This window comes from Scardinius erythrophthalmus (genome assembly GCF_964197995.2).
Source record: "Scardinius erythrophthalmus genome assembly, chromosome: 1".
Classification (NCBI taxonomy): Eukaryota; Metazoa; Chordata; class Actinopteri; order Cypriniformes; family Leuciscidae; genus Scardinius; species Scardinius erythrophthalmus.
This window is the reverse complement of record NC_138221.1, coordinates 37,033,532-37,105,620: the sequence shown is the minus strand read 5'-3', so window position 1 is coordinate 37,105,620 and position 72,089 is coordinate 37,033,532. Positions and strand designations below refer to the sequence as shown.

At 40.2% G+C, this 72,089-nt stretch overlaps 3 protein-coding genes across 9 annotated transcripts; 1 reads left to right on the top strand and 2 right to left on the bottom strand.

The window, feature by feature from the left end:
* Window positions 1–27,368: 27,368 nt before the first annotated feature.
* ubfd1 (ubiquitin family domain containing 1) lies at window positions 27,369–36,548 on the bottom strand. Of its 7 annotated transcripts, none has more exons than XM_081371626.1 (8): window positions 34,233–34,357; window positions 33,133–33,294; window positions 33,013–33,057; window positions 32,071–32,279; window positions 31,878–31,943; window positions 30,600–30,705; window positions 30,442–30,524; window positions 27,369–29,081 (listed from the first exon to the last, which is right to left on the bottom strand). In XM_081371626.1, exons 1-8 carry the CDS (start codon window positions 34,246–34,248, stop codon window positions 28,971–28,973), a joined length of 798 nt encoding a protein of 265 aa, XP_081227752.1. In that variant the 5' UTR covers window positions 34,249–34,357; the 3' UTR covers window positions 27,369–28,970. The 7 variants fall into 7 exon arrangements, with proteins under 7 accessions (XP_081227752.1, XP_081227753.1, XP_081227751.1 ...); XM_081371627.1 differs by having other exon boundaries at window positions 34,216–34,238; XM_081371625.1 differs by lacking the exon at window positions 34,233–34,357 and adding an exon at window positions 36,107–36,548 and having other exon boundaries at window positions 33,013–33,294.
* On the top strand, window positions 36,145–53,860 carry LOC308694145 (UNC93-like protein MFSD11). The gene is made up of 15 exons (XM_081371498.1): window positions 36,145–36,278; window positions 36,699–36,883; window positions 38,756–38,811; window positions 39,534–39,641; window positions 39,730–39,809; window positions 40,271–40,367; window positions 41,381–41,439; window positions 41,615–41,759; window positions 42,102–42,151; window positions 42,294–42,359; window positions 42,453–42,578; window positions 42,713–42,887; window positions 43,841–43,976; window positions 52,668–52,848; window positions 53,050–53,860. Exons 2-14 carry the CDS (start codon window positions 36,794–36,796, stop codon window positions 52,818–52,820), a joined length of 1,341 nt encoding a protein of 446 aa, XP_081227624.1. The 5' UTR covers window positions 36,145–36,278; window positions 36,699–36,793; the 3' UTR covers window positions 52,821–52,848; window positions 53,050–53,860.
* A 462-nt stretch (window positions 53,861–54,322) lies between these two features.
* LOC308691665 (uncharacterized protein) lies at window positions 54,323–59,764 on the bottom strand. Its single transcript, XM_081367146.1, has 9 exons — window positions 59,373–59,764; window positions 56,926–57,052; window positions 56,673–56,833; window positions 56,392–56,537; window positions 56,133–56,289; window positions 55,950–56,043; window positions 55,773–55,839; window positions 55,589–55,674; window positions 54,323–55,496 (listed from the first exon to the last, which is right to left on the bottom strand). The coding sequence occupies exons 1-9, from the start codon at window positions 59,434–59,436 to the stop codon at window positions 54,647–54,649; spliced, it is 1,752 nt and encodes a 583-aa protein (XP_081223272.1). The 5' UTR covers window positions 59,437–59,764; the 3' UTR covers window positions 54,323–54,646.
* Between the last annotated feature and the right edge of the window lie 12,325 nt (window positions 59,765–72,089).

The window sequence follows — 72,089 nt, the reverse complement described above, 5'->3', positions numbered from 1 at the left end:
CCTGGTTCCTGCGGTGTAAACACATCGAGTACCAGCCCAAAGTTCCTAGTTCCTGGGGAAAGTTCCTGCGGTGGAAACGCGGCTATAGGGTTTATTGAGCGCATTCGAGACGGATTTGAATCTGATCGCTGAAACCACTTCAGGAGGAGATCTGGGCCGCATTCCAGATGAAACTGGACGAAGTGTAAATGCATCTGGTTGTTGAACCCACATATGTAAAATGTACTCCTCCCAAAAACACAAAAAAATAAACATGTGAGAACGTGCTATAGACTACATGTCATGTTATGGCCAGATATGACGACGCTACGTCTGCAACACGCATCACCGCATGAGCAGCTGAGCATCTACCGGTCAAGCCAACGCGCAAACTATCGCAAATCAAAGTGAAAGTAAGTTGCAGACGCTTTACACACAAGTATCTTCATTAAAAGTAAATAAGTGAAATTATCTTACCAGGGCTGTTGCCGTTCTCTATTAGTGCGGTATTTGATTTTGACATTTTAGCTGATGATATAGCCGCTGATAGGCTAATGCAGGTTAAACCAATGATAATGCAGCTCATAACTGTGTTCGGTGACGTGAACTCCATTAAATCTGCATATAGCGCGGGAATTGAAGATCGAATTTATATCCGTTTTGCAAAAAACACATTTATGTGAACAGGTGTAAAAGGAATCGTTTTGATAAATTAGATAGCTATCCGATCTGTGATAACGCATGAAGTGGCCAGGTGGCCTGATGTTTATACTTGCGCGCTGGTGTGTGCGTCAAGCTGGCAAGTGTGTGTGTTGTGGGGACTGTGTGGTAGAGCAAGGGAGAAGTGAAACAAAGTGTCTCCCCTGTTCTTTCTGACCACTGTTGGAAATCTGTAGCATGAAAAGTTAACCCTCTCCTTGATAGAACCAGGAAAAGTAGATAAGTAGAACCAGGAAATCAGTCGGGGGAAATGCAACGGTGCATTTCGGACGGGACGCATCAAACAAAATATCGCGAGACTTTCGATATGATATCGAGCAACGTGATATCGCGATAACGATATTGATTCGATATATCGTGCACCCCTAGTTTTATTATAATATATATCGTTATCGCAAGAGGCTGCAATGTATATCACAATATGGATTTTAGGCCATATCGCCCATCCCTAATTGATAGCCTATAGTAGTTGATAATAACATGGGCCTACCTAATGTTGCCTACGGACGGTAACAGTACAGTAGTAACCTTTTAAAGTCTATGAGTAGAACAGCTTTCTCAAGCAGTTTGTGATGCATTTTGGAAACAGGAGATGAGCCCCTGGTCTAATGCGCCACCTGGCTTGAGAAACCTGTTCTCAAAGACTTACTTTTATAGTCATTATTTGGGTAGCACACATATTCTGAATGCCTTCGGCAGAATTCAAATGAGCCATTTTAATCTAGATTAATTTCAAAATTAATCTAGATTAATCTAGATTAAAAAAAATTAATCTATGCCCACCTCTAGTTTAAACATATGAGCCCACGCCGGCCCTGCCCCGCCACGAGGCTCACTTTTTACAGAGACAGACTTTATTCTCTTGTGCTTATGCACACCCCTTCTGTGGCTCAGTGGTGGAATCTAAGACTTTTGTGCCAGATACCCGAGTTCAAATCTCGGCTGCGCTGAATCTTTTCACCAAAGTAAACAAGCTCCCGCCGGTCCCGCCCCCGCGTGACTCACTCTCTTTGGCAGCGTCCAAAGATGGGGTTGGTCGGGCTCAACTTTGACCCCACCTCCCATGTAATCCCAGCAATATATGCTCCCCTGCAAATATAAGCTGTTCCACATTCCCCAGTACTCTCCTCAGGTGGCTGGAAACGTTGATGTTGCAGTCAATGGGCCTGTTACAAAACACGCTCACCTGCAAACAGACGCCGGTTTTACGGTGACAAATAAAGCGGAGCTCTTTTTTGTCTGTGTCATATGGTTACATGCCCACTACAAAGTACGCACTCCTACACACAAGCACACTTCCCACAGTTTCAAACTTTTCCCCAGCTCGCACTGGAAGTTTAATAAATGTAGCGCGTGTGCCTACTGTCATGTACGCACCCCTGCACACAAGTACTGTTCCCACAGCCACAACTATCTCCCCGGCTCAAAGTTTAATAAAAATAGTGAGCATGCCTGCTTCACAACATGCACCCCTACACACAAATACTGTCAACTCGACACTCACTCTCCCCCCAACCAGCGCGGGAGAGACAATAAACGTAGATTATGTGCCCACTCTTCAGCGCGCACATCTACACATAAAAACTGTTCCCGCATCAGTTAACCCATGCTGGAAATGTAAATATGGGTACGTCCGCTGTGCAGCGTGCGCCCCTGCTTATGAGCGCTGTACACACGGCATCTATAGCTCAAAACGGCCTGACGGCCGGGTCCCTATCTCGCAGTGACCCGTCCCCAGCCTTTATTCAACCCCTAGCAATACGGCCGGAGCCTGGGAGGCTATCCCCGGCGTATCAAAATGGGTGTTGAACATAATAAAACACGGCTACTCGCTACAGTTTGCTCGCAGACCGCCACGCTTTTCAGCCGTGGTTGAGACAAGAGTGAGAAAAGATGTTTCACATGTTCTCTGCACCGAGGTGCTCAAACTGTTAGAGAAGGGTGCTATTGAAGCAGTTCCCCCCCACACAAAGCGATTTATACAGCCACTATTTCCTCTTCCCGAGAAAGGATGGAGGTCTCCGACCCATCCTAGATCTCAGATGCTTAAACAAAGCAGTGGCGAAGTGCCTGTTCAGAATGCTGACGATTAAACATATCCTCGCGCAAATTCGCCCGGGAGATTGGTTTTTCTCAGTGGATCTGAAAGACGCCTGTTTTCATATCCAAATATCGCCTCATCACAGGCAGTTTCTGAGATTCGCTTTCGAGGGACAGGCATACCAATACACGGTTCTACCGTTCGGCCCATCGTTGGCCCCCCGTACATTCACGAAATGTATGGATGCAGCACTCTCCCCCCTGAGACAGCGGGGAGTGCGAATTCTAAACTACCTCGACGATTGGCTTGTTATAGCACAATCAGAGGCACAGCTAATAACGCACATATCTTGGATCATCAGCCATTGAGAATGCCTGGGTCTAAGGATCAACTTTTCCAAGAGCACACTATCCCCCAGCCAGAACATCTCTTTTCTGGGTATAGTAATAGACTCTGTACATATGAAAGCGCGCCTCTCTTCGGAGCGTGCGCTCTCTGTTCGGCGCCTTGCGGCATCTTTCAGAGCGGGCGCCCGCCCGCGCCCCCCTCAAAAAGTGCTCTCTACCCCCATCAGAGCACAGGTTATTTCCCTAACATCTCTCTCCTCACCAGAGGACGAAAGAGATGCGAATTTACTCTGTCCTGCCAGGGCTCGCAGAGTGTATCTAGAGTGTTCTGCCTCATTCAGACAGTCAGAACAGCTTTTTTTTTTTTTTTTTTTACACAAACTATGATTCATATGTTTTACCATGCATGCATCACAAAGGGTTTTTTTTCTCTGTTTAACATGGGCCCGTTATCTCCGGTCCTGTTACAGAACTATAGTTCATATATATTACCACTATATCATTAAGACTGGCCCCCATTAGGCCACTTTTTGTGTTTTTCCTTATGAAGCCCGTCACTGACTGGCTTATTGGGATCATAATTTACTCTCACGGCTTCAGGCATCTGCCTCGAGCGAAGTCAAGCACGCACAGCGTTTTGAAGGGGGTTCACATAGCGTAAGCTACTTACGCAATAGGAGAAACCTCTCAAAAGGGAACGTCTAGGTTACTAGCGTAACCTTGGTTCCCTGAGAAGAGGGAACAACTACTGCGTAAACCGCCGTGCTTGTGCTTTAGTCGATTTAATCTAGTCTTTGATGGCTCGATGGGCTGAATTTATAGCCTCTGGCCACGCCCATTCTGGCGGGCTCTGACTTGCCCTGATTGGACTACGCGTCTGAGCCGCCCCTTCATAGGTTCGTACAGTTGCCGCAGCCAATGACCACGCTAGCCGCTCATGTGTATGCTGTGCATGCTGTGCAGGGAACCGAGGTTACGTTAGTCACAGAGATGTTAGTCACAGAGATGTTTTTGAACTCAAACTGTTTGAAGCAATCGGTTTCCCAAATGATATGAGTTACCTTCCATGGTATTTTTACGGTAACATACTGTCAAAAAGGAGAGCTGTAAATTAATTAACAGAACATTGCTGGCAACCACAGCTGCCAGTAGATTACTGTTATTTTACAGCACATTTGTAGTTATTTGATTGTTTTAAACACTTACATTAAAGCCATACTTTTGCCCAAAAAACAACATTATAATACAAAACGGGTAAAATACAAAAAATTCAGGGCAACACTTTAGGGTCCAATTCTCACTATTAACTAGTTGCTTATTAGCATGCATAATACTGGGATAAAGCACATATTAATGCCTTATTCTGCATGACCATTTTTTACATCCCTTAATCCTAAACTTAACAACCTTACTAACTATTAATAAGCAGTAACTAGGATTTTATTGAGGCAAATGTAGTGAGATTATAGTAAGAATTGTACCCTAATCTAAAGTGTGACCAAATTCAGATATAAATATTTCAGGATATCAGTTACCTGAGGAAAAACAAACATTTTTCTCCATCAACTCTTGTCTTAAAGGTGGTATAAGTGATTTCAGGCCCAAATTTTTTTTATCACATTCATCTAATCTTTCCTAACGATCCGCTATCTGCCCGTCCCATAAGCATGCCGTCAAAAAAACACATCTCTGTAGGCAGCCTAGGCTCTGAGATCTGCACACAAAAACAAATGGTTTAGCCAAACACTCAAAACCGAAACAAATAGTGTTCCAACCAAGCACCGACAGGGGGAGGGTGTTGTGAGGTTTTGAGCCAGCTTTCTCTTCAGCTCTGACTTCACGTGCAACCATTTGTTTTTGTGTGCAGATCTCAGAGCCTAGGCGTAAAGATTAAGCGTAAATAAAATGTCTTATATAACATAAATCTGACTACAGAGCAATCACTACTAAATTGACCAGCACTTATAAATACTTCACATTGCCTAGACACAGATTGGATAAATATAAATTCAAAATAAAATAGCAGCTCTTACCTGAAGAAATGCCTCTGGTAGGCCATCAAGGATTGCAAGGTGTTTTTTTTATTCCAGAGTCTTGGACATCAACGTCTCCAGAGTGGGCAAGAGTGTTCCGTAAAAAAACAATTGTCCTCTCCTTGCAGAATGTCAAGAGCCACAGTAAGTGGCTTCATCACAATACAATACTCTTTAAAAACTTTCACTTATGGATTTCAGCTGAAGTTGGGAGGATATTGTATTTAATTCGGCCACAGGTATCTCACAAATTTGAGCTACAGCATCGTAGAACCTGGTGGTGCAAGGTACAAGCAGCTTAGTCATAACATTGTTGACAATCTCCGAAGCCACCGTTGACCTACTTGCCTTGTTCCACAGCTTTGCGCATGGTGGCATTTCTGTAGATAGATTTCGTTTCCAGTTTTGACATTAGCCCCTCATCGACATCAGTGCATGAGATGAGGTTCAATGCATGCAATGCGCATCTGTGATGCGGGGGTAAAACCACATCATTGACATCGACAGCATTATCTAGCACATCCCCAATGTTTGTAAAAGTCGCCTCATCCTCCTCCAAATGATCTTCAGTGTCTGACTCATGCCCCGTCCACACTACTGCGTTTTCGTTTAAAAACGGAGAATTAAAACGAATACGATCTCCGTCCACACCAGCGTTTTAGCTGCGTATTAGAATTGACCTCCATCCACATTTAAACGACTGAAAACGCGGATCACGTGACCAGTCACCAACACTGGGTATGCGCTTGCCGGTGTAAACCTAGAGACTTTCAAACATAGACTGTAAAAAAAATACTTTCAAACATCAAAATGTCATTTATTAATATGTATTTGTGTCAAAATGACATATAAACATCTTTTCCTATTCTATTTTGCCTGGAAACGCCTCCAACACACTTGCGTGTCACATGAAAAATAGGCGTCGGTTCTATTTTTAGCATGAACGCGTTTTCTGCGCGAGCCGCGCCTGAGACGCGGCAGTTTCTTACTGTAAGAAACTGTTCCAGCAGGTGAAGTTTACTGGTACTGAATATTACCTGTGTATACTCTATGACTGATGACACCCAATCATAGAGCCGAGCGTGAGCCTCTGCGTCATCGTTTCTAAAGTCCTCCGTTTTGACCCGTCCACACTAAAACGCCCTCCGGAGATTCAAAACGAAAAACGGGTAAGCAGCGTTTCTAAACTTCTCCGTTTTGAGTCTCCGTTTTTGCCGTTTTAGTGTGGAGCGTGACAGTTGAATCAAGATGGCGCCAGTGTGGTGTTTGGCAAGCCGTCGTCTGTTGTCTATGTCCTCTGTACTAAGTTTATTCGTTTGTGTGTTTATCTGCACAAAAAATTACCACAGCGCTTGTTTATGACCGTTCCTTTCTCCTCAATATACGGAGGACTGTTGAAATTTTCTCTGATCCGAATTACGGGGGGGTACAAGATTCCTGATCCTCCTTTTTCGACCTTCCTGCCATCTGAAATATGCCGATTAAATTACCGGCTTGTGATTACCATCAGAGGAAGAAACGGTATAGAAGACGGGGCACACGTGGCGGTGTGTTGGCACGCGTCAGGAGACACCTCCGTGCCTCGCTGCGTGAAGGCCCGAGTCACGCGGATCTTGTAGGTCTGGTTTCCAGTTGTGACCATGGCCGGATTTTGTACTCTTTCAAATACTGTCCCGACTTCGTTTACCCGGAACAACCACGATCAGTGCCATCGTCAAGGAGGCTGTCTAGACTACGCATTTGCAGAAGAGGAGTAAATCTCCGCAACCTTCGTTCATTGGATTATTCCTTGCCGTTGCAGCATCAGCCCACATATCTGGAAACAGACTGCACTTAAGTGAAGATGGCGTTACTAAATGTAAGATCGATCTCAAACAAGACATTCACAATTAATGAACATATTCTATCTCTTGGGCTTGACTTTTTGTTTACTGAGACGTGGCTAAATGCCGGTGAACTTGGTCCACTCACTGAAGTTTGTCCTAAAGACTATACATTTTTTAACACGACACGGTCAGTTGGTCGTGGTGGGGGCTTAAGGAGGGCATACACTGTGCGATTTTCGTCCGATTTTGAGCCGAATTCTGACTCGTGCGACTCTTTTTCAGGTCGGGCCGAATTTCAGCTTTGTCGTGCGTCGTTTGTCGTGCAGTGTTCGTGCAGTGTACAGGGGGAAAGAGAGGCGATTAACCTCTCACGACCGGCAATCGGATGGTCGGATGAATTTCAGGCATGTTTGAAATTTTGGTCGCTCCTCGTGACTATATCGCACAGTTGAAGCAGAGCTACGAACCGATTGCCCTAAACTCAGTGTTTTTTCCCTCACTGCGCATGCGCGAAAACAGTTTCATCTGCAGCAAAAAAAAAAAAAAAAAAAAAAAAAAAAACGAAAAAAGGGAGATCTTTAAGTTCAAAGCTATTACTGTTGCTTACCTCCAGTTCATGCTGCAAAATGGATTAACCATTACCCACTTCTTCCAAGCCACCTGCGATGTACACTTTGCCTCTTTTATTATTAAAAAAAATGTTTGGAAAGAAAGCTGTTTTTAATTTTCAGTGATGAATTATTGCAGTGTTCGGACATATTATAGACTGTTAATAATTAATTATATGTATATAATTCATTGTAATCGACCTAAATGTTTTAGACAATTTTTAATGAGGAGAAGTAAAGCTTCTATGTAGGCTAATATTTTATTATCCTCACAGCGCGTTGGTTATGCGGTGATGCGCTATGAAATTGTTGCGTTTAATTTAATTATAATTAAATTATAATAGCCTATCAGTTTAATAATAAAAGGAGCCTTCCCTAATAATAATAATAATACAATAATACTAGCCTACTAATAATTTAATATATAAATTGGAAATGTTAAATCTTCTTGATATTGATAGCTGATGCTTGTTTTGACAATATCTCTGGATAGGCTACATGATATCGTCCATAGGCGCAACCCGGCATGAGGATTTATCGTGCTGATTCGCGCATATTTCACACGTATAGTGTGAGCAGTCAAGTCGCAGCTCGACGTTCGGACCGTACAGTGTGAGCACATAAATCCTGAGCTTTGGCTTTACATCGCATGCGATCTACTCGTTCAGTGTGAGTAGGTTCCTTGCTGAAATCGCACAGACATCGCACAGTGTATGCTCGCCTTTAGCTACTATTTATAGAGATAAATTCAAATGCCGTCTATCTGCCACAGAATTGTTTTCTAGCTTTGAAGCACAGCTATTTAAGAAGGATGGCTGTGATTCAATTTTATGTATATTAGTTTATAGACCCCCAAAGTATAATAAGGATTTTATTAGTGAATTTTCAGATTTTTTATCCTCTGTTGTGCCAAATGCAGATAGGATTTGGATATTGGGCGATTTTAATATACATGTTTGTTGCCCTTCTAAACCTATGAAGAATTTCTAGAAACTATTGATACTTTTAATCTTATACAGTCTGTTTTTGGTCCTACTCATAAACAAGGGCATACACTTGATTTGATCTTATCATATGGCTTTTCAGTCAGCAACGTAGTAATCAAAGAATTTTTTCTGTCTGATCATAAGATTATTTCTTTTAATATAGATGTTCCTAGCCCTGAACCACTCTATGTGCCGGTAGCCCGGTATGCTCGTTCTTTTAACTCATCTACATCCGAAAAATTCCTGGATGCTTATATTAGTTCACCAAAAACTCACGAAATTGAGTCAAACAGTCTTGGAGCAAACCCAGATGAGTTAGTGAATATGTTCAATACGTTATGTTCAAACATATTGGATGTCGTTGCCCCGTTTAAATTGAAGAGAATTAGAAGCTGTGTACACCCTTGGTTTAATGATGACACTAGGGCTATTAGACAAAAATGGAGAAAAGCAGAAAGGAAGTGGAAGAGGGACAAATTACAAATATCTTATGAATGTGTTAGGGATTGTATGATCCAATATCAAAAAGTTGCAAAAGCAAAATATTTTTCAGAGAGCTCATCGCTAAAAATGCACACAGCCCAAAAATACTATTTAATACTATAAATAATGTGTTGAATCCGATCTCTAATTTATATCCTGATCCCTCTCCTATGGCCTGTGAAAACTTCCTAAAGTTTTTTTGCGACAAAACTGATGCTATAAGATCATGTTTTTCGGACTCTTCTTTGGACCTACTTCAGTCATCACCATCACAGAACTTAACACATTTATCTGAGTTTTTTCTAGTGTCTCATAGTCATCTGCAACAAATTTTGCGACAAATGAAGTCCACCTTTTGCTCACTGGATGTTGTTTATCCTCGCCTTTTAACAGATATACTTGATTACTATTACTCCTAGCTTATTGTCAATAATCAATAGTAGCTTAGTTAGTGGGATAGTTCCGTCTTATTTTAAACATGCCATTGTGCAGCCGCAGCTCAAAAAAACAAACTTTGATCCAACAGTTTTGAACAACTATCGCCCCATCTCTAAATTGCCATTTTTACCAAAAGTTTTGGAGAAGGTTGTGTTTAATCAGCTTTCTTCCTTTTTACAGGAAAATGGCATTTTGGATAAATATCAGTCTGGTTTCAGATCACAGCACAGTACAGAGTCTGCACTGCTTAAAGTACTAAATGATTTATTTCTGATTGTCGACTCTGGTAAATGTGCTGTCTTAATTCTGCTGGATCTTAGCGCGGCATTCGACACTCTCGATCATAGCATTCTTTTAAATCGTTTACAGCAAATTGGTATCCAAGGTTGTGCTTTGGATTGGTTTGCTTCATACCTAACAGATAGAACCTTCTCAGTAGAGACGGGCAATTACATGTCACTAGGGCTGGGCGATATGGCTGAAAACTGTATCACGATATAAGTGTTTCATATCGGTCGATATCGATAATTATTGAATTTTTTTATAACATATTTAAAATAAGGACCAGTCCAGGAGACAAATATATTACATTTAAAGATTTTTTTATTTTAAACTTAACCTACCTTTGATTATAATCCCATCAGTTATAAAGGCAGAAATGTCAACACGACCATGGAAAACTCAAAAGTCTAAAATCACAATGAACACTTAACAATTATCTCTTAACATTAAGGTGCAAAATTAAAGAATACGTAAGAAATGCTTTATAAAGGGGTGGGCGATATGGCAAAAATATAATATTACGATTTCTTTCTATAAATTCTATAAATCTATTTCTTTCTATTTTCTATAAATTATACATTGATACTTATTAAAGCTATTAATAAAGTTATTAGTCAAGAGCAGTGAGTGATTTTCTCTTTACATTTTGTTGTTTTATTAACATTAAAGGGATAGTTCTCCTAAAAATTCTAATTTTCATAATTTACTCTCTCACGTTGTTTTAAACTCGAATAAGTTTCTTTCTTCTGTTGAAAATAAAAGTTATTTGGAAGAATGACCAACAGTTGATGTACCCCAGTGACTTCCATAGTATATTTTTATGGAAGTCAATGGGGACCAGCTACTGTTTGGATACCCACATTCTTCAAAATATTAATATTAGAAAATATTAGATAATTTTTATTTTTGGGTGAACTATCCCTTTAAGGACAAGCGGCAGCGTGTTTACTATTACTGTCTCTTTAAGAGCTGCGCGCGACGCGTCTATTATACACGCATTTGACAAACAGATTTTCTCTCAATTTTCTCAAGTTTGCTTTTACTTTAGACATATCCGACTAGTTTATGTAAACCTTGTGTGTATATAACAGTATTAGCAAAATAAGACTCGAAAGATAACTTAGTATTCAGGCGCTGGTAGACAGGCTTTTAGTGCATGTGAGCTTCACATGTACGCGCTGAGAAACGCACACGCTAGAACAGCGCATCAGCACGCGAATAACAGAGAAACTGACGACGGTCTTGCATAATCTGCAGACGACATTGGTCTGACTACGGTCAGACTTTAAGTCAGGCGAGCTGACTTTTTCTGTTTTATCTAGTTACTAGAGAGTGAGTGCCTTTGTTCATGCAATCAAACTTGCTTTGCTGGTTGGTTCCAACGAAAAAAAAAAAAAAATTATCGAACGTTTTATCGAACGCATTTTTTATTGATATTGATTAGGTGTCTATCGCGATACATATCGTTATCGTTTTATCGCCCAGCCCTACATGTCACCTCGTGCACCAGTTTTATATGGGGTTCCGCAGGGCTCGATCTTGGGTCCTGTTTTATTTTCCTTATACATGCTTCCGCTGTATAATATTTTTAGCAAGTATAATGTATCATACCACTGCTATGCAGATGATACTCAGTGTTATGTTCCTTTAGATCCAAAGGATGACTCTAGTTTGCAGTGTTTATTTGATTGTTTGAGAGACGTTAAACAGTGGATGTCTGCCAACTTCCTTCAGTTAAATGATTCTAAGACGGAAGTCTTAATCTTTGGCTCATCTACATTCACAGAGGTTGCTGCCAGTAAATTGGGACCTTTATCTGGCAATTGCCATACACATGTTCGAAATCTGGGTGTTACTTTTGACTCTGCTCTGACTTTTGACAAACAGATCAATGGTGTGGTCAGAAGTTGCTTTTATCAGTTAAAGAATATTGCAAAAATTAAGGCATTTTTATCACCCAGAGACATGGAGTCTGTGATACATGCTTTTATTTCATCAAGATTAGATTACTGTAATGTACTATACTTGGGTGTCTCACAGTCTCTATTGTCACGTCTTCAACTAGTCCAAAATGCGGCTGCTAGATTGTTAACTGGAACAAAGAGAAGAGAACATATTTCGCCAGTATTGTTCTCTCTCCATTGGCTCCCAGTCAAACATCGTATTGAGTTTAAAACACTGTTGTTTGTTTATAAGGGATTGCATGGACTGGCTCCTCCATACATCTCTGATCTTCTTTCATCCCACCATAATGTTTTTAGAAATCTTAGGTCAACCAGTAGTCTACAGCTGACTGTTCCAAGGACACGTTTAAAATTAAAAGGAGATCGTGCCTTCTCAGTGGCCGCTCCACAGCTTTGGAACAATCTGCCATTTTACATAAAGAATGCCCCAACATATATTGATTTTAAATCTTTGCTCAAAACCCACTTATTTACTGCTGCTTATGGTCATAAGTGGGCGTAGTGGTTTTGTATTGTATTGTGCATTGTTTATTTGTGGTTTTATGTCTACTTATTAGGATATTTGTGTACACTTTGTACAGCACTTTGGCCAACAGCTGTTGTTTTTAAATGTGCTCTATAAATAAATATGACTGACTGACTGACTGGACGGGAGGTGCAAACGTAGCAAAAGGTCTACGTTTTTAAACTAAAACGCAGTAGTGTGGACGGGGCCTCAGGTGGCTGGTACATTTGAAACGCCTTAAAATTAGAGCCATTGTCAGTAACAGTTGCTGTCACTTTGAAAGAAAGGGCATAAAATGAGTGGATGTTGTCTATTTCGGTTGCAATAATGTCGTATGTATGTCGGCCCTTGAATCTCTGGCATGCCAGGGCTGATTTCCCATGTAGGATGTTGTTCGGATTAATCCAATGTGCAGTTACAGCTAGAAAGCTTTTATTGTAAGCAGTCCAGATGTCTGCTGTAGTAGAAACATGTTGTAAACCCTCAAATGTTTTGTTTAGCTCGACCTGCATTTTAGCATAGTCTCTGCTTAAATAGCTGGAAAACGTCTTCCTGCACATTTGCTCTGAGCCACCATTTGTCACTAGTATTTTGCTTATAAGTTGCCTTAAGGCAACTGACTCGACAGTTGACAGAGGATGCATGTCATTGACAACATTCCTAGCAATCAATTTATTCAGCTCCGCCTGGCTTATTGGTTGCACTGCAGTCCATGTAAAATCTAGCTTTGGTTGTTTACATGGAGTGGCGCCTTCAGCACCGTATAGGCTGGGGTCTTTCGCTACTAGCTTTGTCGAAACGTGTTGCTTCAACAGGTGCTTAATAAGATTTGAATTGCTATGTGGATAGGTTCTTTACACCTGCACATAATTGCACATAAAACTCAACACTACATTTTTGTCTTTAATTTCGTCAAGCGAAAAGTAATATCCATACTTCCAGGAGAGAAAGCTCATTCTATCCGCACTATCAACTGTGGTTTAATGCTCATTGTTTGATTGGTGTATCATTGCACCACCATAAGGTCCTGCGACGTTAGATCAGAAGCACCTAAAGTAGATCTATCTGTCGTCTTGTCTGCAAGCGTTCATTTTTTACAAAAGAGAGTAACAGAGTAACAAACTCATTTAAATTTCAGTAATGTCCATACTTCCAGGAGAGAAAGCTCATTCTATCCGCACTATCAGCCATGCTGTGGTTTAATGCTCATTGTTCGATTGGTGTATCATTGCATCACCATAAGGTCCTGCGACGTTAGATCAGAAGCAGCTAAAGTAGGTCTATCTGTCTTGTCTGCAAGCATTCATTTTTCACAAAAGAGAGTAATGCGAGTAACAAACTCATTTAAATTTCAGTAAATGTAATTGCATTACTTGATTAAAAATAATATTTAGTTACTTGCTCGTTACCGCTAAAAGTAGTGGAATTACAGTAACGCGTTGTGGTCATGTGAAAGAATGACGACAAAAAAAAAAAAAAAAAAAAAATTATATATATATATATATATATATATATATATATATATATATATATATATATATATATATATATATATATATATATATATATATATATATATATATATATATAATAGGACGTGCGAGCTCCATAGTACCTTTAGGGGATATGCTTTTTGCAATGCAGAAAACGCGGACGCAATCCAGCCATAAAAACGTACTCTGTTACTAACGTAACCTTGGTTCTCTGAGAGTAACGGGAATGAGTATTATGTCGCTAGACGCTATGGGAAAACTCCTTTTCTCGAGAATATTGATTTAAAATATATTGAATATTGATTGCCTTTATTTAAAAACACAGTGCAGAGCTGTAGGCTATAGCATGCTGATTGGCTGGACTGTGGGAACTGTATGAACCTATGGTGAAGCGGCGAGGACGCGCAAAATTATCGGGGCGCTTCCCACCTCGTGCACGATGTAAACCGCCAAAATGGGCGTGGCTACTGACTATATTAGCGGCCCATATCGCCATAGGAATCAGGTTAAATTGACTGAAGCGACAGTACCTGAACGTGAAGCTTAATAGCACGGCCATCTACGCAATACTCGTTCCTGTTACTCTCAGGGAACCAAGGTTACGTTAGTAATCGAGTACGTTCCCTGTCGAGAACGGTCCACTCGTATCGCGTCGCTAGACGCTATGGGAACCCATTTCAAAACGCTGTGCTATTAGCTGACGACTTCGCTCTGAACTACCGTCTGGGGCTGTGAAACTCGAGGCTTATAGTAGAACTAAAAGTCAAAACCAACGGGGACCGGACAGATGTCAGAGCCCACGAAAGGATACCTAGAGGCTTGGGCCCTTCGGGGGCCAAGATCTCCTAGATAGAAAGGACTCATGCCTGCAGAGACGGCACCTCCAAGTTTTAAAACCTCACAAATGTGGACAGCAAAGACCAGCCAGCTGCTGCACAAATGTCTTCAATTGGTACACCACTGGACCATGCCCATGAAGAGGCCATACCCCTTGTGGAATGAGCCCTGACACCTATGGGGCATTGAAGCCCCATTGAGGCGTAGGCCAAAGAGATAGCATCTACTATCTAACGTGACAATCTTTGCTTCATGAACGGGAGCCCTTTGGTGCGGTCGCCAAAGCATGCAAAGAGCTGTTCCCACTGCCTGAACGGGGCAGAACACTCTATATAAACTCTGAGAGCCCTGACAGCACAGAGTAGACTTAATTCTCTATCGTCTTCCGACAGAGGAAGGGCAGACAGTGAAATGACCTGGGCTCTGAACGGAGTTGAGAGCACCTTGGGTACATAGCCATGTCTTGGTTTGAGGACGACTTTGGAGTCATTGGGCCCAAACTAAAGGCAGGAAGCGTTCATGGAGAGTGCTTGCAAATTGCACACTCGCTTGACCGATGCTAGGGCTAGTAGGAGTGCAGTCTTGAGTGAAAGTGGCTTTAAGTCAGCCGACTAAAGCGGCTCGAAAGGGGGTCCCCTAAGGGCCCTGAGGACCGTGGATAGGTCCCATGAGGGTATAGAGGGAGGACGAGGCGGGTTCAGCCTCCTGACACCCCTTGAGGAAGCGTAAGACCTGGTCGTTCCTTCCTAAGGATTGGCTGGCCACAGGAGCATGGAAGACTGCTATGGCCGCCACGTATACTTTGAGTGTGGAGGGGGTATGACCAATGTTCCCTTTAAGCTGCGCGCATGCGCGGACGCGCAGACTAATTGAAGGTCCCGCGCTGCACAAGTTCAGACCGCGCAGACGACGTGCATCCACTCGGCAATGGCAAAAAGAAAAGATGAAACATCTCTGCAACAGCCTAAAAAAAGGTTTGTTTGACTTTTAAACAAGAATGGCTAAATGAAATAGTTCAAACGGATACAAGTGATGGCCCTGATAAATCGGTTAAATTGCCTGAAATATTTAGTTACGGAGCTAATGGGATTGGGTGCAAAATTTGCTTCGAAGCTAAAATCAAAGGAGAGTTTTCCACTTATCGTCAGTGCCAGATCGTCCAGTTCGCCTGAATAAGGAGGTCCTTCCTCAGCGGTATGGGCCAAGGAGCTGTCTCTAGCTGCTGCATCAACTCTGGGAACCATGTCTGGGTCCGCCAGAGAGGGGCTATTAGGAGGACTACACATTTGTTCTCCCTGATCTGATCGATGACCTGAGGGAGCATCGAGACCGGAGGAAATGCATAAAGAGGGCGACTGGGCAATTCGTGGGCCAGCGCATCACTGTTCTTTGCAAAGAATGTTGGGCAGTGAGAGTTGTCTTCTGAGGCGAAGAGGTTCACCTCTGCCCTCCCGAAGACACTCCAAATTAAGTGAACGTCTGAGGGTGGAGACACCATTCCCCAGGAGGGGGACATTGTCTCGAGATAGCATGTCTGCTCCCTGGTTCAGTATGCCTGGTACATGCGCCGCTCTTAGCGAGCGCAGGTTGGCGTGTGCCCAAAGCAGAAGCTGCTTGGCCTTAACCTGAGACTACTCTGGCGATTTATATATGACTAGGCCTGTCGCGATAATTAAATAACCGTCTGTTATTTGATTACCGATTATTTGATCTAACCGCGATTGTTTCAGACAACCGCGATTATTGCGCTCTTTTATAGGCCTATGGCACAAGGGGGAGTCATGGACCAAAATAAATAGACAAGCACTAATTACGTTTTCCAGCAACATATTCAAAGTTATCTGAAGCCATTTCATAGCTTAATGTGAGGGACAGTAGTATATTTACATTGTTAAATTAAAGTTCACAAACTCGTCTGCAGCTGTCAATCATTCCGTTCAGCATTCAAACAGCGCGCGTCGTCCGGTTACGACAGGATACACGGTAAAACTTTCTCCAATGTGACATTGCGTTATAATGCTTGATCTGTAGATGACTCGCTTGCTACCGTGTGCCTACACAGCACAAGGACTATGAATTGGCATCAGACGCGCAATAACTGGAGTTTAAAACTGTGAAGAAACAAATGATCAATAAACTGTTGGACTGATATACACTAGGATTTGTGCCCTCGACAGTCGACATTTCTTCACTTTGTGCCGTGAACTTTTAAATGCGCACTTGTGCAGCGCTGCGCACTGCGACTCCATGTTGCATTAAGCACATCATTCTGCACCCGCGATGCGCATACACGCTTTGTTCCGCTCTGTTTTGAAGCGTATCATATTATCATGGTTTGTGCACATTTTTTTTTATTAACATGTTTAGATTTTATTCAATTACTGTGCAGATGTTTTCAAAAATTACTTTTTGCTGCTGATTTATACACTCACTAAGTTTAATAAACAAATTGTCATAGCTATTGAATATATTTATTTAATATTTAAAGGTGTTAACTGTAATCTTACACTGCAAAATGATAACTTACAAAGGATTAAATTTATCACAATTATTTAATGAATGAAGCACAAAGCCCTAAAACAGACAATTAATCGGCATAATCGCCAAAGCCCTAACACAGACAATTAATCGTCAAAGCCCTAAAACTGACAATTAATCGCCATAACCGCAATTATTTTTTAGACAATTAATCGTCAGCCAAATTTCATAATCGTGACAGGCCTATATATGACACCACTGGCATGTTGTTCGTCAGAGGTTGGCCTGCCCTCGCACAGATCCCCCCAAGCTAGGTGACTAGAGATGTTCCGATACCCTTTTTCCCTTCCCGATACCGATTCCGATACCTGGACTCAGGGTATCGGCCGATACCGAGTACTAATCTGATACCTGGGTGTGTATCTATACAGCTGCAATTCATACTAGCCCTGTATGAATTGATATAATTATTTTCTAAAAGGTATTTTAGTTTTAAATATAACTGTATAAAAAAGTGCAACAAATAGATCTAGTAATCTAAAAAATTATATATGAATAATAGGGGTGTAACGGTCCACAAAATTCACGGTTCGGTTCGATACGATACACTGGTGTCATGGTTTGGTACGTCTACCTATACAGCAGAAAGAAATGCCAGAGAAATGTCCTTGATTTACATTTTTTTTTTATTAAAACTAACATCATAATGTATGATCATTTTTTACTTTGAGCAATGACGGAGCAATACTTGACGTATAAAACAAAAACAGCTCCTTACAAAAAAATTTAATTAATATTGTAGTTATAAACAAAGGTTTATTTTATTTCAGATTAACATTTGAGGGCAGCAATTTTATTCATAATATCAAAATAAAACCGACTTAACGTTACTTGAAAGCACAATGTTTCTTGTTTCCACGTCAGCGCTGTTTGATCCGTTCATAACGGAGAAATGTGAATGCTTCTCACTATATCTCACAGTGATGTTATTACTTCTGTGGCGAATTCAAATGCTTTCTTTACTGGATCTTTTAGCGCTGTGTAGTAACAGTGTAGCTTGATCAAGATTGGCTCGCGCTGCATTGTTCCAAACTGTTTAATGGTCCGTGAAACACAAAATAACGAGTAGCGCAGTTTTGTTCCGTTTTCATTATGTTTGCCATTTGAAGTTGGGCGCCAGCATCTCTTACATTATGCGCTTGCCGCGTGCCTACATTTGAAATAACAAAATTTTGGTCAGCAGGAAAAATGGTCCAACGAACCTTGTTGCTAATACTTGTGCCTCGAAATTGCAGTGTGGCATATGAGATATGTCGCCGTTTTACTGGCTGGTTGGTCCAGTCTGAAATGCTCATACTGCGCGCGTTTTCATTTCTTCTTCGCTGCTCTAAACAGTGGTTGCTGGTGGCAACAGCACAACTTCCTGTGTTGCCACAAGCAACAACTGTTTAGAGCAGCGAAGAAGAATTGATCTCCGATTTGCAGCGTTAAGCAAAGCTAGCGTGCATAACTAGGTATTGTTTAATAAAATGGTATCGGATCGGTACATGGGTAGATGTACTCGGCGATACCGATGCCAGAATTTTTATTGGTATCGGTGGCATTTCCGATACTAGTATCGGAATCGGAACAACCCTAGTCGTGAACACCTTCCTCCTCGAGACTAGACCCATGCTTACACCTGACTGGTACCAGTTGGTATCTTTCCAAGGGGCCAGGGCTTTGGTACGGCCTTGGTTCACTCTGATATGCAGGTGGCCAAACTGCCACGCATGGGCCGGGACTCGGGGCTTCAGCCAGCGCTGGAGGGGACACATACGCAGTAGGCCTAACTGAAGTACTGACAATGCAGAGGCCATAAGGCCCAGTGCCCTTTGAAATGTTCTGAGGGGCAGGTAAGAGCCCGCTTTGAAAGAAGCCGCTAGCTGTTGAATGGAGAGAGCGCAGGTTGGCGTGAGGCAACCCTCAACAGAGTCGATAACTTTTCCCAGGAAGGTTATACTTTGGCTGGGGGACAGTACACTCTCTGAGAAGTTTATCCTGAGCCCAAGGCATTCTAGATGGCTGAGGAGCCGTAACTCGGCCTCTGACAGGGCCAAAATGAGCCAGTCGTCGAGGTAGTTCAGAATGCGCATTCCCCGCTGTCTCAGGGGGGAGAGAGCTGCATCCATGCATTTTGTAAACGTACAAGGTGCCAGTGACAGACCGAATGGCAGGACTGTGTACTGATGAGCCTGCTCCTCGAAGGCAAATCTCAAGAATGGCCTGTGATGGGGGGGCTATTTGCATGTGAAAGTAAGCATCTTTCATATCCACTGACAAAAAACAATCCCCTGGGCGAATCTGAGAGAGGATTTGTTTGGTCGTTAGAATAGGCCTGAGGCCGCCATCCTTTTTCGGCACGAGGAAGTAACAGCTATAAAAGCCTGACTTGCTCTGTGAAGGGGGAACTGTCTCGACAAGTCCAAAAATCCTATAGGGAAAACACTGCTACACGCCAATAGACTGAACACAGAATACACGACGTCACCGTTTTCACAAAATCAACGATAATGGTATCATTTTCAAAAACTTGCACTTTGAAACATGTTCTCAAAAATTTGCGTTTTGAACCCCAAAATACCTTTGTTGTGTAAATGAAAGGCCAAAACACATAACAAGTTTTCATTTGAAAACAGTGTTATATAAACGACCCCTTACTGAAACACAAAACAATAATTATAACACTTTTTTTTTTTTCGTAAGTGGCTCTAGGTAAGAGCAAAAACTGTATAGAACTAGTGGGCGTTTACATGACACCTTTTTCAACTACAAAAACGAAGAAAGGCACTTCAAGAGTCATCAAAAAAGCAATATAAAATAAATGCTTTACTGAAGGGCTCTTACTTACTCTCCTGCACTTCTCATTGTAAGCTTGGCACTGATAAAGGTCATGTGACTGAAATATTTGCCCTTTCTTCAGTAGCCTAAAGCATTTATTTTATCTTGCTTTTATGATGCCTGTCTAATTGGAATTTCTTCTGTCTACGCACCTCATTTGGACTCATTTTAAGGCGCGGAGTTCCTAACTATTCTTCAACTACAAACGAAGAAAATGTTATGCGTTACACCCATTCATTTACGTCATGACGACTGCATTTTGGGGGCCTAAAACGCAAACTTTTGAAAACAGTTTCAACGTTTTTGAAAACAGTTTCAACTTTTTTGAAAACGATATTATCGTGAAATTTGTTAAAAAAAAGATGGCATTGTATTACATGTTTAGTCTATAGGTGCGCAGTGTTTCTTTACAGAGTGACATCGCCAACCACTTCGTTTTGACAATGTTGTCGTCTGTGCCTGATATTCATCGTTGTTGTGTAAAGGTATGAAAACATGACAAAAAAAAAACATCCCTGTAATTATGGCTGCACACAGTTACTGTCAAACAAGATTTTTTCAGAAAGTATGTAATTTATTTTTCCAACACAGCAGGGCATCTGATGGTTAAAAATAGGATGGTGATCTATGTTAGAAACGGGTGCATCTTGTGATGCATGTTTATTGTTGGGCGGGTGACACATGGTTACGGTTCATGTTGTTCATTTAGATCATTCTATGAAGATAAACTTGTACTACCACTCACAGATTAAACATTCCTTACCATTACACAACAACAGTATTTTCATAAAACTGCACAACTTACATATTATTTATGATGAACCTCCTTTGCAAGTTGCTCTCTTGTAGCAACAGTTATGATTCAAATCACTGTATTACTTATACGGTTGAAATACACTATTGAATATGGTTTAAAAAATATATCCTATTTTCAACCAACTTCAGTAAGATTAAAAAACATTTTTTTTTAGAATTTAAAAACACTCACCTGTGGGTATTTTTTACACATGCACACTAGATGGTATGGGGATAATTATGAGTCTTTTTAAAGCTAATGCAGTGCTTTTATATCTTGAAAAACAAACTAAATAGATAATAGAATGAACTTTAGTTAAGTTGACATACATACGAGTGAAACGACTTCTCGAACAAGAAAAAGTGTAGGTTGGGGCTTGATTTTCTCCATTGGGAATTAATTGGATGGCTGTGGTTTGCTGTTGCTGAGATGTCATGTGAGTGACAGGTTGTCCCGCCCTCGCGTCAGTAAACACATCTTCGGAGAAAAGAAAGGCCCTGTCCCAAATGGAACCCTAAGCCCTAGCGATCTTCCTCCGAGTCCACACATTCGTGATGTAACCCTGCTTTGACTGTCGGGTAGCTCGTTTCAGTGCAGGCCTGGCAAAAGTGCGCATCGAGGGTGGATATTGGCCGCAAAGGAGGTGCTCGCAAACACCCTAAAACGGACACACGGCGGCAACAAGACCCCAAGTCCATATGAAGTGTGCCATTTGGGACAGGGCCAAGAAATGCTGTTGCAAGAGGGAGGGGAAGTTAACTTGTTTAAAAATTACGAGGGCACATACATAAAAAAAAAGAAAAGAAAAAGATGCGCATAGATAAATGTGTGCCGAGTACTCCTTAGTACAGTGCAGCGTAGCGTCGCGTTAATACATAGTTCACACAGGCCAATTAATGTCACGTGACCTCCCCGGAGACCCCATCTTTGATGGCATAAGCTGCTGTGTTTACAAAGTTTTACAAGCAAATTTCGAATATTTCTTTCTGTTTATAATGTTACGGAAATCATGGAGACAAAGTGACAGAGAGTGTGTGTGTGAGAGTGAGTGAGTGAGAGAGAGGCGCGGGCGCGATCGAACAGTGGAAACAATGTTGTTTTTGTATGTTTTTAACCCTCTGAGGTCTGAGCTGTTTTCTGGGCCCTGGAGGTGTTCTGACATGCTCTGACATTTGTGGTTATTTCTGTTACTTGTGACATTTTCATGGCTAAAGTCTAATTACACTGTATTCAGCACAAACTCTGCTACAATAATATATCAGCAGCATGTATGTAAAAGTTTGTAGTTTTGAGATAATGACATTTATGCGTGGTTTGTGAAAATACAAAAATAAATTCTCACTGAAATAAGGTCATGAAACCCATACTGATTATTTCTTCACAAGACTTTTGAAAATTGTATCACGTAGCCTAGAATATTTGCTCTAAAACTATGTGAGAATCACCCTGACTGCTCATTCAGAGAAGACAATATATTGATTTAAAATTTTTACGACGTGTTTTGTGTTAGAAAGCAATATGCGAAGGGGCGGATCACCTCATTAATATGAAAGCTTTCCACACCTGAGAAAGACAAAAAACCTCCCTAATGGCCCTATTAGGAGCTTATCAGGGCCCATCATTCTGACCAACCTTGCACAAAGAATGAGGAGATTTAAAAAAGAATGGCTTTTAAAATTGTTTGGATTTATTTACAACACAATATAATCTAAAGATACACAACAAAAAAGCACTTATTGAAGAAAGAGACCTTTGTGCCATTCCTAAAAACATTGTACATACCTTTCATTTTCTAAGGTGTTTGATTTTCCCTTTACCATGTTCATGTACAGAGACATGTACTGTGAATGTTGAAGTCAGCAGGACTCAGTGGCATCTGGGCCCTGAAAAAAAAAGTGAACATACTGATATCAAGAGAAAGGCCTGCACGATTTTGGGAATACATTTTAGATTTTTCTTGTTAAAATTGCTTTTTAAAATTCACAGAATACACACACACACTCACACAAATGTTTCCAACAATATATAATGAACACCAGGTTTGTTGTGCCTTGTAGGTATAGGCTATGCGCAGTGCTGCATAAAATAATAACAATATAGCAGCCTATATATATTTTCAAAAAGATTTCAGTAACAACTAAGCTAGAGAAAAATATATTGATTATCATGTTACTTCAAATGTTTCCATTCGTTATGATGATATGAAATGAGATAATAGTAAAAACATGAAGCCGTTTGGAGCGTTTTGCTTTTCAAAAATATGATACATTAAAACGCGATCACGATCAAAAATATGATACATTAAAACGCGATTGCGATCAAATATAAAACATTATGGTTAGGCCTACCATATACATAGCCTATCTACGTTTGAGCAGATATCCACAAACACAGTAACATTAAACACGGGTCTAAATATTATAATATTCACCATATATCTAGCAACAGTTCAACTGCAATGTGAAATTTATGCAACAATAGCAAACTAATATGTAAGAATTTCTTACCTTATCTTTCTTGTCTTCAAATATCGTTCTTCTTCTTCTGATGTAAATCCAATGTAAGCTCAGGCACGTCTTTCAAACTCGACGAAAAGTGAAGTGAAGTGTTTTGTTGTTGAGGTAATGAGGGCGATCGCGTTCCATGTGGAGATTTGCATGTGAATATCTTTTGCGCGAGTGGGCGTGGCCGAATTAAAAATAATTAGGAAGCGTTTGAGAAGCTGGAAATCTTGTTGGTTTTATACAAATTACTTAAACAGAGAATATTTGTTTTCGTTTTGAATCCGATCATTTAAAAGTACACACTTAAATGTTTATAAAGGTGTATGGCTCATAAATGTGTAACAAGTATTCGCTGAGTTTTGTTTCAGTTTATAGACGTGCTCAAGAAAAAAAAGTTCACCGCGACGGAGAGGCAGAACGCACACACTGTTTATTTTCTTTATTTTACAAAAGCACAATGTTTTGATTTGATTGGAAGTGGACACATACAAAAGTAGAAATACCACAGATTCTTTTTTTATATTTATTTTTTCTGTATGACCATAAATGACGGAGAAATTTAAGTTTAAAGTGCTACAATGTGGAGAAAATCCAGCAAAACGCGCCGGCGCGTTTGTCGACCTCAGAGGGTTAATACCTTGTCATTTTGTTCATACAGGACATCATTCAAACTGCAAAGTGTTAACTTATATTTGTGTACACTCGCAATAAAACACAACATTGTGCACCTAACACAAAGTGCTCTGAGCAAATTTTTGCGTGTTTGGAGGGAGTTTCTTTCCTGTTTATCATTGCCAGCCATAACCTCCGTCGTTGTTCTGACAAAAGCTTAGTTTTCTCACATTCATGAAGTCTAATGACGGGTATACTGTAAAATCCAAATTTAACTGAACCTCCGGCACGATTTGAACATCCATTGACCCAGCAGCATTTTCACTTTTTATCACGAAATGAACTCGTTTCAGCTTCTTCTTCTAATGTTCTGCCCACAACATGCCCACAGAAATGGCGCCGGGTCGGCAAATTCCCGTATGTTGTGACGTAATGTAGGAACTATGTATAGGACAACTCGAGGCATCGCACACCAGATGAGCACTTCTCAGTTTATGGCCAGTAATATTATGTTTAAGGACATTATGAAATTAAGAAAATGTCTGTATACTATGTTATGATTGTACTGTACAATTAAATACAATCGTTGCTGAGTCTACAGTCTGAACACTTCACCTCAGGACGTCCGTTAACTGAATTGAGAATCTCACCTGAAAATCCGATAACATAAGCAAATTTCATCCACCCAGCCGATTTCTGTAAATGAACGTATAAGTTAACTAAATGTATCTTGCACCACAGGGTGAAGTCAGTACGTTAACGACGATATGAGACAAATATAATGTAGATTTAATATAAAACTGTAAATGGCGCTCTGTGGCGTGGCTGGATTTTAAACAGGGTCCTGAGCCGTAGCTGGGCGCCATGGACAGACACCGAATGGTGCTGAAGGTGTGTTTACACTCATAGAAAATAATGTGTTCGAATTTTAAAGACGTGATGCTGCGCGACCCCATTTACTTAAGTAAACAAACAGATGTTCATCTAAAGTAAATTTTGCTTATTAGTGTGGTTGAATTGGATCATTTAAGGTCAGCAACAAAGACATTGATTAATAAAGTGAGATTAAATGCATAAAGTAAATTTGCATTATTTAATTTAGTTCTCTACTAAGGAACGTCAAAAGGGAAAGCCAGAATAAAGGACTCGTGCTTAATGTGAAGAAAACCAAAATACTGACGATGGACAAATATGACCACGATATATTTGAACTGGATGGTGATGAAATACAAGTGGTCAAAGACTTTAATCTACTGTCAATTCGGATGCAACAACAACTCAAGAAATTAAAAGAAGAATCACTATGGGAAAGTATTCAATGGTTATGTATAAAGTCTACAATAAAGTCAGAAGATGTTCAAGTCTAAAGACATATCCCTAAAAACGAAAATACGACTCACAAACAGCCAGATTTTTTCTGTGTTTTTTATGGATGTGAGAGCTGGACAGTAAAGAAAGGAGACAGAAGACCTGCTGGAGAAGAATCTTGTCAATTCCATGGACAGCGAGAATAACAAACAAATTTGTGCTGAAAAAAAAAAAAAAATCCAGCTATGTCACTACAATCACGGATGATCAAATTATGCCATGCCTACTTTGGTCACACGATTAAGATGGAACAATCACTGAAAGAGGACATTGTGATTAGAGAGACCGATAAATCAAGACGAAGGAAAAGACCAGCAAGTTGATGGATCGACACAATCTTAACAACAGTAGAAAAGACACTGGCCGAACTTGTTCAAATTGCACACAATCAATCTCACCATGGACCAAGAGTGAACGAAAGGCTTATAATCATCAATATTTAACATTTCCTACTTCCCACTTCTGAAGTCGTTATTACGAGCTCATTGCATTTACATTTTGACATTTTTTAACAGGTTTTGACCAATTTGTTAACTAGGAAACTAGTATTTACGATGATTCTGATAGCATGTGAAGGCAGCAATACTCAAAAACAAATACTGGGAAAACAAAATAACTTGCGTTACTTATTTAAAGAAGCAAGATATTTTTTTTGTTATTATATTGTACGACTGGAGAAACTGGAAAATGCCGGGCCGTCTGGTTAAGGAACGACTACTCGCAGAGAAGACAAAAGACTATTCTGGAAATTAACATTTGAACTCTCTCTTGTAGAATGTCTCAGTGCGACTGGTGCAAAGGTCTCATTCCCACAGAAGTTAACCAAAAGGTAATGAGGGTTTTAAGGGTTAGAGATATTTTGCTTTCTTTGGAGGGCAGATCATCTGCCAATAGGTCTTTATTGCAAATTACCTTCTGTCCCCAAAAGGTGGAACCAACCAGATCTGACCTTGATTAATGCAAATTGCCATTGTTAAAGGGGGGGGGGGGGGTGAAATGCTCATTTTCACTCAATCTCCTGTTAATCTTGAGTACCTATAGAGTAATATTGCATCCTTCATATCTCCAAAAAGTCTTTAGTTTTATTATATTATATTAAGAAAGATAGGATGTACCGAGTCTTTCCGGAAAAAAAACGAGCGGCTGGAGGCGGGCCGTGTGGGCGAAGCTAAAGCTGTGTGGTAACGGGCCGAGCTAGTAACAACACACAGAGACAATAGATTAGAAGCAGTTTTACTCACCGAACCTTTATCATTGCGACTGCTCGATCCTTAAGCATTAGACGATCTGCAAATCCGTCGATCTGGGCTTTGTTTATAAAACAATCATCGTCGAAATGCAGGGAACAAACAGTCTACACAACTCCGTTGATGCTCAGGAAAAACAAACTCCATCCACGGGTTCCTTAACGCCGGGTTCTTTGGGAATCTGTGCAGGGTTGTCTTGCCCTGGCAACCAAAAACACACTTCTTTGGTGACATTGGCTTCCCAAAAGCCGGGCAGGGCGCTTTGATGGCAAACTGCTTTCGCTCTCTTTCTCTGGTCTACGGGTGCGCGCGCGCCCGCAATCTTACCGGAGAAGTGCCCTTAGGACCCATATTAGGAAATTTCGTTACATCTGACGTCACACATACCCATACTCGAAAAAAACTTTCCGAAACTTGTGACAAACCGGAAGGACAATTTTTGGCACAGAAATACTCCTTCAAACGTGCAATTAAATTTTTGAAACTTTGTCCATGTTTAGCATGGGAATCCAATCTAACCTAAATTTAAGGTCATGATAAAAAGGAGTCAAATAAAAGTAAATTGGAATTAAACTACTTTGCCACGCTGAAAAGACCGAACGTGGAAGAAACCTTCACCCACTCTATAGGAAACCGTCGTTGGGCCGACGGGGCGGGCCTTACAGTATGTTGCAATTTTAAAAGTAACATGCTAGTTTACTCATTACTTGAAAAAAGTAATCTGATTGCGTAACTCATGTTACTTGTAATGCGTAAGCCCCAACACTCCTCATTATGCTTGTTTGAAGGTTTAGGTTAAATAATCAATAATTCAGTTATTATAAAACTGCTACATACCAAAAGCATATTTAAGTTTGTTTCTTTTTCTTAAACGAAGATCTACACCTGTGATGCACGACGACAGCAGATTTTTGAAAAGCAATAGGACTTCTAAAACCAAGTAGCAAAATGCATATTCAATTTATTTAATAGCAATTAAAATAATACATCTGAGAAATGCGTTTAATTAGGACCTCTCAATAAAATGAGAGCTTTTAAGATTTGAGGCAAAACAAAAATTGGCACAACAAAGTGAGCTGTGAAGGAGAAATAACGCATTGAAGTAAAACTAATATGCCTAATTATATTTCTAGATGTCTGTTATCAACTGAAATTAGAAGGCTTGTCTATAATATGGGGTTATAGAAATATGACTTGAATAAAGGGAGAACATGACATTTTTGCATTTCAAATAAATATAGGAACATGAAAGAGATTAATGTACTTATTAAAGCAGAATCTCATTCCAAAGTCGTCTTTTACTTCATATATTTGCTAACCAGCAGTGTAATGGTTTAATATTTATATATAAAAAATTGAATACAGTGAAACTATTTTTCACATTTTGTAACGGTACTCATATTCTCATTCATCACTATTAGTTGAGACTGGCACACTTTACCCCTCAGTTACCCATTCACATACCAAACTGCTCAACTACAGGCAGCTGTATTCTTTCTAAATATGAAAAATAATTGGTTACTTTAAATTATGTAGCTTCCTAGCTTGAACTAAATACGTATGCCAAAATGTGTGATTTAGGAGGAATGTTAACTGTGAGCTGACACATTGAGTTTAGATTTGTTTAAATAAAATGTCAGTATTCAGAGTTCACTGAAATTATTCCTTCCTTTGGGCTTTATTGAAATAAAAATGTATTTGGTTAGCACCGTTTGAAAAAACAACAACAACATGCATGATCAAAATAGTCACTCATTAGCAACTTGGTTATATGATTGTGTATTAAGGGCATATCAACACTGTTCTCCCTAATGTTACATCTGATTTGAAATATTAAAAAGATATTGCCTTCTTCAAAGGATTATTGTGTCGAAAGCACAGAGGCAGAGCATATGTACTCTTGGCTTTAGGGTTGTAATTCTGCAACAAGGTTCCTGCTTTCAATATAAAATGAGATGAGCTCTCCATGTGTTAATACAAGTCTTGAGGAAAATTAAGGAATTTTTTAACCACATGAAATGGAACAATATTCTTTTAACCTGGATGAATTACATATTTGAGCATTACACCATTGCTGTTTTACATGTAAACTATAATCTGTGCAATGATAAAAGATGATTGTAAAATCAACAACTTTTGTGAAATGTCGACTTTGGCAAGTTTGCTCGAGTTGAACGGTAAACCGAGGAATACACTAGATAAAATCTTTCTACTGCATTGATCATTTTCCTTAAATAATTTTTATTTCTTTCAGAATAACTACGAGAAATGTATATGCAAGTTCTGTACAATTTTCTGTTTATGCTTGAGATTGCTCTAAAAAAAAAAAAAAAAAAAAACGAGTGATGAAACAGTTTGAAAAACGGGATGCTGACACTTAGTGCACTTAAAACCCCAAAATATTTTGTCCAACAGCAATCCTTCGGTTTGCTCTGGATATACTTCAGAAAAATCAGTTCTTCAGATTATTGTGTTGGCTCCAGTTAATCTTGTTTTCAATCTTTTGCTCTGAATCCCAATTCTTCAGTGTCTATAGAGGCACGTTAAAAATACTGCCATTTTCCGAGAACTGTGTCTTTGATTGCATCAACAAACTGTGCAGGCACCCAGTAGACCCAATATTGTGAGGCTTCTGTTGGACCCAGCTGAAATGCCTATGGTGAAAAACAAAAACAAAATGTTATATATATATATATATATATATATATATATATATATATATATATATATATATATATAGTGCCTTGCAAAAGTATTCACGCCCCCCTTTTTTCCCCCCACTATGCCCCTTTATCAATCTACACTACACTATAATGACAAGCAAAAAATAGAAAAATAAAAATAAAAAAATATTTTGTGATAACTTTGTACAGTACAATGAAAAACTGAAATAAGTACATTGCATAAGTATTTGTACCCTTAACTCAGTATTTCGTTGAAGCACCTTTACTGCCTCGAGTCTTTTTGGGTATGATGCGACAAGCTTTGCACAGTCTGCATTTGCCGATTTTCTGCCATTCTTCCCCTCAGATTCTCTCAAGCTCTGTCAGGTTGGACAGCCATTTTCAGGTTTCTCCAGAGATGTTCGAATGGGTTCAAGCCCAGGCTCTGGCTTAAGGTCATTGTCCTGTTGGAAGGTGAACCTTCTGCCCTGTTTGAGGTTCTGAATGCTCAGGACTAGGTTTTCATTAAGGCTCTCTCTATATTTTGCTGCGCTGAGCTTTCCTTCTACCCTGATGAGTCCCCCAGTCTCTTCTGCTGAAAAACACCCCCACCACAGCATGATGCTGGTTTCCTCCAGGTACTGATGCTTGGAAATGAGGTTCATCAGATCAGAGAATCTTGTCTCTCAAGTCTGAGAGTCCTTTAGGTGCTTTTTTGCAAATTTCAAGTGGGTTTTCATGTGTCTTCACTGAGGAGAGGCGTGAGTCTGGCCACTCTGCCATTAAGTGGAGTGATGTTTGTCCTTCTGAAAATTTCTCCCACCTCCACATATGATCATGATCATGCTTAACCAGAGTGACCATCAGCTTCTTGGTCACCACTCTTTACATACATTTTGAGCTGTTAGACCTTCTTTTGAGAGGTGTGTGGCTTTCCAAATCATACCCATTCATCTACAAGCGGAAGTGGAATACTCCTGAGCTAAATTTCAAGTGTCCCAGAAAAGGGTAAGAATATTTACGCAGTGTAATTATTTTTCTTTTTGTTTTTATTAAATTTGCAAAGTTGTCACAAATCAGTTTTTTGCTTTGTCATTATGGTGTATGGAGTGTAGAGTAGACTGATGTGAAAAAAGTAACTTAAAGTAGTTTAACAATGCAGCAACATAAAATGTGAAAAAATAAGATAAATGAAGGGGTGTGAATACTTTCGCAAGGCACTGTATATGTAAAATTCATTCAATTATCACTAATATTATAAAATTACAAAATTCTGGTGTAAAAAAAAAAAAAAAGACAGATATAGTGATATAATGCATAGTTAGTTGGAAATGTTGTGATAAACACATACCATCATGTGATAGTCCTCGTGACCCTCTATTGGCTCAGTCACAACATTTTTGATGGAACCCATCGGGATTTTTTCTGTTCTTTCTGCAGGCCAGAAATCATCATGATCAGCGTAAAGCAAGCATCACAAATACATTTTAATCAAAAGATAAAAATCACCTTTTGTTCCGATCCACAACTGATCCTGTTCCAGTTTGAAAGTGAGTCGTACTTTTCCGCCAGATTTGTTGTACATTCCCGATAAAGGCACTGTTGGCAGACGCTCCTGTTTGACAAATAAGATAACACACTGATGTCATTAGCATGCACAAGAAACTTATTCCGTGTCCTTAAAAATAGCTTTACAGTTGCGGACATGATCACTAAACTGACATACTTTACATTGGAACACATACAGGAGTTGAACAATGAATTTTATGCCTATATATGTATCATGAGCTTTGGTATCCAGGGTAATGTCTGCAGGATGAACCACGTCCAACAGGATGCAAATGTGCAACCCGACTCTCCTGTTTGCACCAAAACTGTTCATCGGGAAGCTCCACAGAGTCAATGTTCACGGTCGGGCTGCAATAGCCAAACCTTTGGTCACTCACGCCAATGCCAAATGCCAGTTTAATTAGTGCCAACAGTGCAAATCTTGGGCTGTGGACAATGTGGAACATGTACTGTTCCCTGAGTCCACCTTCACTGTCTCTCCCACATCCATGGGCGTTACGGTGTAGAGTAGCCCCCAAAGAGGCTTAACAGCTGGACTGTTGTGGGTGGACCATGGGTCTAAAACCACTGTCAAGCACTACCAAACCATTCTGGAGGACCATATGCACCAAATGGTTCAAACATTGTACCCTGAAGGGGGTGCCGTGTATCAGCATGTTAATGCACCAATTCACACAGCAAGAATTGCGACAGAATGGTTTGATGAACATGAAAGTGAAGTTGAACATCTCCCATGGCCTGCACAGTCACCAGATCTAAATACTTTTGAGCCACTTTTGAGTATTTTGGAGGAGCAAGTCAGAAAACGTTTTCATCCGTCAGCGTCAAATAGTGACTGTTCTGGAAGAGGAATGGCTCAAAATCTTTCTGGCCACTGTGCAGGACTTGTATCTGTCATTCCCCAGATGAACTGATGATGTACTGGAGGTCAGAAGGAGGTCCTACTACACCATACTAATAAATTATTGTGGTCTGAAAATCTGGTGTTTCAGTTTTATTGTCCAATCCCATACAAATGGCATATGAAATATCACATATAGTGGGGTCCAAAAGTCTGAGACCACAAGTGGAGATTAAGTTTGTGAGCACATACAGCAGATTAAAACGTATTGCATTACAATGTTCTTAAGGTTTAGACATATCATTAATTTAGTATGGCATGTGCGCAGTAATCTTGTACAGTCTAATTATATTTTATGTTTCACAGGTTGTGCTTACCTTAGTTCCTTTTATTGATGGCATGACATCGTCTGGTTTTCCTTTGTCCAAAACTTTTCTATGTTGCTGAGAAAAAAGTATCCACAAGTACATTTATAAACTATAAGTACATCAGTATAATGATAAGCATTCCAAGTAATATACCATTGTAATTTAACTTCTAAACTTCACATTATGCAAACAAGTTTCCCACCTTTTGCCTGCACAATGGCTCCTTTTTGTTTTCCTCAGCTTTAACCTCTTGCTGAATAACTTCTTTTGGTGTATTTACAGCTAGTACATCATTTATTGTAGATCCAACCACCATAATCTTTGCACCATTTGTAACTTTGATTTCTCTTAGCGTCTTGTCCTCTGGTAGCAGTCCTTTGTACATCACTTTCTGCATAGCAGGTGGAAGACCTAATGATGATACAAAATATAAATAAAAGTAAATCGTATTAGGTATTTAATTTCAAAATCGGATCCTGGTATACTATGTTGGTTCCATAATATAACATCATAAAGTCATTTTCTTACCATGAAGCATTTTATTGACATGTTATCTATTTTCCACATTTAAAAACAAAATAGCGTTTTAGATCATTCTGTGCATGTATGCTGGAAACTTGTAGGCTGCTCTTCCATATTGGAAGAATTTCATGGAGATGGGAGTCTCATTTTATCATTGTTCTTTTAAACTGATTTCAAGCAGTTGATCATAATCTTTACATCAAATTATCAATTTAGATTAAATTTGAAATGATAAATATAGTAAACTCTGTCCAAATGTTACATTAGCAGTTGAGCATATTTAAGTTATTATAAATGATTTATGCTTGCACATCATTTTTTATTTTTTTCCCTCATAATCTCTAATCAAAACTTTCCCTGCCTCATGCAGCGTCATCTCTTCTCTTCTCTGATGATGTGTTTACTGGCGTGAGGGCGGGAGCAACCTGTCACTCACATGAGATCAACCAACAGCAAACCACAACCATCCAATCAAGTCCCGCCCTTAATTTTTTCCCATACGAGAAGCCGTTTCACTCAGATATACCACACAATAAAGACTGTGGCAACTTCGGTTTCATGCCGACTTTAAAATATATATGCTGTAAAACCCACAACTTTCATGATAAGAGAGTTACATTACCAGTGAGAGTGTGAATCTTCTCTTTCAGCTTAGCACCGGTGCCGTCTAAAGGAATTTTAAGATCATATTTGTTTTTGTTCCAAATGATTTTCACTTCCACCATCTCTTTCCCCTCATCACTTTCCTCTCCATTGCTCACAGCAGCGATCTGAGTTGATGTGCTTTCACCATCGGTAAGAGATGCTTGTTCAGTCCCTGCTGCATCTCCATGTCCCGCAGCTTCACACAACTCTTCTGGTACCTTCTGCGTGACCTCAGCCTCCATTCCTTCTACCTCACTTCCTGTGGGAACAATTACAGATGAGGGTTTTTCAATCAAAAGTTGTTTTTTATTCACATTGATCAGGAAATTACTGTTTAACAGTAGATTACTGATATGACCATGACAAGTTAATGGCAATGACAATTCAAACAGTATAAAAATAAAACAAACAAATCCTCCTGGGACATACATAAAGCAGCTAATATTTATAACACTAATGTGTGAAACCTAGGTAACTATCCAAATCTCACAATTATTAGCTGGATTAATTTATGCTAGATTCCTACCCTCTGCCACAGATGCCAGTTTAGATGTATTACTTATAAATTACCTGTAGTATAGATAGTTTTTAAAGCTAACTGACTATCCAGACTCCAGTCCAAAGTCGCAGAAACATCTAGTAAATTCCCCCCTCGTTATTTGAGCCCAACTGTTGAACTAAGACCAATAAGTTAACCGTTACATGACGGAGCTAATAGAGGCTGTGTGTTGTAATCGTGCACAACTGACTCATCGGTAACTTAGCCGGCCCGCTGTGCTAATATTCGCAAGCTCATATCAAGACTGTGTCTCAAAAGTAAGTGAGCTGCCTATATAGACATCATCCTTGGTGCCCAATTGAAATGGGCTCGATTGAAACCTTTGTTTAAACGTTGCAAACGCTCCCGTGATTCCCATGATCGAACGTTCTAGAAACGTTTCAGGCGCGCTCAATTCTCTCCCCCAGAATGCCATCTAGGTAGATAGTTGACTAGATTTTGTGACACAGCCGAAGTTTTCGAGAAGGCTGTTTGGGCTAATCACAGAATATCTAGCTAGTATTTAACCCTGACAAGTTAAAGCAACAACCATTCAGTGTAATACAAGTTCCAAATGACTGTAACTGATGTTATACGCTTATAAACAACACCGCAAAGACAGGGGAAATGGCATTTAAGTACATTTTCATGCTACCTACCATCCTGCGCCGCCATGATGATTGTGTACAATATGAGGAAAGGCTTCTGGGAAAGAGCGTGCTGTCAGTGAATGAGCTCTGCAGCTTCCCGTAGTGACTTTGCGATTTTAAAATCTGCGGCCGGTTGCATAAACTGCTTAGACTAGTCTTAAAAGCGACTGTATACAAATTATATATATATATATATATATATATATATATATATATATATATATATATATATATATATATATATATATATATATATATATATATATATATATATATATATATATATATATATATATATATATATATAACGTACAAGTAATATAACTGCTAGTTGATCAAACTAGTTCCTAAGACACAGTCTTAACACAGTGGCTAAGTTTATGCAACTGGCCCCTAGTGTTTGGAGCGGGTTTTTTGGAATCATAAATTCAGTGACAGTTCTGGCATATTCGACAAACAGTTTCTTCTGACCAAACAAAGTTGTTAATTGTTTTGTTGTTGTAAATTATTCATAACTGTTATCCAGTAAACTATAAACCTTCAAATGTTAATGACAGTATTTCACCCAATTTTTTCCATTTGTCATTATTTTGAAGAAACAAAATGTTTTATTTTATTTTAATTTTATTATTATTATTATTGTTTTCGAATATGTTTTCCTTTTTAACATTGACCCCTTAACTGTCACTCTCCTTTTTGAGAATAGACGTAAAAATGCACCATCCAAACTTAAACGGTTGGAATATAGACCGCAGCAGATTATTGCTGAAGTGAAATCACTTAAAAAAAATGTAAGTATGAAAAAGTTATGGAAGTATAAATGTACTGTACATCATGTACTGTACTAAATATTTATTCAATTTTATACAGGCTAAAATATATATTTTACAAAAAAAATTCTCAAATTTGAAGATGATAACACAAAAATGTAAGTTCCTAGGAGATTTTGTTTAGGCGCTGTACCAAAAATAGCCATCGTGTGTAATTTTTTAATGAATTCTCCTCTAGCAAATGAATAAATTTCTGTTAAATTAAAGTAGTTAAATAAATTTTGTAATATGAAACCTGACACCGCCCACAAGGGGAGGAGCCCGCTAAAATAATTTAGAGGACTAGATCCATAGTAAAGCAACGTCCAATTTCAAAACGCAACGTTCAATTTCATGAATTTTGAGTTCGTAAGCTTTCGAATGATACCGAATTTACGATGATTACTAAAATATATGATAAGATAAAAGGCGATAAAAAAGAGAGCAAAGCGCTTTGCACTAGCGGGATGGTCGTTTTTTATTATTATTGAATTACCATTCCTTGCCAGCTTTTACACACACACACACACACACACACACACACACTTTATGGCGATTTGGCCCAGTGTGGGCCAGATCTGGTCCAGCTCTGTTCTGGATCTGTTCCAGAATCATGCCGGATCAGGGCCAGCTCATTTTGTTGACAGTACACAAACACACTCGCTCGCTCTATCCAAGTAGTATACATATCTAGAATTTCATTAATCTTATGGTCTTATGCCACTGATATTTCTCTCTCTCTCTCTCTCTCTCTCTCTCTCTCTCTCTCTCTCTCTCTATATATATATATATATATATATATATATATATAATTTTTTTTTTTTTTTTTAAGAAAGATTGATGTCAGTTCTGTAATCTTCGCTTTTCATGTATTGTAACCCTCTTTGAATTTTTTTTTTTTATTGTATTTTTGTCTCTAAAGGTTGAAGTGAAAAAATTATAACATAATAACGACTATTCCAGATGTGACGTAGCCTGTTAACGTTCGATGATTTCCAAATAATCGTGATTGCCATGCGCTGTGTGGATAGTGCTTTTAGATCTACTGATGATCTACGCGTAAACTTAACCTACCTTACCTTGAGGGGTTGGCAATCTCTCAGCGTTTACACAATCTACAACCTTTGAAAGAAACATGTAAACAAGTCAACGGAACTAACAATTTCATTATTGGTGAACATTCTATTCACAAGAGTTGCAGCAGCAACTACGTGTTTACAGTAAAGTTTACAGTCTGTGAATTCGGGTAAGTTATTGCAATGATACAGTGTTATTAACAGACTGTAACTAGCACAATGCTGTAGCTAACCTAGAATAACTGGTCGCCCTAAATGATACATTAAACCGAAAATGTATCAAGTTAGCTCAACGATGCAACGAAAATGTATTATGTCATCTTGAAGCAACAGTTCGGTATTCACTTACATATGTAGGCTAATATATTATAGCAAATCATTGAAAAGTAGTTGCCACGGAAACTATCACATGGATTTTGCATTCCAGCAACTTTCATCTCATTCTTGAGGGTCACGAGGCGCGTGCACTTCTGTGACCACGAACTTGTATTCGCATTCCGCAACCGTTTAACTATTATTGATAATGCAATAATACTGTAACATGCAGTAGATTACCAAGTACTCAACTTCTGTTTTTTTCCCCGTAACAGTTTGTTTTCCTGGATGTTGTTTTTATTCACATGGACCAAGACTCACTGACTGAAACTCTGGACTCATCTTACACGAGGATTTAAATGAGGCGAGGATGGCGGACATTAGGACATATAATGTTGTTGTTTTGGGAATAGGATTTTTGTTCATTTTTACAGCTTTCACCACTTGTGGTAATATCGAAGTAAGTTATCTTGCATTCATACTGCATGATATTAACTAGCCTATTTAAGATGTATGATCCTACAAAGACATGCTGCGTTAAAACTTGTTTAAACTTTTTCTGTACGGAAATTTTAACAGTAAAATGTAGTTTAGCAATAGTGTCTACTAAAAGAAAGCACATGGGCCTACTAGTTTTTTTACGACAATAAAATGTCCTTCAGACAATCATTTTATTCACACAGTTGTACTGCAGTATTCTAAGAATTTTTGTAAGGCAAGTTTTCAGGTTTATTTCAGTATTTTATATTGTGAAAAAGCGCCATTCAATAAAACTGAAAACTATCAGTCCATTGTTGAGGTAAATCCACGTCAGGCGCATCTCGTGCTTTTGATTTCCCCCATCAGTCGATGAATTATCCTGCATAACTAATGGGAGGAACAAATTCAAATGTCAAGGTGGACTTATGTTAACCACAGTCACTCCACACAGAAAAACCCACAAACTCTATGTAACATGAAAAAGGATACCTTACACATTTGAGATTCAAGAAAAATTCCAAATGTGTTGAAAGTTCTAGTGCAAAATGAACCATCTTTAAAATATTCACAATGATGATTCATGTAGCCTACAACTATTTTAAAGTTGTATTACATGCTGTTTTTATTACTTTGTCGCTGTCCTGGTCACAGCAGAGATGAAACTGGATCTCAGTGCAGCAGTCCTTATTAAAGGAGAACTCCGGTCAATTTTAACATTGAGCTAATTTTTTGGTCAATTTGGAGTGCTGTCAGTACAGAGAACAACGACAAAAATCGGTGTTGCCTACACCGTGTTATCCTCTTTTTAAAATTTGCACCCTGTTGACTTAAATGGGGCAAGTACTAAACCTGCTTTTAGCCTCTTAACATCCTTGATGTGTCATTACAAGTGCACAGCCAATGTGAGTGATTCCTTTAGAGTTAACACGGGTGAATCTGACTGCAGTAGATGTGAAAAATGTGAATAAAAATGAAGTTAATTCAGCCAGCGCACATACCTTTATTTACATCCTGTTTTCGGTCGAAGTCCATAGTAATCGATTGTCGAGTTCACGCGCATATGTTTAGTTACCTATGATCGCGCGTGAACTCGACAATCGATTACTATGGACTTCGACCGAAAACAGGATGTAAATACAGGTATGAGCGCTGGCCGAATTAACTTAATTTTTATTAATATCTTTCACATCTACTGTAGTCAGATTCACCGTGTTCACCCTGAAGGAATCACTCACATTGGTTGTGCACTTGTAATGACACATCAAGGATGTTAAGATCAGGGTGCAAATTTTAAAAAGAGGACAACACGGTGTAGGCAACACCGATTTTTGTCGTTGTTCTCTGTATTGACAGCACTCCAAATTTACAAAAAAAATGAGCTCAATGTTAAAATTGACCGGAGTTCTCCTTTAATAACCAACTCAAACTAACATAAATACTCAGGAGCTCAAAAACAAGAACGGAACAACCAGGAAATAGCAACGGTACACAGACGACGACAGACAACTGAACATGACTCAATACTGGGCTTAAATACACCACAAACGAGAGGGTAAATCAACTATACACACCTGAACAGAACTAACTCAATCAGTTACCATGGAAACAAACGAAAAAAAACACAGGAGAAATGAACCAATTAAAAGACTAGAAGATGAACAAGGACAAAAACAAACTCTACAACTCTAAACATCAACAAATAAACTCAAAACGTGACAGACTTCATATTGATTGACAGACAGACTACATTAAATAAAAAATAATAATACAATGTTTAAAAATTCATTTGTATACTATTTAGACTATTTAGGTGAACAGCAAGACATTTATTTGTTTTTTTATTTCCTTTTAGCAAACAGTGGTGAAAAGCTTAAATAGCACTAACTTCACTGGAAGTGGGTATCACAGGTAAGATTTATTCCCCCAGTCCTTCATCTTTTTTTTTTTTTTTTTTGATTTATGATGGACATATAGCCTAAATATAATACAATTCACTGGAAAGCATCTTTGTTTCAGTCTAATTTGACGGTTGTCACTGTACCAAAATTTCAGTAATCTGTATCAATACCAGTAAAATTTCGTAGTTCTCGGTATCAAAAACGCAAAAACTGTTGAATTAAGTACTACTTACATTTTTTTTGTCTCATCCATTGGTTATCACTGTCAATCATCGCAGTTTCTGATTCAATTGTGCATTTAAATACGATTGTCAATCCAGAAACTTTGCAGTGTATAAACAGAATAATAAATAGAAATGAACAGGTAATAAACAGAAATTAAGAGAAGAATCTCTGAAGCACAAGCTCACTGAATTCTACACTGGATAAATTCAAAATGGTTGAAAAAGTCACTGTAGGTTGGCATGACGTAAACATTTCCAATTTTAGTGAGTTGAACACTGCTGGAGTTTGTAATTGTTACTAACAAATGCATGAGAGATCAAATGCAGCACTTAAGGCTTAGCCTAGTTATGATTTATTATAAGAGTGGAGGCTAAAAAGTCACACATTTTCCAATGTCAGAAGCAGAAGGTGCTGGCTGCACAAAACATTAAGATCTTAATTTAAGAGCAAAATAAACTCTGATGAAACTCTGATATATAAAATCTTCCCCTTTTTTTCTTTTCACAGCCTTGGAATAATATATGGAGTTTTTTCCTTCTGCAATGTGTTAGCTCCCACTATCGTTGCAATAATTGGACCACAGTTTACAATGTTCTTCAGTGGAATTCTTTATAGGCAAGTATCAAAGATATTTTTGTGACTGTACATTATGAAGTCAGTGTGCAACAGTTGTCTGTATTGTTTACTTCTGTGTGTTTTTCAGTGGTTATATAGCTGTATTCATCATTCCATCCACATGGTCCTTTTATTTTACATCAGTGGTAATTGGCATTGGAGCAGCCTGTAAGTAGATTTTTAAAACACACAAGCACATACATTGTGTATTTCATATACATGTTTATAGAAATAAATGGTTTTGGCAAAAAGCTGATGATTGACTGGAACGTCTTTATGCGTCAACCTAGCATTAATTTTCTCAGCCTGTCTGGTTAGTCTTTTATGTACAGTACATACTTCTACAGCAGAAGAGATTCTACATTTGTTAATGCCCAAGCAAAGGTAGAGGCCATTTCTGTCATAAAAGGAAGTATACTTGCATTTTTTTTTTTGTAACACTGGTCAATCAATCATTATCTGTCAAAATGAATCAAAGCTGATGGTTAAATGATAGTTAAAGGTTGTAATAATTCATTTGTTAAGAGGATATTTATTATTAAGTATGCAAGACGGCTCATATTAGCTCTCAATTCATTTAAATATAATCCAATTTAATATAATGCAACCTGTCCTTTTTCTATCCACAGTGCTTTGGACAGCCCAAGGGCACTTTCTAGTGGAGAACTCGGATGCTTCCACCATCAACAGGAACACAGGATTGTTTTGGGCTTTACTGCAGTGCAGGTACCAGAAGAGATAGCAGCAAACATTTACAGAGAGCTCAGCCTGATTCACAGTTGTCCAAAAATTATACTTCCCACTAACATATTACCCTTAATCAGCTGTGATTATCAACAGTTAAACTAATATGGAATATTAAAGGCCAGATTCATTAAACGGGCAAATTATCGTGAAACCGCAATCACATTAAAGCGTTGATGGGAATGTAAAGTTCTACAAATTAAAGAACACAGACGCCGCTCATTTCCATTATGACCAACACAATCTCCAGGAGCAGCGCAAATTAGGAGAGTTGATGATGATAATCAGGTGTGGGTAATCTACTAACAACACAGACACAACAAATTAAAAATAATGTGGCTTGGCAAATTATACAATAAACTTGATCCCTGCTGTATAAGCCCTGTCATGCAGTCGTCATTAATGCCAGACTGTACGGCAGTCAAGACGCGTTAAAAACAGACGCACGCAAGAAAACCCGTCTGTGGTATGTCATCATCTTCAAGCCGTGACATGTTCAGTGGGGATTGAAATGGTGGCGAGCAAACAAAAACAATCTCCAGCGTTAATTTCAATCATGCTTTTCTTGAAAAGAAAACTGAAAAAAACAAAAAAACAAAGGGGTGTGTGTGGAGCAAGTGTTGGTTTGTTGTTGTCTCACTAATTGCGTCATGACGTTCTGTGCTTGTATTGGTTTTTGATTTGACGGTTATCGTAGGAGAAGTCTGGACCGTGCATCAAATCTTCTGATACTGCAAGAATTTCATCTGAGGTCAAATTTGATATCAATCGGACATGTTAAACTAGCAATCAAAGACTGGCCTAGGATCAGAGGAATCTTTTAGGATTTCCAATTTCGTCCCTGGTCTGTGGAGGTCTGTGCACGCCACTGCCTTTTGTGTTAACTGAAGAAAGGAAGCCATATTGGAGGAGTCATGCAAACATACTAACCAAATCAGTAATACCAATTGTATTACAATTATTGGATTATATGAAAATGTGTGTTTTCTTTCCAGTATGTTGTTTGGCAATCTATACGTTTATTTTGATTGGAATGGAAAAACTGAAATTTCAGGTAACATCATATTTGATTGTGTTCATTTTTTTATTTATGTTTAATCAGCACTTATTTAATCACTACTAAACACAATATATCCTGTCTATTTACTTACTCTCAAATGACAGTATTTCAAAATGATTTTTTTTTATGTTTATACATTTTTGTTTTTGTTTCTGTCACTTTATCGCAGATAAAGACAGAAAGATCATGTTTACGGCTCTGCTGGTTATCTCAGCACTCGGGACACTAAGTTTTCTTGCCTTGAGGAAGGTCTGTCAGCTGGAAGAGGCTCTGTCTGAAGAGGAGGGACAGTCTCTGTTATCGGCAAGATTAATGTAAGTTCACTCTTTCATTGAGTGAACCGTAATTATGAATGACCTCTTTCACAGATCCTAAATAATAATTCTGACCAGATACTTGCTCTGCTGATATTTTTAATGTGCCCACCACAATAATATGGTACATATTATGATATTCCTCATTTTAACAAATATATATATATATATATATATATATATTCATTTTAAGTAATAACTGGAAATTATGTGTCTCCATGATAACCCCAGCTATAAACACAAACAATAGACAAAACACACACAAAAAAAAACGATGATGATACTGATTGTTTTGCTTTTTCATTGAAAGCTTATATATTTTGTTGTATCATGTTATTTTAGATATACACAAAGAGCAACATCTGCTGTGACGGAAGCTAAAACAGAGTTTAGTAAGTTCATATGGCTTAATTTCCTTAATTCTCTATTTGTTATAAAATGATTTCATTAAATAATTATTCAAAGAATCGGGCTATTTTTGTTGTGGTTCATCAGTTATTATTATTTTTTTTTCTTTTGTCTGTTTTCTTTTAGAGACTATTGCGGAACTCTTCAAAACAAAAACCATACTGTTATTAAGTTTCTGCATGGCATACAGTGGTAAAGACATCACTAAAGGAAACATCCATTAATTTAAGAACTTGAGCATTTGAGAATGATGAAAATGTTTTGATTCCTGTTGTCTCATTGAAGGTTTGGAGCTGTCATTTTACAGTGGCGTTTATGGAACCTGCATTGGAGCTACGACGCAGTTTGGCGATGCAGCAAAAGGCTTAATCGGCATTTCAGGCATTGTGGTGGGAATCGGAGAAATAATTGGTAAGCCACTTTCAGTATGAAGAAACATCTACTTTGATTACCATTGCATTTTGGTTTTCTGGTTATCCAATGGCAAGCTAGGCAGATACTTTTATAAGACTGAAGCTTGATTAGATGTTGTCTTTTGTCTGCAGGAGGAGGATTGTTTGGACTTGTGTTGAAAAATAACCGTTTCAGGCGCACTTCAGTTGTCTTCTTAGGGATGGTTGTGCACTTTGTGGCTTTCTACCTGATATTCCTCAACATACCAGATGATGCTCCTGTGGTTTTTCAAACAAGCTCACAGCATAAGCCATATCTGGCGCCAAGGTATAACAATATGTAAAATAAGTGGCGTGATTTTTCCCCCAAACCAGTTTTGTGCAAATCCTGCCCTGCAGCCAATATCATTGGTTAAGGTTAGGGTGAAAGATAAGGTTTGGGCAGTGGTTCTCAAAGTGTGGGGCGTACTGCAGTGCACGGCACGGAAAACAGCTTTGGAAATAGTGTCTGAGTGTCTGAATGGCAGTTGGCTCTCTGCCTTTTATAGCAGCACAGGGCGCCAATTCCTCTAAAACTTCCTTCTTCAGACCGTTGACTTTCAGTAAGACTTTGTATGGGCACAGTATCAAAAGTTTCCACTAGATGAAATTCGCTTCCCATTCGTTGTGCCACAAACAGTACAAGTGTGATTAATTTTTTTCAGGACTATTTAACCTTTTCAAATCATGTCCATAAAGTTAACATAGGAAGTGTGAAAACCTTTACTAAGTTTCGTACCATTACGATGTGGTAAATTATATATATATATGTTTACTGCACCAGAGGGTTTAAAGAAAATCTTTACTTTTCATTTTTACTGAAATTATTTGGTAGTCAGAGGTGAGGTGAGGTTAGGTGGGGTGGGGGAGCCAGACTTTTTAACAAGTTTAAAGGGGGACATGACCAAAAAAGTTTGAGAACTACTGGGTCAGGGGTTAGCATTTGGTGTAGCATTGTGAAGGCAATCAGCACTGTGATTGACATGACCAATGAACTCTTAAGAATTGGCTGTGTGGCAAAGTTTGCGCTGAACTTGTTTGGGGGGGAAGAATGCATATAAGTGAAATCTACAAAACAAAGCAGTGCCAAGGTCATGGGTTTCATTCCCACAGAATGAATGAACTGATAAAAATGGATACCTTGAATGCAATTTAAGCTGCTTTAGATTGTCTGCTGAGCATTTTGTTTCCTAAATAGTGCATTGTTGCATAGTTGATGGTGAACTTTATTCACTCTTGTAGCGTGTCCATAGCCCTGCTGTGCAGCTTCTTGCTGGGTCTTGGGGACAGCTGTTTCAACACTCAACTCTACAGCATTCTGGGACGGGCGTATGCCGAGCAGAGTGCACCAGCCTTTGCTATATTTAAATTCATACAGGTAAAGACATTTTGCATTTATTCAACACTGTTTACACTGTATTAAGATGAATTTTGGTCGATCGGATCAGAAGTGGACGAGGCTAAATACAGGTGTAAAACGTTTTGAGGTTGTCCACTTTCGACCACTTCCAGACGTAGTCGAAAACACATTCGGATTGCAAACGCTCATGTGGTCGAATGTGTTAGAACAGCCACAAAAGACCGCCTACTCTCTGCCGACTGACCTAATAGTAGGGAGGTTAAGTGACTTTTGACTTCAAGTCATGATGCAAAGGTCCCCTTTGGTATGGAAGTACCTTAGGGCCATAGAAATAAATTTATCCTAAGACACACGTGAGATCACATTTTGTATCTTATATACACACATTTTTTAAAAATGGCCGCCGACCATACTTGAGAGGCCCATATCTTTGCTTCTGTTATAGCTATAATGACAAATTTGGTATCAGCGTGTACATTTTTGGGGTCAAGGAGTCCAATAAAATAGGTTCCAAGACTAAAAAACAATAATGTTGTCCTTACCATGACAATTGGAGGTGAAGTATGCAATTTTTATTAAAAAACACATGCCAAACACACAGTGTTTCGGCACCAGAGGTTTTTTCCTAAAATGTTCGATTTTGACATCTTAATTTCAAAAGGCTATATCTTAAAAGTGATAAAAGATAGAAACTTTCTGTAAATTAGAGAAATATTAAGGATGACCCAAAGTTTATGTAGGGATTACATTTTCCCATCTAATTTGCATATTATGACGTCATTATGGTGGCGGCCATCTTGGATTATAGAATTTTCACGAAAAGTCACGTTTAAATGATAAAATGATCAAATGCAGCACTTCTTTCCCCCCAAAATGTCCCTCACCTTCTGAATGCTATATTGCACAATACTGAATGCTCAGGTAAATAGTAAGTAGTAAACAAACTGTGTAAATCATTACTAATAAATGGTAGAAACAAACCGAATGCAAGTAGCGGTTGGCCTTTTGCTGTAGAGATTTTCTATTTACTACATATAGTAAATCATCCTCATTGGCCAAGTACTCAAAAGCCGGCATTCCCATCAGCTTGCGATAGACTATGCATAATAGCCCCTCTGCCCCGTGTCACACCGTCTCAGCTCCTGCTGCGAGCAGCGCGGCCAGATCTGCCTCGCGCGCACGCCGAGTGTGCACAGCTCGGACTACTGTCATTGTCATTGCGACTCCCCACCCTGCCTCCACGTTGCCCCCTAACTGTCCTATGAATACTTCGACCTAGTCTAACATACCCAGTGGCATTAGACAAACAAAGTCTCCACCACAATACTGTCGCGATTGTGGAGAGGCACACACGGTAAAAATCTCCCGCCTCGTTCCCCACAACACTAACACGCCTGCTAACTTCGCGATGAACACTCCGACCCCGAGAAACATTGTTCCCACCACTGACATTGGGTAAAGGACCATCTAAATTGGGCAAAGGATTCACCGTTTGTGCTTGGTGTAGGGCTATACTTTCACTTTCAGAATCAGGCAGATATTCCCCTTCAGAATCAGGGTCCACGAATAGAAGACCCAACACTTCATTGCGGGTAAGCTTTATTGATGCCATTAGATAATAATAATAATAATAATAATCTAATGAAAATACTCGCTGACGTTGACAATATTACTCTGATAAAATGGCTCACTCGCACACTAGCTCCGCTTTTGTTCGCACTGATTCAATGCACTCTAGCTCGAAGATTTTGTATAGAAGCATGACGTTTTTTTGAGTCGGGGATGAAGTATGACATGTCTATGTCTGCCATCTAATGGAGGGTAGGTTGAACGAAATTTGACACCCTATTTGACAAAATCGGCCGTTTTATTCAGTGGACTGCCTGAGGTGGGACCACGACACCAATCTGCTCCTAGTGACTGATCACTGAATTCGCTATATCTATGCTAAATGTTTTCAAGCGGTCATATGACACACATTCCTCTTTTATGCATGGCCTCCACCAGATATCTACTACCACTTTGCTGGTGTAGTTTCATTGCCAGATATAGCGAAGCTGGTGTTTCCCTCTCTCTTATGTGACGAGGAACACTAGTCTGCCATGTTTCTTGGATCTGCATCTTACAGAGTTGAAAATTATTTGCTGCCCAATGGATGTTGCAGCCTGGAGCTTCTCAGGTCCAGGAGGTGGCTGATCAATACCTGATCCATCAAGAAGCATGTGTAAGAACGATCTCAGCATGGGAGGGATAGAATCAGCTTCACAGGAAGTTGAGAAGGCACCTGTAAAAGCATGCTTCATGGGGAGATACTCTTGCCGGAGGATTTTGGCTGCTTTGAAGATGATGGAGACATCGGTAGAAGTGTTGTTTTTCATGTTAGCAACAGCTTTGCTCAGGTCATCATCAAATACAACAGACCAGACACAATTTATTTGTACTGATCTGATGTCAGGAATCAGGCGTTCAATATCCTTCAGAAGGCGTGTGGTGTTGCATTTGATGTTTGGAAATCCAAGATCAGCAATGCGCTCGTCATAGAGGGCTGTCAAGTCAGACATTGCCAGTGATTCCCCTGAGCAACGATAGTCCTCAATGTATTCGAGCAACTCATTGAGGACATGTGCTCTGATGACCTGAGTTGCATTACTTTCAGTTGAGTCACATCCAACAGTTTCTGCTTTTCTATAGAGCCTAGTCAGGCATGCACTATGATAAACAGTATTAATAGAAACCATGTCACCAGCAGCTAGTTCAGCCAATAGATGCCTGTCACCCACCACCTGAGCACATTCTTTCACTTTTCTATCCAAGCCAAGGGTGGCAGCCCTCCTCAGTTCCTTTTTTTTTGCCCACTTCACCACAGAAGAGACACAGTTTACCAAATGGTTCACATGATGATGTTAAGGGTCTGGGTAAAGCGAGTGTGGTGGACTTGTCACTCATGCGCCATGTTTTTACTGGACTCACAGACTCTTCATGCTTTTTTCTTTTTCTTGCTCTCTCAACTTTTTGTTTATCAATCGCATTTCTGCAGCTTTTGTGCCACACCATAGGATTTTGAATCATCAGCTAAACTACATCCTGACTACCACCACTAATGTCCTCTATAAACTCAGGCAGATCCCATAATGCCTTCAGCTCCTGGATGTTATCTAAAGCTTCTTTGTAACATGATTGCAATCTTTCAGGATTGTTTCTCAGTTTGAATGATGAAGAGGGATCTATCCATCCATCCATCCATCCATCCATCAATCTTCTTCCGCTTATCCGGGGCCGGGTCGCGGGGGCAGCAGTCTAAGCAGAGATGCCCAGACTTCCCTCTCCCTAGACACTTCCTCCAGCTCTTCCGGGGGGACACCGAGGCGTTCCCAGGCCAGCCGGGAGACATAGTGTCTCCATAGTCTGTCCTAGGTCTTCCCGGGGGTCTCCTCCCAGTGGGACGCGCCCGGAACACCTTCCCGGGAAGGCGTCCAGGAGGCATCCGGAACAGATGCCCGAGCCACCTCAGCTGACCCCTCTCGATGTGGAGGAGCAGCGGCTCTACTCTGAGCTCCTCCCGAGTGACCGAGCTTCTCACCCTATCTCTAAGGGATCGCCCAGCCACCCTGCGGAGAAAGCTCATTTCGGCCGCCTGTATCTGGGATCTTGTCCTTTCGGTCATGACCCAAAGCTCATGACCATAGGTGAGAATAGGAACGTAGATTGACCGGTAAATCGAGAGCTTCGCCTTGCGGCTCAGCTCTTTCTTCACCATGACAGACCGGTACATCGACCGCATTACTGCAAAAGCTGCACCGATCCGTCTGTCAATCTCCCGTTCCATCCTTCCCTCACTGTGAACAAAACCCCAAGATACTTAAACTCCTCCACTTGAGGCAGGAACTCTCCACCAACCTGAAGTGGGCAAGCCACCCTTTTCCGGCCTCGGATTTGGAGGTGTTGATTCTCATCCCAGCCGCTTCACACTCGGCTGCAAACCGTCCCAGTGCATGCTGAAGGTCCTGGTTTGATGAGGCCAACACGACAACATTATCTGCAAAGAGCAGAGACGAAATCGTGTTGTCACCAAACCTGACACCCTCCGGCCCCTGGCTGCGCCTAGAAATTCTGTCCATAAAAATCATGAACAGAACCGGCGACAAAGGGCAGCCCTGCCAGAGTCCAACATGCACCGGGAGTCGCGCAAGCCAACCAGGCGCGATAGGACTCCTTCTTCAGCTTGACGGCATCCCTTACTTCCGGTGTCCACCACCGGGTTCGGGGATTGCCGCCTCGACAGGCACCGGAGACCTTACGGCCACAGCTCCGAGCGGCCGCTTCGACAATGGAGGTGGAGAACATGGTCCACTCGGACTCAATATCTCCAGCCTCCCTCGGGATCCGGTCGAAGCTCCACCGGAGGTGGGAGTTGAAGATCTCTCTGACAGGAGACTCGGTCAAACGTTCCCAGCAGGCCCTCACAGTACACTTGGGTCTGCCGAGTCTGTCCAGCTTCCTCCCCCGCCATCGGATCCAACTCACCACCAGGTGGTGATCAGTTGACAGCTCCACCCCTCTCTTTACCCGAGTGTCCAAGACATACGGCCGCACGTCAGACGAAACGACCACAAAGTCGATCATCGACCTACGGCCTAGGGTGTCCTGGTGCCACGTGCACTGATGCACCCTTATGCTTGAACATGGTGTTCGTTATGGACAAACTGTAACTAGCACAGAAGTCCAATAACTGAACACCGCTCGGGTTCAGATCAGGGGGGCCGTTCCTCCCAATCACGCCCCTCCAGGTGTCACTGTCGCTGCCCACGTGGGCATTGAAGTCCCCCAGTAGAACGACGGAGTCCCCAGTTGGAGCACTTTCCAGCACCCCTCCCAGAGACCCCAAGAAGGCCGGGTACTCTGCACTGCCGTTTGGCCCGTAGGCACACACGACAGTGAGAGACCTATCCCCGACCCGAAGGCGCAGGGAAACGACCCTCTCGTTCACCGGGGTGAACTCCAACACATGGCGGCTGAGCTGGGGGGCTATAAGCAAACCCACACCAGCCCGCCACCTCTCACCATGGGCAACTCCAGAGTGGTGAAGAGTCCATCCTCTCTCGAGGAGTGTGGTTCCAGAGCCCAAGCCGTGCGTAGAGGTGATCCCGACTATCTCTAGTCGGAACCTCTCAACCTCACGCACAATCTCAGGCTCCTTCCCCGCCAGCGAGGTGACGTTCCACGTCCCTAGAGCTAGCTTCCGTGTCCAGGGATCGGGTTATCGAGGCCCCCGCCTTCGACTGCCGCCCGATCCTCTCAGCACTGACCCCTTACGGTCCCTCCTGCAGGTGGTGAGCCCACGGGAAGGCGGCCCCACGTCGCTCCTTCGGGTTGAGCCCGGCCGGACCCCGTGGGGGGAGGCCCGGCCACCAGGCGCTCGCATACGAGCCCCAACCCCGGGCCTGGCTCCAGGGTGGGGCCCCGGCTGCGCCATACCGTGCGACGTCACGGTCCTCGGTTTAAGAGGGATCTAATGTTTTTTCAATCTTTAGGGCGGACTGACATAGGAAGCATAAACTCCAGTCACGGCATTCCATTATGGCTAATCTGAAAAAAGAAATGAAGTTGCTTTAACATCATAAGAGAGATAATATGAGCATTAACAAGCATTCGCAAAAGTAAAAAAATATCAAATAATGAAGCTAACTAACTAGCTAGCAACATGTAGACTATGTGCTTGCTTCAATAAAAATGACGCTAACTAGTCACTAGCTAGTTATGATGAAGCTAACTAGTTACTAGCGACCTAGTTATAATGAAGCTAACTAGTTACTAGCTAGCTAGTTACTAGTTATCTAACATTAAAAGCATTTTTCTATTTAATGAGGAAGTCATACGAACCTCAAAGTGTTAACCTGTCACCTCTGACCTTCAACAGCTGTCACAGCTCCTGGTGCAGATGGGATGTGTTGTTGCAGGAACTGATTTGCTATAGGCTACTCCTGACTGGTCGAAATCTCATGCTACTTAGGACAAATGTAATGTACAGAAGTAGCTGCACTGCTTAAATACAAAATTAAAGTTTTTGAAGGAAAAGATAAGTAAAGTCACTCTGATGACACAATTTTTATGTGAAATGTGCATATTTACCCCCAATTGTCATGGTATGGGGGAATTTTTTGTTTTTTTTAAACTTGAAACCAATTTTATTGGATTCCTTGACCCCAAAAATGTACACTTTGACACCAAATTTGTCATTATAGTGATAACAGAAGCAAAGATTTGGGCTCTAGAGTATTTTCGGCGCATTGGCGGCCATTTTTGAAAAAACCTGTTTATTTCTGATACAAAGTGTGATCTCACTTGTGTCTTAGGATAAATTTATTTGTATGACCCTAAGGTACTTCCATACCAAAGACGACCTTTGCATCATGACTTGAAGTCAAAGGCCTATTTTTTGGGCTTAACCTCCCTACTATAATGCGTAAACAATATGGGAAGCGCACTAGCCAGACGGGATTTAAACTTTGTCGGTTGTACACCCAAGTTTAGTTGTAAGGCAAAAAGCTTACCAAGCACAATGCTCTCTCACCATTTCTGATTTCTAACACACACTCACAGCGTTGTGGGCAGTTCCGCAGCTGTCAAAGCAGAAAGGAAATGTAATGCTCTCCGTATGTTTTTCCGCTGTGTCCGGGTGCGTTCATATGTAAATTGGACGAGCTTATTTTGTCCATTAGATCAAAAGATCTGTAAAAGCCCATAGATTTATCGCCCATAGACCCTTCCCTCAAAGAAAGCAGGACAGAAGTGGTTGAAAGTGGACAAAAGAGATGGATTAAACCAACGGGTGTCAACGGGAATGTGTCTCCCTCATCTACATGTTGAAGGGTTAAAATTTAAGAATCTATTTCAGATATGCTTCCTTACATAACATCACAGTGAAGAATACTGATTTTAGCTTTTAAGGTTAAGATCTCAGCAAAGTTGCAATTCCTGTTTTCTTTAATGGCTCTTCGAGCCCCAGTTTCACTCAGACTGATGGGATTAGCACACGAATGATTCACTGAGAATCTCACCTTTTGTTACCTTAACCTGTATACTCATTTACATGCTTTGTTTGAATTTGTCTCCACCCCCAAAAGTCCCTCCTCCTAAAATGCCTATAAGATAACATGTAAAGTTATGTTAGATCAGATCATGTTGGAAGTTTCTACAGCCGCGTACAGAGGAGTTCTCAATAAAGAATAACTTTATTATTCTATAGAATAACTCCTGGTCTCTGCTTTGAAGAAAGAAAAACTTAAGAACAATGTGATCCGATCGACCAAAACGAATCTTAATACCTGTAGTGCAGCAGATTAGTAAAAAAATCATTCACTTTGGTATACAAGCATGAAATTTGGCACAGATACTCTCTTGGGGCCACTATTTTGGAAAAAGGCGTTGGCCACTCAAAAATTCAATATGGCGGCCATTTTTCAAGATGGCCGCCATTCCTATTCAATGCTTATTATATCAATTATTCAAACAGTGATCCAAGCATAAAATTTGGTACAAATACTCTCTAAAGGCCATGTTAATGGGAAAAAATACATTTAAATTTAAGATGGCCGCCGTTCCTGTCGAATATGAATTATTTAAATTGTTCAAATGGTGATGCAAGCATAAAATTAGGCAGAAATACTCTTCAAGGAACACTCTTTTGGAAAAAGGTGTGTGCCACTCAAAAATTCAAGATGGCCACCTTTTCTGTCAAATAGTCATAATGTCTGCTTTGTCTGCCTCCTCTCCTTTGACCTGTCCGGCTTAGTTAAACTTGCCAGGGATATAAAATCCCAGCCGGCATAGCTCTTAGGTTCATTGGAGTACACAAGCCTCTCCACCATGGCAAGGTGCAGTCCACAGAGAGGAAGGGCCACTTTTAGAAAAAGGAAGTGGTCAGTAAAAATTCAGGATGAAAACCATTTTTCAAGATGGCTGCCATTCCTGTCCTATGTTCATTGCCACTGTTTCCAAAATAGTGATACAGAAAATATGCCACAAATACTCTCTTAAGGCCAGACTTTTTTTTACCATCATTCAGTGTGTGTGCATATTCATGTAGTCTGTCATTCAGGTGCATTGTCATTACCTGACGTAGGTCAGATTGAGGAGATATGTTATCACAAAGAAAGCAAACCTGATCATCTAGACTTTTCTGCATCATGGTTCTGCGATGCTTTGTTTGGCCTTCATCTGTCTCACTACATTGAGCATTGGATTGTTGCTTCTGAACATTCTTTCAAAAACATTTAAAAATCTTACCAACTCCAAAGCTGTGTGTGTGAATTTATATGAATAAATAAAATACATAAATAAATAAAAAAACACAAGAATCAAATCAAATTTACACACACATATGTTTGTGCATCTACTGTATGTATTTTTGTGCATCTAATCATTAGACTAATGCGTAGCCGTCATTCTACCTGCATGGAAGATGGTACTTGATATGATTGTATGGTAGTCTGATGATAATACATGGTATTTTTAGCATTTGAGTACTGCTGGTTTACGTCAGAAGAATATCTGATTAATATTTAGACAGTAAAATGGGGGATTGCACTTCATTTAAAATCTATTTATCCCTTAATTTAGGTGGCTATATGCCTTATACATTTATAATGCAAATTTAATTTAAATAAATAAAATGCATTCAATGAGGTGAATTCGATGTTTCTCTCTCAGTCTATTTTTGCAGCTGTGGCGTTCTTCTACAGTGGTTATATACTGCTGACGTGGCAGCTTCTCGTTATGGTCATCATGGGCTTCATAGGAACGCTGTGTTTTTTCATGGTGGAGAGGATGCAGAATATGTCAGCTGATACACAGGAGTATTAGATTGGAGCCTCAACCAGGACACATTTCAGTAAGCATTTGTATTACTTGCACTATTTGTTTGTTGTAATTAAGATTGAATAATTAGTGTAAAGCACTACTTGGGATTTATGAGGGGGGGGAATTTATGGTAAATTTACCATAAATTTTACCATATAATTTATGGTAAAATTATACTTCATATGAGATTACGTTAAAGGCGCACTCAGTAAGGTTTTGTTTCTGTTTCTAGATAAAACTAGTATTCAACTGGTCATGCGATTTCAGCTTTGCCGCCCTCATGAGGTGATGTGTATTATGTGTAAAACAAAAACATAATGAGGAAAAAATGAGAGCACCTTTTAAGATAGATATATGATATGAAATGCCACACAAAGAGGAGCTGTATCATTTCAGTTTAGTTAAGAAAGCATTTCTCTCATGGTCCTTCTGTATGACATGAGCTAATGACATGTCAATCTAAGATTATTTTCCACTGTATATACACTCTGTTCTTCTTTATTGTGAAACTTTTTAACTTTAACTGTTCAGTCGTAACCAGGAAAACATATCAGATAAGCTGGTTCAGATAATGAAAGTATTACCCATAGTTATGTGACCGTTGACCTGAAGACTTTGTCACAAGACAGACAGAACCGGTTTAAACAAGAATCTCTACACATAGGTCTTAAAGACACAAGTCTTCCTCGTACATGTCTTCTTACGACACTAACGTGCTGTTTGTTGTTAACCAATATTGTTTATATAAAGTAATGTATGTTATCTTTACATATGTCTTGTAGTTCGGGCTGTATTTGATATGTTTTAATGTTTGTTCCACAAAATGTGCATGTTTGGATGACATTACTTCATGTCTTTACTACACACTAGCCAATCAGCCTACATTTCATTAGATTGTAGATATGAAATAATTTGTGTGTCATATTGAAAGGATTTGTTTCAGATTCAGTCTCAATCAGACAAATGTCTGATTTTTGAATTTTGTCAATTGACAATCAAGAACATTCTAACCTTTTTGGCTTATTTGATGTTTTTAACATTTCAATAAAGAAAAACTAAATATGTTCATGTGTGTTTATTTCTTTCTATTTACTTGGACATATTCACTGACCATTAGGTTGTAGTGTATTTATATTACCTATAAGTCTTTATTATTTGTGTCAACATTTTAGTTTCAGTACCGTACTCACAATTTAGTAATTATTACTACACCACTGAATCTCACATCATTATTATGAATTGAGACTTATGTTAATAAACTCTGCCTGAGAAAAAGTATTGTGAAGATGAAGCCTTTCACTTTTTGAAAAAAAAAAAAAAAAGTAGGTACAATTAGTTATTTTAGTTATGTCCAATACTTCTTTTTTCTTTCATTTTCTGAAGTTTTGATGCACCTGGGTTGCTGGTTAAAAGTAATCATTATCAATGACAGATTAAAGTGTAATCCACACCTAAATGTAATATGTACTTTATATTTTTGTTTTTGTAGCAAAAATAAAACAATGGAAAAATACAATTTCTTTTTATAGACAAATGGCAATAATAATATATTGCGTTTAAAATGTACATTAATTAACATTTGCTAATGTCAAAGACATTGTGCGTCAAACAATAAAATCATTCAAAATGGTAATACATAACCTCTTCAAGCACTTGAGACACTGTGCAACCTCTTATTGTTTAAAGTTTAACTTGAATTCAACGTTTTGGAGTCTAAACAAAGAATTGTAAATTGAAGATAGTTATTACTGGTCAGTTTCATGGGTGATTCATGTGAAACAACTACAAATTACATCAAATATAAAATGTTTTAGTTATGCACAGCGCAGCTAAAAAGACTGATATGAAGTGTCTATTTCAATAATGGGTGGAAAATGCAAAGAAGGTGGCCACAAACTTTGCTGCTCTGATGATGTAGGATCTTGGCCGGTGCTGTGGGGGAATTTCAGCGCTCCACATTCATTAAGCGCTTGTTCAGTTCTGATGCTCGTGCTCCACTGTCCTTCTGTGCTCTTTGTTAAGCCTTCAAAAGCCTGATACCCACCATCACTTGGTGTGACGCTGCCATCATGAACAAACAGAGAAGGATGAAGTGGATTTTTACTAGTGATGAGATTTTTCAAAATGAACTTTTCATCAGAATCAACATCATTTGAAAGGTTCAAACAAACATCCGCATCATTTCCCTGTTTCACAACACCGTTGAAGGGCTGATATCCGTCTTCCAAAGCATCATTAGTGGGAACGTTACACTGGCTCTTGCTGATATCAGCAATCATAGAGTTTTCAAAGCTAAAAATGTCCCTTTTGTCAGATTGACAGGAATGATCCCAGCACTTGTGACCCAGGAAGGAAGAATCATCATCATTGGCCGATCTCAAATACGACATGTTGCTGAAAACCGATGAGCCAGAGCAGTTGCCCGAATCTCGGTTTGCACGGTTGTGTTCTCTTGAGGAACTGGTATCATCACTCTTGACTTGCTGATTGATGGGTGTGTTGTTAAAGAGTTTTAAATCTTCCTCCAGGGCATGATCGACACGTGATGAGATGTTGATCAGACTGCAATTCTCGTTGTCATTACCAGAATCAAAACCAGCCTGGCCATAACCGTCTGCCGCTGACTCAACACTGTGGGAACTATTCTCATTGTTTGTATCAAATGATAAAGCAGAGATCCTGTAGAGAGACAAACATGTTGAGGCATTATTAATCAGAATTAGAGCGATGCTAGTCTGTCATGTGTTTCTGAAGTTTTTGGGAAAACTTACAAGTTCTTTTCCTCCTTAAAGTCCAGTTTTGGAATCTCTACATGGATTGAGGAGAAGTTCATAATGGAAGGAGGCAAAATATGACCCTATTAAACAAGAATGAAAAAAATAAAATAAAACAAGGGGTTGAGCATATAGAAAACTATAAATAGTTAACCAAACAAATTGCATATATTTCTCCAACCTTCTCTTCTCCAAGATTGGCATTTATTTTTGGCTTGGAGATCTTGTCCCACCAATTCATCTTCATCCTGTAACGAGGAAGTAAAGTGTGTCAGAACTAAATTTGTCAAGGATGCACAAAGGAATAGCAAAAATGCAAAATGTAGAATGATGGCGAGACACAAAACGGAGATCTCACCTCAAAACACAGATGAAGATAGTACAAATGATGATGATTAAAACAACACACAGAGGCGGAACCATCGTTCTGAGTAATTCATTTGGAGATGAGGCTGTGGAGCACATATAGATTGATCAGGATTATTAAAGAGCATTAAAACACACGCAGTAATAACTCTGAGAACAAAACACATTGACTTACAGCTGGTGAACTCAACCGGTGCGCTCTGGTCACTCAATATCTTGCGTTCATTATAGTCTGTGCTCATTCTTGCTGTCAGAATGTAGTTGGTGTTTGGCTGGAGATTTATGCCCACAATCTCAAAGAATCCCAGGGAGTTTGACACATTCTGGGAAATCTGTATGGACAAAGTGTTTATTTTATTTTATTTCTTTATGATACATCTATATATGAATATGCATGAATTAATTTAATATCATCTATATATCATCTTCCTTACAGTTTCAACTCCTCCTTCAGTCCTATAGGTCAGATGTATTTCCAAACTTTCTGCAAAACTTCCATTCCCATACTTGTCATCCCAAGTTACATAAAAATTTCCATTTTCAGTCTTCCGCACTGATAAGACTGGAGTTTTTGGTTTGACTGCAGAAAATGGAAATCACATATTTGTAAATGTGTCAGATAAGGCCAGATAACACCTTTTTCTTTTTAATTTCAGAATATTTAAAAGTAATGGAAAAAGCCTAACAAGAACATATAGACAACAAATATACTCACTGAAGTCCATTGTCACAAATGTTTTGCTTAATAAAACATTTGGTCCGTTCAGAAGTGTAGTAAAGATATTCTCTTTTGAAACAAACCCTTGGACTTCAATTTTGCATTCACAGTTGGCACTGAGATGATTTCTCTCAAAGATGCATGTATATTTTTTTAACCTGTAATATAAGAGTTAATAGTGTCAGTTGATTGCTAAATGAACAGTAAATAATTTTAGTTATAGTTACAGAGGAATTGAACAAATACATACGTATCTACTACAGTCTGTGCGATGTTGAGTTTGTATCCAGAGCAACTTATGAGTCCGTCAAACCAGAAACTGCACTTCATTTCTGTCTCATAGTCATTGAAACACTTCAAGTCCTTCTCTGTGGGTTCTACAGAGATTTTAGATATTGAAAATAAAAAAGATTAATGTGCCAAATGATTCTGAGGAGAGAAAAATTACAGTGTAGCCTATATAGGCCTAGCTATAGATTTGACACAATTGTGATAGTGACTAACAAACACAAACGTTTTATGCTTTGTGAGGACAATCAAATAGGCTAACCCAATCCCAAGCCCCTTAACCCTAACCATCAAAACTAAGTGCTTAAACTCATTCTAACCTTAGGCCTAACCCTAGGACCGTTGCATAAACTGCTAAGAGAAGTCTTACAAGTTAGTCATTACATTTTTGTTTCTTTAAGCCAATATAACTGTTTATGTCAGTTAGCCTACATAAAAAAAAAGTAGATTAGTCTAATTTGATACCTAAAATGATTAGGCTATCCCTAACTAACTGCTTGGTCATACTAGTCTTAACAACACATTAAGACACAGTCTTAACATAATGGCTACGTTTGCAACTAGCCCCACGTCTAATCCCTCAAACTATGAAGGACTAAAAATGACAGAACGAAAAATAAATAAATAAATAAAAGTAGAAATAAATAAATAAATGCAGAAATAATAGTAAAAATAAATACATTTTGGTAATATAAATGGCTATTTCTGTATTTTTACATGTATTTATTTATTTATTTATGCATTTCTATATGTATTTATAGATTTATTTATATATTTATGTATTTATATATTTATTTATTTATATATTTATATATGTATTTATTTATACATTTATTTATTCCTACATTTATTTATTTCTGTATTTCCACATTTCTACATTTATTTATTTCTGTATTTCCACATTTCTACATTTATTTATTTCTGTATTTCCACATTTCTACATTTATTTATTTCTGTATTTCCACATTTCTACATTTATTTTTCCCTGCGCATGTATGCTAATTGACCAATGGCTAACCACGCCCCCTCCACTCACTCAGTCAATATTCGGTAACAGGCGCTATGGCAGCTGTCACAGTAGGAGACATTTCACAGGAGGCAATTGATGATTTTTTAGAGACAGAAAGATTATATATCATCTCAATGTCACCAAAAGGGCCTTAAATATGCATTGGAGGGTAATATTAATTTTATTGTTGAGAAGGTCGATAAGCTTCAGCTCCAGAACAAAGATTTACAGTTCACAGTGTAAACGTTATAGTTTGGTGCTATTTCGCTTCAAACGCTCGCTTTATACGCGCGTCCTATTCGCTTTGGATTCAAAATGTTCAAGCGTCGAACTAGACGCGGATACGCGCGAATTTGACGCTCTATTCGCGTTTGGTGGGAGCGCAGAAGAACAGGCTGCGATGTCAAGATTGCATGCTGGATGTGTGTGTGTGTGTGTGTGTGTGTGTGTCAGAGAGCGGGCGCCGGGGCGCGATCGAACAGTGGAAACATAAAAACATACTCCATTTTGTTCATACAGGACATAATTAAAACTGCAAAGTGTTTAGCCTACTTATATTTGTGTAAAACACAACATTGTGCTTTTGTCAAACTGTAAACTCTTGTCAAACTGTAACCTACAACTGTCACCCAACCCAAATCACACACACACACACACTGTTTAAAAGCTAAAATGACAAGAAAAAACATAAAAACGAATGAAAACTGATAACCGCAATGCATTGCAATGGACGAGGAAGCAGAGAATGTCCAAGTGTATTGGGTTAGCTATGCGTACTGTGATTGGCTCATCGCGTTTGGGGGCGTGGCTTAGCATTGGTCAATTAGCATACAAGCGCAGGGAAAAATAAATGTAGAAATGTGGAAATACAGAAATAAATAAATGTAGAAATGTGGAAATACAGAAATAAATAAATGTAGAAATGTTGAAATTCAGAAATAAATAAATGTAGGAATAAATAAATCTATAAATAAATACATATATAAATATATAAATAAATAAATATATAAATACATAAATATATAAATAAATGTATAAATACATAAATAAATACATATAGAAATGCATAAATAAATAAATAAATACATGTAAAAATACAGAAATAGCCATTTATATTACCAAAATGTATTTATTTTTACTATTATTTCTGCATTTATTTATTTATTTCTACTTTTATTTATTTATTTATTTATTTATTTTTCGTTCTGTCATTTTTAGTCCTTCATATCAAACAGCCCTTTAAATGCCTGTAAGGAAGTGAGGAGTCGGACAAACGACTCACTTTGTCATCACCTCGATGGTCTAACAAACTGGTTCTCACAAAGATAACTTTACAAGAACATAAGTTTTAGAATTAGACTGCTTTACAAACTAATTCTGTACAAAAATGAAAAGCTTACCATAACAAAGTGTCTGGCAGAGCAGTGTGAGGACGATCTGACTCAGAAGAACTGAAGTAAACATTGTGTCCGTCTTAACACAATTATCTTCTCATACATGTCGAGTCTTGCGAGATAAAAAAAAAAGAAAAGCAAAAACCGATCTCTTACGCTTTAATACCGTATATCTCACAGTCTGTTGCCCCGTTGCAAAGTAAACTATTTAGTAGACTAACACGGTTTCACTCACGAACACATACAATTAGCAGAAATCCTACGCATGATATAGTTTTCCATAAACTTTCATAATCGCAATTGCATCATGGATTTTGTCTAGATGGCGGCCTGAGCTTTACTGAACACGCAATGCTTTCACTCTTCCTCAGGTGACTCACTGACAAGACTTTCGCCTCTAGGGGCTCCGCCCGCTTTTAGTTTATAGGTCTATTTCGCTCCTAGTAGGCAGTTAGTTAAACAGGTAGTAAACTCACTGCTTTACCTGTTTAGTAACTAAGCAGATGAATAAATAAAAGTGTGCTAAATATAGTAGAAATGTAATGGTTTATTGGCGGATTAATTAGGCCTACCATTTGTATAGGCTACCACAGTTTTACATCTACCATGGTTAAAGGTGCAGTAGGTGATTCTCTACAGATTTTTTTTTTTTGTTATGGTGGTTGAAAGTCTCATCATATCCGATCAGTAAGCTGTAGGACCATAAAATGTTCATTCAATCATTGCATCTGGCATGGGCGACGGAAGCAACAACAACAACAACAACAACAACAACAACAACAACAAAAAAAATGCGGGTGGGTCATCCTCCAATTTTTTTTTTTACTGGAGTAGATTAGGGGTGTTCCTGAAGCCAAATACCTTATCTAAAATCCCTATGCAATAATGAGTGAAGTGAATGAGTGAGAGTAAAAATGAAACGAGCGCAAATCCGTCTATGTGTGCATCTCTCAGAAATAAGAGCTTGGCAAGAGTAATATTAATCAAATAGACTACATCATATACATGTTCAATGATATGATATTGTATATTATTGTATGTATATTTAAATGATTAAAGCCTTGTAAAATATGATACATGAATGAATGGAATAAGCACAGCACGATCACAAATCAAACAGCACGTTAATTTCCATCTCTGCGCGTCTCCGTCTCTCAGCAACTAAACCAGCTCTAATAGCCTATAATCAACTAAGATTAATTTACATTAATTACTACTTGATATGTCTATTTAAATGTTTTAAACTTTGTATGATGTGATAAGCTACATGATAGATTTCTTTGTCTCACTCTCTCTTAAAGCTGATCCTCGCTGTCCCCGTGCGTATTTGGCACTCAAACTGTGAGTTTTTTTCCACTGCAACTTTGCTGGCTGCGCGTCTTCTCATTTTATCACGGTTCTCAACTGTGTGGTTATAAAGTATATTACAATGGCATCGAACACAGCTCAGCCAATAATAATCAAGAATTGGAAGTGTTCGTTTTTATAATATGTGTTTTGACACTTTTGTCTGGCTATAGCATGAGAAAAAAATTAGCATAATGCTGCCATCAGGGTAACGTCTTTTTAAGAGACATCCCTGCTTATTTCAGCAAGACAATGCCAAGATTCATTCTGCACATGTTACAACAGTGTGGCTTCATAGTAAAAGAGTTCAGGTACTGGACTGGCCTGCCTGTAGTCCAGACCTGTCTCCTATTGAAAATGTGTGGTGCATTATGAAGCAAAAAATACAACAACAGAGACCACAGACTGTTGAGTACTTAAAGGGGTGGTATAATGCCCTTTTCACAAAATGTAAAATAAGTCTTTGATGTCCCCAGAGTGTGTATGTGAAATTTTAGCTCAAAATACCCCACAGATATTTTTTTATAGCATGTAAAAATTATCACTTTTTGAGGGTGAGCAAAAACGCACATTTGTGTGTCTGTCCCTTTAAATGCAAATGAGCTGCTGCTCCCCGCACAGGGGGCGGAGCTTCAACAGCTTGTGTCCTTTTACCTCATGCAAACATGCACTGAATTCCAAAAACCTTTAGCCTTTTATGTTCAAACCAAAGTCAGAAAGATGGAGAGACTCAAGAAGAACATATAGAGTGCAACAGGACATTTCTGAATGGTTAGTTGGTGAATTTATGTATCTTATGTGTAGTTATCTTCTAGTCATTGGTTAGCATGTTATGTCATGATAATCTATAAATCGCATTCCCGGGGGCGGGGTTTATGTAAATTTTAGGGTTAGTGATGTCACTTACCCGGGAGGAATGTTGTGTAGTCCATACCAGCCGTTTGTTGTAGTGTTTAAAAAGCTTTTTCTTTAATAGAAAATATCTCCCTTTTCTTTGAACTTTGAGCATTGTAACTTTGCAGATGTTGTTTATGCTTAAACAGCAACATTACACACTAACTAAAGTTAGAAAAATGAAATCATAATCAATCACCCTTTTGAGGTAATTTATCAATTAGAAAGAAACTTTCACTTCAACAATTAGTGTCAGTTCCAAAACACTTACTGAGTTTTTTTTTTTTTACAAAAAACAAAGTTTATCACTTTGAACATTGAAAAAAAAAACAGTCCCCTCGGAGAAACTGTCCTGCCTTCTAAGTAAAAGATTGCTTATTGGTAAAGTCATTGCGTCTCTACATTGATCTGTTAGAAGCTCCGGTGTGGTGAACTGTTGAGTCCCAGCTTAGGACCCCAGTAGTATGCCTGATCTAAAGCTGTTCTCGCGATTCTTATTGTAATCAATAATCTTTTATTTTTATCCTGATTATTTATATAGTTAAAGTAAAAGAAATTGCATTTTTATGTATGTTTTGCGACATTGTTAATTGTTATTAAGCAATAAGGCATAATATAATTGTTTTTAATTACAAGCAAGTCATGCCACAAATTAATTCTTTAACAGATTTATGCTTGTATCATATTTGATATCTAAGTTTTTTTATGGGAAATGAGCTGGGACTCATCACTTCATCTTTTCACCATACCGGTTTCCATAGGAACCTGAGACTCACGTTTAGGACAGCACATACGCATTGGCTCGCTCCTCTAGCCTGAAAAGTAAGGGTTTGGTGGTATTCTGAATGAGCCAAGTGGAATGGATTTGAGCAACAGCGTGGAAATCAACGCTGTTGCTAAAACGCGGAATGGAGTTTAATTTATTAGGGCATTCCTCAAGTGGAATGGATTTGACTGACGCCACTTTGAAAAGTGAACAGACATATGCGCTGAATTAGAGACGGTAAACGTCAGTGGGTCCAATATCATTGGTCTTAAAAACTGGGTGGGTCTTGTCCCACCCATATACAATGGTTCTGGCGCCCATGGCATTCGGTCTGAATGAAATGAACTGTTCCCTGTCAATGATCATGTTTTTTTTTTTTTTTTGTAGTAAAACCATAGTTTATTTTCACAAGGGATATTAATTTGCATAGTCTTTTTTAAAGCAAATTCATAAGTTGGCTATTTTTATCTCTGGATTGTTGGTTGAACAGTTAATCCGGGCCGTATCCAGATCCGATGGTGGACCTGCGCCTAGAAACGACCACAACGCTTGATGTAATCAGATGAATCCGGGCCGTATCCAGATCCGATGGTGGACCTGCGCCTAGAAACGACCACAACGCGTGATGTAATCAGCTGAATCCGGGCCGTATCCAGATCAGATGGTGGACCTGCGCCTAGAAACGACCACAACGCTTGATGTAATCAGATGAATCCGGGCCGTATCCAGATCCGATGGTGGACCTGCGCCTAGAAACGACCACAACGCGAGATGTAATCAGCTGAATCCGGGCCGTATCCAGATCAGATGGTGGACCTGCGCCTAGAAACGACCACAACTCTTGATGTAATCAGCTGAATCCGGGCCGTATCCAGATCAGATGGTGGACCTGCGCCTAGACAGGACCACAACTCTTGATGTAGTCAGCGGGATCCGGGCCGTATCCAGATCCGATGGTGGACCTGTGTCTAGAAACGACCACAACGCGTGATGTAATCAGCTGAATCCGGGCCGTATCCAGATCAGATGGTGGACCTGTGTCTAGAAACGACCACAACGTGTGATGTAATCAGCTGAATCCGGGCCGTATCCAGATCAGATGGTGGACCTGCGCCTAGAAACGACCACAACGCTTGATGTAATCAGATGAATCCGGGCCGTATCCAGATCCAATGGTGGACCTGCGCCTAGACAGGACCACAACTCTTGATGTAGTCAGCGGGATCCGGGCCGTATCCAGATCCGATGGTGGACCTGTGTCTAGACACGACCACAATGCAGCCATGAAGTATCAGCAGAGATTGTCAACAAGACAATCCCCTGTAAAGGCCTCATCGACACGACAGCCATCGGCACTGATCCTCAAACTCGTCTCCATACCGGAGTGATGACTTTGACCTTCAGCCAGATGGAGCTGGATAATATTCTGAATTTTCTGATCCAATCTGACTCCTGACCTGTACTGGTTTGCTTGTTGGCCAGAGGAGAACTGGCTCCCCGACTGAGCCTGGTTTCTCCCAAGGTTTTTTTTTTTTCATTCTGTCACCTGATGGAGTTTTGGTTCCATGCCACTGTTGCCTTTGTCGCCTCTGGCTTTTGGTTTGCTTAGCTGGGGACATTTATCACTTAATATTCAACAATATTATTGATCTACCTGCAATGACACCATTATATGAGAACTGAACTGAGCTGGACGATGACACCACTGTTTTCTCCAGAGCGGCTATCTATCTATATATATATATATACAAAAATTAACTAAATTAAATAACTTTTTTACAACAAAAATGAACCAACACTGAACTTACTTAAGCTGGACTATGACGCAATTTTCTTCTAGATCTGCTGTACAGCAGAAACAAACTTTGTTGCATTATTTTCCTGTTATCACTGTAAAGCTGCTTTGAAACAATCTGTATTGTAAAAAGTGCTATATAAATAAAGGTGACTTGACATTAATGATAGCGGCAACCTCTCCTGGGAAACAACGATTGGATCCAGGAGCGAATGCAGTCAAACAAAGAGTTTAACAACATAGCTTAAACTTAGAGAAAAACAATGGTTAGATGTAGCTGAACAGCAGTGAAGCGATGACGGGCTTTGGAAAGTGAAGGCCAAGTATGGTAACCCATTCTCAGAATTTGTCCTCTGCATGTAACAAGCTAGTGTACACACATTAGGAGTAGTGAGAAGTGAACACACACACACACACACACACACACACACACACACACAGACTGCAAACTATGAACACACACCAGAGCAGTGGGCACCCAGAGAGCGATTAGGGGTTTAGTGCCTTGCTCAAGGGCCCCTTGTTCATTTCCTGTGTTGAGAATCAAACTCGCAACCTTCGGGTTACTAGTCTTACTCTTGTAAAAACAATGGGTCGTACATTAATATTAATATTAGCTCAAATGATCTATAGGGAATTTTAATAATTAATCATGAATATGATTAATATTTTGTATGTTACAGTTACATTAATTTATCGCAGCTGAACTAGGTTGATATATGAACGATTACCATAACGGGTTATGGTTCGTCATTAATACATCAATTGTTCTTATTTCAGCTCGAAGTTATGGGATAACTTTAATGGAATTAATTTAGTTATCAAACAATCTGTTTGTCCAGCGAACAGATTGTACGTAAGATTAAATTAACTCTCAAGGAAAATTATCCTTCTTACAAACACGAGAAAGAGTATCTTTTCCAGGCCTTGAAAAGACACTCTCGGTGTTTGTAGACTAAAATTAGGTTACTTAAATCGTAGCCAAGGTAAAGCATATAGCTAAGATCGAACATTTCAGGGACTAAGTAACATGGGCAATTAAATCAGAGTCAGTCAAGGGCATATGGAATTTAATAATTGGACTAATACATCGACCTAAGGAATATATCAAACTACACAATACACACGGATTATATGTCTATGTACATAAAATACAGTTAAACAATACAAGATAACGAATAACAGTGAGAGAGAATAAAATGATCAGAATTAGAAAAAGATAGAATGACAGAAAAGGATGAGAGAGAGAGAAGGATGGGAGACGAGATCGGAAGTGAAAGCAAAAATCTGTGATCAGAGATCGCAGTTGGCTATGGCAAAAATCACAGACAAGTAACCCGTAAGAGACAACAAAGAAATCACATCATAAGTTCAATTCAATAATCGATACTTGCATGGCATGTGGTTCTCTGTGTATGAGGTGTGTAGGACCGCAGGGTTCTGCGTGTCTTTAAAAGCAGCGCGAGTCGTCTGAGGGGAGGCGTGCGCGTGCTGTCTTCCGGCGCGCGTGCGAGCGCGGGAGCTTCAAAGAGTTGCCGGGAATGATTCAGGCTAAGTTCATTCAGCTCGTGAATGAACAGAGGCGAAGAGGAAAACGAAACTAGACTATAGAAAAACATAAAAGAAATAAATAAAAAGAAAAGAGAAGCAGGCCGAAGCCGGTCCGGACTTGGGTTTTGGAGGAGGAAGGAGAGAGCGTAGGCATGAGAGCGAGAGGGTTTTCTGAGTCGGTCTTTTATGGACAATATGGGTTGACGCCTCTGTTCGCGCGAACAACCAATGAACGTCCACAGGTCTGAAGCGGGAAAAATGTCTTTGTCTTAGTTCCCAGTTTAATTTGCATGTTTTATGGCAGCGTTATTATGTGATCAGTTATACTCTAACGAGGGTGAAAATAGTATCATACATTTTACCAGATCCTGATGCATACATTTGGTTCCAGTACAAGGAGAGCTTTACGTGGATACCGAATTAGATATGTTTCGAAGGTACACGTCGAGATAGATTATTATTCTGTAAAAATAAGCTTAAAAGTTAAACTAACAACCTAGGAATAAAATGAACCCAACATGTGGTGTACATTGATAAGTGGGCATTGAAGATTGGACTTTAGAAAGATCCACATGGCATATCTATGATTGAAAAAGGGTGCACATCTGAAACATTATTCCTTTACGGTTTACAAGAATACAAAAACCCATCACAGAGAAGAACAATCATGAAAAAGAGAAATTACATTCAGGCTTACATATTTCTTCAATGGTTATACATATAAAATATCTAGGATGAACACCTAATTCTGCTCTTCTGGCTAACATTCCGTTAGGTAATAAAACACAGTTCCACACAGGGGGGAAGGGATTGCCAGAGAATGTTAGTGAACCCTCTCTAACTAAAACACTATTGATTAAAGAATACATTTCAAAACCACACCTCTAGAAAATCATAATTATATGGTCAAACGAATTAATAAAACATGCGTACAGGAAGATCAAACCCAAATCTGAGTTACATACATTAAAACTATATTTCTATAGGAGGATGTTTGTGTGTGTGTGTGTGTGTGTGTGTGTGTGTGTGTAGAAGGTTTCAAGTTTTGTTATCTCTCTGTGGTCCAGAGAGGGGAAAGGGGGGTTTGGAATGTCTCTGAGGTGACATTAGTGTCGTAAAAGTCAATTGGTTCCAGTCTTTATGGAGCCAAAGCCTGAGTTGCACTCACGAGTTCAAAGTGCACCAGCTTTTGTATTCAGGAAGAAATGTTTTTAGCAACACAGAGTATTTGAATTTGTTAATTCAAACCAACGACGAATGATTCGATAGCCAATGTTGTTACATTCCCCCTTTTCGTCCGGTGAAGTCCGTGTGGACATCGTCGGACGACAATCATCACAATGGTCACATGGCAGGTGAATCATGACAGTCGTGTAGCAGGTGGATCATGACGGTAGGAAGGCAGGTGGTGCTTGGAGCTGAGGATTCAGCTCGATGAGGTTCGGCGTGGTCTCTGACTTGACACCCCCTTTCTGGGGATTCCGTCTGAAACCTTTGGACACAGCTTTCGTGAGCTTGGCTGTATCGCATCTCGTTGAGTCTTCTGTACAGGATGGAAACCAACCTAGTGTTAGGGTCTGGCTGATTACCTGCAAAGGTGCACAGCCCAATGTCGGCGGCGTTCCAGCCTCGGATCGCAGATGAAGTGTTCAGAACGGGCCGTCGAGCCGGTGCTCGGAGGGCTTTGTTGGCAGGAGCAATGTCCATGAGTTGGGACCCCCTTTTTTCACTACGGAGTTCCAGTCCTGGATTCAAGGTGACGTTGAAGTTTTTGGAGGATGGTAGTTTCAGTGCTGTCTGGCACTCTTTGCTGGGAAGCTGGTACCATGTTAGGCCATCAAGGTGTAAGATGACACCTCTCAATACTTGAAGTCCCATTTTCTGGTTGAGCATGTTGACACGGCTGGTTGTGTTATGCTGGTCGTGAGTGACAGTGGCGGTGTGCACAGGTGCGTTAGCACGCCACCTTTCACCTGCTATCTCTGCTTGTGTGTGGGTGACTTTGCTGACCAGGGGGTGCAACCCGCAGATTTCTTCAGCGTTGTCTCTGAGTAAGGGTTTGCTAAGGCAGAGATAACAAATGTCTTTGGTCATAGTACACAGGTGTAGGTTTGGAGCTGAGTACCGTTGTGTGTCGCCATCGTGGTAGGCCACCACGTCTGGAGGGCTTATCTTGAGGTGGGTGTTGTTTTCCCAAAATCTGACCTTGCAAATGTCTGTAAGTCTGTAGACTTGGCTTGACTCGATGATAGGCGGATTTAGGAGAAGGCCCACTTCTCTCTGCTCGGGATCGAAGCAGAGTGAGATGGCGCTACCCAGAGAGTAGGCCAGGTGTTTTTGTAGAAAGTCAGCTGGCATGTTGATGGCGGAAACCAGCACAGTTAGCATCAGGCTTAGTATCAGGTATGGTGGGATTACACCTGTGGCTATGCTGTCATTGGAGGAGCTAACCTCCCACAGCATGTCTGTCGTTGGCACTGTAACCAGCTGAGTCTGGACAAAGTCACTCTGTAAGACAGTAAACTGCGGCTTCATGGAGTTTGCGGTCTGGTTCGCTGCATTTACACTGGACACACCAATGTTAAGCAGAGTTCTGGCAGCAGCTCCGGTTCTGAGCAATGCTCCCAGGAACTGGCTGGAGTGGTGGTTGGTGCTTAGGAGTCCCGATTGTGCGACAGTCACTTTCTCCAGTTGGTTGAGCATGTGTTCGACCTTGGCCTCGGCTTGAGAGAGGGAGTCCTCTGTCCGTCGGACACTTGTCCAGATGTATTGGGCTACGGAGCTGGGGTAGTGTGCTCTGTAGACCGGGCGGGGCTGAATGAGTCGAACATGCACTTGCTGGGTGTAGGTCCTGCCGTCAGTGATCTGGGGTCTCGGTCGTTCCCTCGGTGGCAGCTGTCCTCTGGTTGGCTGACAGTACAGCATGGCGAACCACAGCAGCAACCTGGTACAGACAACAGGGTGAGAGAGAGAGAAAGGGGAGGAAGAGGCCAGCAAGGGTTGTCTTTGATTGGACAGGGCAGTCTTTTTACTTTGTGGGCGGCGACTGGGTTTAGTTCGCCTTGGCCCATGTTTTGCCACATCTTGCTGTCGGCTTGTCGCTTGCTTCAGTGTCTCGTTAGTGTCTCTGTTGTTGTGTTGTGCAGCACATGATGCGTTATAGACGAACATTAGCCGTTTATCCCCCTTTGTGCGCCGTGGCATTACATGCCTTGGCATAGTGATGTCAATCGGTGCACAACTCATAATGTTGTTCTGTACGCGCAGCATGTGCGTTGTGTCATGCACTGGTCTGAGGCACTGGTTGTCAGTGAGGTCAGACGGCGTGTGAGGGTGGATAAGGAAAGTCTTTATGTTGCTGACAAAAGCCCGCATGTCCATTATGGTTGTCTTTTCAAATAGCGGAGCCAGCGTAAGCGGCTTTGAAGTAGGCAGTTGAGCTTGTAAAGTTCTCATGCTGTGTGTAAGCTTTTCAACCTCTAGGGTGGGTGGGTGGGTTGAAAGTGACCACAGCTTGTTGTTTAATGCACCAGGCTTGGCAATGGCTTGAATGAGGTCATGTCGCTGCAGGTCAGTCATGACATTGAGGCAGCAAGTGTCAAAGTCTTTGGTGGGCTGTAAGGTGCAGGTTAGCGGATTCGAACCTTCAGTTGGTGCTGAGTCTGTGTCTTTTTGGCTGGCTGTGGGAGTTCCCATGAACTCTGTGACCTTTGTGACCTGACCGTCTGGCTGTGACTGGAGGGGGCAAAGTTCTCGTACTTGGGCCCAGACTTTGAGCTGTTTCAAGTCCAGTAACGGTTCAAAACGATCTAGAAGGTCTCTGCCGATGAGGAACGGAAAAGTGTCCATTTTTGAGATGAACACGGGATGGACTAGACTCAAAGGACCAATCGTCAGGTGAATGTGGGCTACCTGTTCGAGCCGGATGTCATGTTGACTGTATGACTGTACGTTCAGTTCACAAGTTTGAGGTGTAAGAGTTCGGTCTTGTCTCTTAGCTTTAAATTGGAGTCTTTGGAACAGTTGATTTGAGATCACCGTAATGTCCGATCCTGTGTCTATCAGGGCTTCCATGCTCACTTCCTCTTCCAACGTGATGTTCAGGTAGAGTTTTTGGGCCACCCCCTTTTTGATTAGGTTGCCCAGGAATGTTGGCATGGCAGGTGTGACGGTCGTTGGGTGGTTAGGACCGGTCTCGTGTAGCTTGCTGTGGAGGCAGTTAGACAGAACAGCGTTTTCTGGTACCTTGGTATTTTGGTACCTGGTGTGAGGAGGTGTGCTGTTTCGTTCATGGTGTGCAGCTGTCAGCTGTGGAGCTTTGGTGATGTTGTCACCTTGTGATGTGACAGTTAGCTCTGTGGTCTGTGGATGATGAGCAGTGTTCGGGGTGCTTGGCTCAGTCAGATGGCGGTCAGACGGTTTGGTTTCAGTTCTTATGCTTAGACATAAGATGTCTGGCTCGTCCTTCTTGTCTTCCTTGCAACGTTTTTGGTGAAGAAGCTCTTTCAGCACTTTTAGGATCTCTGCTGTCTCAGACGTGGATGCACTGTGGTTATCTGATGTGGGCTCAGGCTTGAGCTTACCAGTGTCGTGTCGAGAGTGGTTCCACTTTCTGTCGGGGCTAGTTGTCCTGGACAGTGGAGATCGGCTCTTCTTGGGTCGCCGGCCGGTTTCCCGGAATCTTTTAGAGCGCTCGCTCTGGTTCTTTGGACGAGCACCACCGCGATTGTGTTGCCCTCTGCTGGTTTGGAACGGTCGTGACTCTCTGTAAAAATGTCTGTGACTGTGGTGTTGTGGGACACCCTCTAAAGTCAGTTTTGAACAGTGTTCAGAGACAGAATAGATTGTGGGGTTTTTCACAGTCTTTTCAGAAATAGTCTTTTGCTTGGTGTAAGCTTTATGGGCTAAGTCACGCAGCTGTTGGGTAGACATGGCCCGTGCATCGGCCAAAACCCCAATATGATGGGATAAGGTTGGATGGAGATTCCGCAGGAAAAGAGTTCTAAATGTAACATCCTGTTCCATCCCTGGCTCATTCTGTGCTCCGAAGAAGGCTTGTCGGAGTCGGTTGTAGTAGATCTGGGGGTGTTCACGCCGACCTTGTTTGAGGTCTACGGCAGCGATGAAGCCTTGATCGGAGTCTGGATCAGAGAATTCACTGATCAAAGCTTGCCGTAATTGTTGGAAGTCCGTTTTGACAGCCTGTGGTTGACGGTCTAGAAAACTACGAACATCACTACTAGCCGTTATTCTTAACAAATACAATTTGTCCCAAGCCGTCATGTTGGCGACAGTTTGCACGTGAAAGTCAATGTCTCTTAAATAAGCATGAATGTCATAATGTCCTGCAGAATCTGGATTAAACATAGGAATGTTTCGGGCTATCTTGTCAAGTTCTCGGGGGGCTGTGCCGTGGTAAGTGGCATGGGTTTTCTGGAAGGGTCCTCCCCCTTTCGCTGTTGACAGATGGTCTTGGAAGCTGGCTGGTGATGTCTTGAGCGGCGGGCTTACATCTCCCTTTTCAGCTCTGGGTTCTTGGCTGAAAGGTGCGGACCAGTTGGTCAGGGGAAACTCTGTGATGTGCGTTTCTCCGTTCCAGCCACTCTGCAGTCTGTAAGAAGGTTTCAGTTCTGCATGAACAGTGTCAAGTTCATCTTGGAGCTCGTCTCTCTGCAGAGTAAGCTCGCTGATTTTAGCTCGGGCCGTTTGCAAATGTTTTTCGCAGGCCCTGGCTTTTGCTTCTGCTTCTTTTAGTTCAGTCTCGGCTCTCCCTAGGAGAGCGTCACTTTGTCGGAGTTTTTCGTCGAGTTCTTTTCTGGTTTCTCTCTCCAACTGTTCTCTTTGGTCTGTGTCGAGGCGCCGATCTTGCAGGGCATTTCGAAGTCTTTCTACTTCCTTCTGTAGTTCTGGATCTGTGGCGTCCTCTTTCTCGCGCTGGCTCTGGGTCTCGAGGAGGAGCTGATCTAGACGACTCTGGGTCCGGGCCTGGTCCTTCCAGGCCTCATCCGCTTGAAGCTTTAGCGTTGCGGCTTGCTGCTCCAGGTCGATGTTGCTCCGTTCGCTGAGCCGTGCCTGGGCGACGAGGAGGTGAGCTAGGGTCCCGGTGATCCTGGCGAGTTCTTTGTGGGTGTAACTCTGGCTAGGATCCTGTGCCATCAGCTGGTCCAGCTCAGTGTCCAGCTGCGTTTGGTTCAGATGCTGCAGGTCACTGGCTTCCTTGGGCAGGAAGGTGCTCGTTGTCGCTTCCAGCCATGTCGCTAAGTGCTCCCGACGGACCGCGGGACTGGATGCACGGGACATATTGGCTTCACTGTAGGCGAGAGAAGCACAGCACACACACAAAGAGACCAATGCAAGTTTGTTCTAAGGT

What these genes read in the sequence shown, in the direction of transcription:
- ubfd1 (XM_081371621.1), bottom strand. Translation starts at nt 36,169, where the DNA reads ATGTTTCTTTCAAAGGTTGTAGATTGTGTAAACGCTGAGAGATTGCCA. An exon ending in CATCAATAAAAGGAACTAAG is followed by an intron (nt 30,706 to 31,877) that starts GTAAGCACAACC and finishes TTTGTCAAACAG; the next exon opens with GAGCGTCTGCCAACAGTGCC. An exon ending in ACGAGGACTATCACATGATG is followed by an intron (nt 29,082 to 30,441) that starts GTATGTGTTTAT and finishes TTTTCACCATAG; the next exon opens with GCATTTCAGCTGGGTCCAAC.
- LOC308691665 (XM_081367146.1), bottom strand. Translation starts at nt 59,436, where the DNA reads ATGTTTACTTCAGTTCTTCTGAGTCAGATCGTCCTCACACTGCTCTGC. An exon ending in CTGCCAGACACTTTGTTATG is followed by an intron (nt 57,053 to 59,372) that starts GTAAGCTTTTCA and finishes AAATCTCTGTAG; the next exon opens with AACCCACAGAGAAGGACTTG. An exon ending in CCAATCTTGGAGAAGAGAAG is followed by an intron (nt 55,675 to 55,772) that starts GTTGGAGAAATA and finishes CTTGTTTAATAG; the next exon opens with GGTCATATTTTGCCTCCTTC.
- LOC308694145 (XM_081371498.1), top strand. Translation starts at nt 36,794, where the DNA reads ATGGCGGACATTAGGACATATAATGTTGTTGTTTTGGGAATAGGATTT. An exon ending in TGGGCTTTACTGCAGTGCAG is followed by an intron (nt 40,368 to 41,380) that starts GTACCAGAAGAG and finishes TTTTCTTTCCAG; the next exon opens with TATGTTGTTTGGCAATCTAT. An exon ending in GGAAGCTAAAACAGAGTTTA is followed by an intron (nt 42,152 to 42,293) that starts GTAAGTTCATAT and finishes GTTTTCTTTTAG; the next exon opens with AGACTATTGCGGAACTCTTC.